This window comes from Pinus tabuliformis, chromosome 5_2 (assembly GCF_031772625.1).
Source record: "Pinus tabuliformis cultivar Carrire ecotype Pingquan chromosome 5_2, CPIR1, whole genome shotgun sequence".
Classification (NCBI taxonomy): Eukaryota; Viridiplantae; Streptophyta; class Pinopsida; order Pinales; family Pinaceae; genus Pinus; species Pinus tabuliformis.
Genome location: NC_142306.1, coordinates 339860466 through 339932554, shown reverse-complemented (window position 1 = coordinate 339932554; position 72089 = coordinate 339860466). Strand labels below are relative to the sequence as shown.

Here is a 72089-nt window from a genome sequence, read left to right as displayed (position 1 = left end):
GTAGGCCTTTTCCAAGGTCCACTTCTACGCAAATCCTTGCACAAGCCTGCATGTTATCTTTAGGCTCGCTTCTGTCGATGTACTTGCCTACTGCATTCCCTATTGCTTTTACCGAGTCATCTCCCCAGCAATGCAGGGGGAGATGGGGAAGACGGACCCAAACCGGAACCGCATTCGGGATATCGAGTTCAGGGTCGAAGTCAGGAGTCCATTTGTTCAGATATAACCCTCGAGAGTCCATAAAATAGGGCCCGTTCCTGAATATCAGATCCTTATCTGCTTTGGTCTCAAAATGGAAGGTATAATAGCCTTTGCCGCAGAATCGAATCGAAATCTTTCCTTGAGTTTTATCAGACCAGTTCCTTTCCACCCATCTCTGGACTGTCTTTGGTGAAGTCCATAAGCCTGTGAACTGCCCTATGAGCCCTTTTTCTGCTAGAGATAAAGCAGCCATTCGTGGAAGAGAAGGAGGTAGCTGAACTTCTTGGAGAATATCAAGTTTCTTGACAAATTTTGATGTTGCTGGTTTCGGACGGGCGGGGCGCAGAGATTTTACCAAATCAGAGAAAGCTTTCTCTGCATCCCCAGAAGATGGATCAGAATGGGCCATGGCGGAGGCCAGGCCCCAAAACAGGCCTCGCGGCCCAGGCCGAGGCGAAGCTGCTGCTGCTGCGATTCTCCAGTCCCGCGCTCCAGCTCCGCGCGCGCTCCCAAAACCCAACTCCGTCAATCTCAATATTTTACTACTGTTTCTATATCCTTTCACTGGAGAAGACTATTTACTATTAATGGGCTGTTCAATGCAATTTGCCTATTATTTCATTATTACTTGCTTAAATTTCAATGGTTTTTTTCATTGTGACTCAGGAAGTCCTGAAATTTAGATAATGTCACTGGCGTGATTGTGTTTCAGAGAGTCGATGGTAATAATAATAATAATTCGCCTATTCATTTTCATTGATTCTGTTTGTTTGGATTAAAAATCAAGTTATTTTCTCACGATTGTCATCTACAAGATTTAATTTGGTTTCGTATTATGTACGTTTAATTTTTTATGGAATGTTTTTCATGAATTCATATTGTTACATATACATTTATTAATGCTAATAGAATTAGTAACAAAACTATTTTACTTTCTTGGCTTGTTATTTTAATTTTCATTTTTTATAAACAAATGTCTCTAGTTTATATTAAATGAACGATTATTTTTATTTAACTAGAAAATAATCAAGTCTTTTAATTAATTATATGTTCTTGGCTAAAATATTATAATAGATAGTATTTCTATATTTTATTTCTTTTATGATTTTTAATGTAAAATTCAATAAAGTGAGTTAAAATTTATTTCAGTTTGTTTAAAATAATTAATGAGTAAGCTACTTGTTATCCCTGCGAGAAGGCATAGCATCAGGTTATCACTTAAGCATAGCGGCGGCGGTAAGGCCGAAAATGAATGAGAGCCCTGAGCAGAGCTCAGGTAAGATCGACCTTTGCTATGCTCAGGTAAGTGACCTGAGAAGGTAAGGGCTATGCCGCTATGCTTATCCTGAGCTATGCGCCTGAGCTGGCCTTCGCTATGCTCGCTCTTTGAGGGGAATAAAGAAATGTCTTCGCTATGCTCAAGACACCTGAGCCTCAGGTAAGCTTCGCTATGCGTAAGACCGGTCAAATCTATGCGACCTTAGCGCCCTATATTTCCCCCAAAGCCCGAGCTAGCTCAGCTCAGGGTTCTTTCACTCACTATCGATCGTAGTTGCCGTAACAAATTATGAGGTTCCTCGAGTGAGTGCCGCGGAAGGTAATGCCACCGACTGCGGCGGGGCGCTATTGGCCGGCCCACTAATCGCTATATCCTCGGGCTTCGGTTCGGGCTCCGCGTTTCGAGTTCGTTGTCCTAACCGTCTCCTCCGCTCCACCGGAGCCCCTTATTATTTCATTTCTTATTTGTTCAATTCATAAAGCTGAATTTATTTTATAAGTTATTCTTTATGTATAAAAATTTAAATCATTCTTTAAATTTTTGTAACTTACTATTTTACACTAGTTAGAGATTTCTTCTGGTGATTCTACTAACTATATATTTGTACATAGTTGTTAACTCCTAACTAGTTGAAAATATTCACGTAGGATTCCTAGAAGACTTTTAATGATTTCTTTCTCGCAAGGGAAGGAAATATCTAGCAAATGGAGCACTAAACTCTTCAGGAACAACCACGTCAAATAACTTGGGTTATTTAAAGAACCTCAGTCTGGGCTGTCTCCTCTTGTTGACGAGTGGTTATCTCTGTCCGTCAACATAACCCCAAGAGTGGGATGCCTAACTTAGTTTGTGGTCTAGTTTAAGTCTATGATTTTGATATGTATAGAAGAAATGACTTTTTTATCTCATGATTCATAGGGTGTAGTATTAGAAAGGGGAATGCGTGAGTGTTACAATTAATTGATTGAAACCACTCTCTGATTAGAGTGTTGTCACATTCCATTGATAGGCATCTAGGCATGTGCAAGTGAAGGCTAAAGATACCATTTTTGACCACTAACTCTTTTTTTTGACATTATTTGGGATGATGTAAATAATGCATGTCAACGTCTCACTACTTCCTCGATGTGTCTCACATAAAAAATCATAGCTACATGTCCAATGGGCTTGAAATTAATTCTTCATCCCAAAGGAGACAAGCGGTGGATTGAATTGGAAACCATCAATAAACATGTGTAGATCAATGCCTTTGATGGGGCTTTATAATGGATTACATCTTAATTGTGGCACATCTTCAAAAACATTGATATGCAAAAAGTGAAAGGAGCTCAAGTTTCATCTTGTTTGCATTGGAATTAAATTGGGCTTACCCAAACTAAGGCCATTTTTAGGGATTTTTCCTTTAAGTATCTCTTTGAGCCTTTGATGGGGCTTCGCAATGGCCTACATCTAAATTGTGGCACACCTTCAAAACCATCGAGACACAAAAAAGTAAAAGGAGCTCAAGTTTTATCTTGTTTGCATTGGATTTACCCAAACTAAGGCCATTTTTAGGGCTTTTTCCTTTAAGGAACTCTTTGAACACCATATAATTTAATTGGGGGAAAACTTACCCAACATGTTATATCAAAATAAATTTTGTTAACCATTACTACCAACATACAAATATTGAAAGGGGGTTTGTCAATCATTATAACCCAACATGATAATATTGAAAGAGAGTTTGTCAACCTTTATAACCCAAGATGCTAATATTGAAAGAGAGTTTGTTGCTTGTCAATCACAAGATATGATAAAGGAGGAAAAAGTGGCCATGCAAATTTGCATTGATATCATGCCTTGTAGTTTGTCTAAACCATAAACCTTTATGTGATCCACTGCTCACCTTAGATGGGTTGTTTGCGACCATAATCAAGATGGCTGTTGATAAGTGTCCAAGAGTACAATTTCTCTTGTGCATTCTACAAAGTCACTCATGATTTCTTTTGGACATGATATTTTGCAAGTTTATCTAAAGGCCAATTGAAATAAAATATTAGGGAACATTATCAATAATGAAAATGTTGACATTTTTCCAAGAACCCAAGATATAGAAAATATCATAAATGCACCACTAATTATGTTACTTAACATATCCTACAAAATTATTGTGAAGGCCCCTTGGCTTTGAAAGTAAAGTATCTCCTCCCTCAATTCATTTGGTTGAAACAAACAAGATTTATCAAATAACACATTACTTTGGGCAATTGTTGTTTGTGTAGGAAGGCATGGAATGGGCCCAAACAATTGGTTTTAACAATTTGTACACCAAAAAAATGATAGCAAGAAAGCATATGATCATGTGGATTGACAAATTATGCTAACACTTCTTCATGCTTTGAAAATAAGTCCTCACTTTTTGCAAGCAATCTGAACATTATTTGTTGTTTTTTTTTCCTTACATGCCTCACCATTAACCATATTAATTTAGAAGACACTTCCATGTTCCAATCCATTAGACAAGGCTACTAATTGGCATTTGTGTTGTATGGCATGGTAGTAGAAGCCTTAGGCCACCTTAACAAAATAATGCGTTTAGGGTACATTTGGGACATCTATCTCCTTGGTTGTGAAAAGTTATAGTTTACTAATAGGTACTTCACTAAAAAATCATTCTCAACTTTTCAAGAGGATGAAAATTCTTATCAAAGTACCATTGAATGGTTGGACACCTTTTTCACTTGCCTTAAGTTCTAATATTTATTCGTGTTGTACAAATGTTGAATGCTTACCAAATTGGTTAGCCAATTCAAGCTGGTTTGGGATTCAACTACGCTAGAGATACAATTCAGGTTTATAGGATTTCCCTTTGTGTTTTAAGCTTTCCCCATGGAGCTTTGGTAATAAATGGTTAACTAAGTTCATCAAAAGGTGGAAAAATGGCCTTGTGGATTACGAAACCCCTTCCATTCATTGCTAGATACCAAATATGCACCAAAATGTTGGAAACCTCTTATGTATATTGCCCTTGTTTTCTTTGTAGTTTCTTATACCAAGATTGAAAATGTTCTTCAATCTTTTCTTTGGGTTATTGGTAAGGGAAGAAAGGTTTCTATTGTCCTCTAGAGCCTTTGGCACACTCCAAAAGATCAAGGAGGTTCAAAATCATCAAAGTGAACAAACATGCCCTAGCCTTATGTGCCAAATGAATTATCAAGTGTATGGAAGGAGATAAATCTCAATTTTTTTTTCTTCATAATTAAGTCATGTTAAGTGCACTCTATGGGCAAAGTGTGTGGTGAGGCCTCAACTTCTAGACCTTGATTATACCATGTTGTGTTACAAATAGGAGGTTCATTCATAGCCAAAAGAATTTCAAAATATTAGGAAGCATTAAACTCTTCATACACTAGAAAATGGAGCTTTTGAAGAATACAATTTCAATTAATAATTTTATTATGTTTCTCCTATTAACATAATTGTTGATTAGATGTAGGGCGATTTTTTTACTAGACCTTCCCTTTCACCTCTATGGAAATTGTTGTGCAAGTTTTTGTGCTTGAAATTATAGTGGAATACACGTAACTTGTGGCATCTTGGAATTGCTTTTATGACTATAATTTTTTCTTTCCTTTTGTGTGGTTTTCTACATTGGTTGTGACAACATATAAGTACGAACATACCATAATCCTTATGTAAATGGGGCAACCACAAGGGAATGGTTTATCCTACTAAAATAATGGTTGATTTTTTATAGGGTGAATATGCTTGCTTCCCGTCTTTCCCCTTATCTTCTATGAGATGTGTTGTGTGGGTGCATGTGTGTAAAACATATAATTAGAACCCCTTCACAAAGCACTCATTTTCATTTTTTTTTTATAACTTTTTACTTTAACCTTAGATTTGGTTGCTTGCTATATTGTTGGAAATATATTGACGATGGATGCAACTTTCCTATTATACAATTTTTTTTCTTCTAGTTATCAACATATTTGTAGCAGTATTGAAAAGAATGAAAAATGACACAAAAAATGCATCATTTCATATTTTTGGCATAACTTTTCACCTTTACATTGAAAATCAACACTCCTCATCTCATTAGAAAGATCTTGATGAGTGATAAAACTTTTCTATTTTCTATTTTTAATTTCCCAATTGGTTTGTACATGCTTTCAAAATAAGGAAAATAAATCCTCTAAAAAATGTCAAAATATTTTTTACCCTTATTATGAAAACTTATACAAATATGTTAGGAATTAGAAAGTATATTCTAGTCAATTTATATGCATTAAATTATTAATCTAGAGCTTCGTTGTGAGATGTCATGCACTCTATGTGTAGGCTTACAATTTTTTACATTAAATTATCAATCTAGAGCTTCGTTGTGAGATGTCATGCACTCTAGGTGTAGGCTTACAATTCTCTCTTGTATTCTAATATGCTTCTACAAAAATGGAAATTGCATCACTCATTACACTTCATAAATCCAAAGCTCACTCAATAATGTTTGGAAATGATCATGTACTCAAGCGTCAATCAAAATACTAGGTCCTTGTTGTCACCAAGTTATGTGTTGGCTTGATTTAGGCAAATCCTCTTTCCATGAATCCTTGCAGATAAAAGACGACTAATCTATAAATGGAAATTACAAATCTATTTACACATGGAATTATTTTATAACCACTATATATTGTACTTACAAATGTAGAAACTCATATTACAATCATATGTTTGATGAACAATTTTTGTAGTAGTACTCCATTTTAATCAGTTCAAACATGGCTCAAGGAACAAGTGCTTCATTCATAAATTAGGAAATAAAATTAGAGTGAAATCAAATAGAAATGAAGACATTGACTACGTCAAAAAAATATATCCAATCATTGAATTGATATATACAAGTCAAATTCATAGTCTTTTATTTAGTTCAAGAGACTAAAATGCTCCTGCAACAATATTCTTAAGCAATTTGTTCAATACCAATTAGTGAGTAAATGATTCTTGTAGATGATCGATACAATTATGAATGAAAGCATAACAAGAATTAAAATGCTAAACTAATGAACACAAAATAAATCAAATTTGAACAATAAATGTAATATACTAACTTAACTAACCACAAGAGATGCAATGCAATTTAGACCATATTATGGAGTCCTTCCTAACTGGGTAATGATGCAAGAAGATTTATAGTACCACAAAATAATCACACCAGAATTGAGAACATATGCCTTTGCATTATCAAAATCATGTTCACAAGTGCACAATGATTTCATTCAAAAACATGATATCTTTCCCCATCCATCTAATCCCCCTTATGCTTTATACGTATTACATATTTTAAAACAAGGAAAGGTTCTTCAACCATTCTCTTATTTTTTGGATCCACCGAATGGATATAATAATTTGATGCTAAATACAAAACATCAGATAGATCCCATGGGCTAAGTTTAGCTTTTATTGATGAAGGACGTGTTAGCCAGGATGCTAACTCCTAAATTGATGCATTTCATTAAGATGAAGGTAATTAAATACAAATTGAACGATAACCCTTGGGATCCACATTTTAATGTCTCTTCCTATTCTAATTTTCTATTTACATATTTACAAATTTTTGCCCAATCCTAAAAGATTATGTGTTAACATTCCCCCCCTTAATATGAAGGGATGTTTGTGAGTCCAAGCATCATTCTTAATATTTCAAACTTTTCTCTTCCAAGCACTTTGATGAAGGTATCTACAATTTGCTGATTTGTGGAACAGTATCATAAGTGAATAGTCTTTGCCTCTACATGGTGTCGAATCAAATTCTACTTTTTATTGATATGTTTGGTTCGATCATGGAATTTTGAATTCTCAACCAATCTAATTGAAAAAATATTTTCAATTGAAAGAGGATTTGAGTGCAGTTGTTTCTCCAACAAATCTTTAAGGATTTTCCTTAGCCACACAATAACTTTAGTTGTTTCCGCATATGCCACATATTCGACCTTTTTTGTGGAATCTGTTAGAATTGACTGTTTGCGTGACCTCCAGGAGGCAACTCCTTATCCAAGACTCACAATATGAATTGAAGTAGATAATCCATTTTCCTTATCTCCATCAAAGATGAATCAAAGTATCTAATCAAGTTGAAGTCATCCACCTGTCTATAATTGAGTCCAAAGCCTTCAGTTCATTTCAAGTACTTTAGAACTCTTTTTGAAGCATACCAACAACCGTCGCAAGGATTTAGCATATACTTGGAAAGGATTCCAACAACAAATGAAATGTCTGGTTTTGTAGTGGTGAGGGAGACAAGAATTCCTACAAGCTATCTATACTTAGTTGCATCCTCAAATTCATTTCCTTCTTTATATGCAAGATTTAACATTTGTTCCATTGGAGTGGAGAAATGATTGCATTCAACCACGCTACATTTGTTCAATAAATCTCTAATGTACTTCTTTTGAGAGAGGAATATATATTTCAGATGTTGAGTCACTTCAATACCCAAATAGTAGTGAAGATGTCCCAAATCAATCATCTCATTTCCTTTCTTCAATTTTTTCTTTATGGTTGTGATATAATTTTCATTGCTCCCTTTCACCAATAGATCAACTACATATATCACAATATAGACAACAGTTTTTCAACTTTCTTGGCAAATAAATTTGCATCATCAAGATCAATGTGTTTGAAATTCAGTTTCAAAAGATGCTCAATCATTTTTTCATTCTAGGCTCGTAATGCTTGTTTTAGGCCATACAAGGATTTTATGAGTTTACATACTTTATGTGAAAAAACAAACTAGCAAAAAATAGATTAACAAAGAAAAAATATTTGACTATAATGCACACACTCATAAATTTTCATTATCAGTAACATATATTTATACATAAGGGTCTCTCAATTATTTCCTATAATCTCTCAAAAATCACTTCGTAAATATTTCCATAAATCTCTCATGAATCACTCATAAATATCTCCACAAATCTCTCACTAAAAATTAACAACTTTAATATTTTCAAATGGATCATTATTCCAACATTTCTCCCCCATAATGATCATTTGGAAATATTCCAAGGTCATCTCTGAATTTGCATAAATTTTCCGTGGATAGTGCTTTGGTGAACTTCATCAACTACCTATTCATCTATTCTACAGTACTCAATCTCAATCACTCCTTGCTGAACCAAATTTCAAACAAAATGATACTGAATATCAATATGCTTGGTCTTCTTATGAAAAACTAGATTCTTGGTCATTTGAATAACACTTTTATTATCACATATCAACTGAGTGGGTTGCTCTTGTTTCTCATGTAAATCCTCTAGAATTCTTCTCAACCAAACTGCTTCACAAGCTACGTTCACTGTTGCTTTATACTCTACTTTTGCTGTGGAGAGAGACACTGTAGGTTGTTTGTTAGTACTCCAAGCAACTACCGCTGAACCCATGCTAAATGAATACCCTGAAGTTGATTTCCTGTCATCCATGCATCCAAACCAATTTGAATTTGCATAACTAATCAGCCTGAAATCTTCTGTAGATCTGTATACCAAACCATAACCAATTGTTCCATGTAGATATATTGAAATCCTCTTTGCTGCTTTCTAATGCATTTCCTTGGGTTCTACCATAAATCTTTATACCATACTCACTGCAAATGAAATATCTAGTTGAGTTGTATTAAGTAGATCAAACTTCCAACCAATTGATGATACTAAGTAACATCAACTAAATTGGATTCATCATGTCCGTATAACTTCAACCCAACTTCCAAAGGATTTGTTGATTTGCAACTCAACATTTTGAACTTCTTCAGAATGTCCCATATATACTTGGCTTGTGACATGAAAATACCATATTCCTTCTGCCAAGCTTCAATACCCAAGAAATAATGAAACTCACCAAGACCTGTCATCTCAAACTCAACAATCATATGTGACTTAAATCTTTGAAATAGTTCATCACTATTCCCTGTGTAGATCAAATCATCAACATATAATACAACTATCAAATGTCTTGTCCTTACTAAAATATATAGATATTTGGATTAGATAAACTTTTAACTAAGCCATGATCCTGAAAATTCTTATCAATTCTTGAATACCAACCCTTAGCGCTTACTTAACAACATATAAGGCCTTCTTGAACTTATAAAAATAATCTTCTTTTCTTAGCACTTCAAAACCCTCAAGTTGCTCCACATAAATTTCTTCATTCACATAACCATTCAAAAATGATGATTTATAATCCATCTAAACAATAAGCCATTTGTACTGAGCAACTAATGCAAGAACCATCCTTATTGTATCCAACTTTTCCATAGGAGCAAATGTATCAGTGTAATTAACACCTTATTTCTATGCATAGCCCTTTGCAACTAAACGAGCCTTATACTTATCAAAATTTCGATCATATTTATACTTGGTTTTATAAATCCATTTAGTGCCAATCACATCTTTTCTTTTTAGTAATTTGACCAAGTTCCATATTTCATTTTTCACCAAGGCATTCAATTAAGCTTCCATAGCTTATTTCCATTTTTTCTTTCTTGATGCTTCTGCACAATATTTTGGTTCATCCATTTTCATTACATGTCCCATAAGTGCATCATTCACAAGAGATTTGAGATCTAGTAATCCTTCTTTCAAAATTTCTATCCAAGATACTTCTTTCTGAATGACCCCTTTCAAGCCACTTAGGTTTCTTCTTAACTTCATCTATCTTTACTGACTTGGAATTTTATTCATCACCAATATTCATTGCATCTTTCCTCAATTCAAATTGTACATGTTCTGGATGATAGATTCCCTGCTCATCAAACAAAACATCTATGCTTATTATCACCTTCCTTGCTTCAGGATCAAACAACCTGTAACTTCTTGTTTCAATATTGTAGCCAATAAATATACACTTTATGCTTTTATCATCCAATTTATTCCTCTTTTCCTTAGGAACATGTGCATATGCAATACAACCAAAAACTTTCATATGTGCAACACTTGGTTTGTATCCTGACCATGCTTCTTCTGGAGTCAAATTCAACACTACTTTTGTAGGACATCAGTTAAGAGTGTATACTGCTGTGTGTACTGCTTTAGCCCAAAACTCATTTCCAAGAGACTTAGTTTTTAACATGCTCCTAGCCATTTCAACTATGGTCTTGTTTTTCCTCTTTGCGACTCCATTTTGTTTAGGAGAGTATGAATTGGTAAAATCTTGCTTTATTCCTTTCTTCCTGCAATAACTCAAAAAATCACATGACTTGTATTCTCCCCCATTATATATTCTTAGGGTGAAAATTTTTATACCACTTTGCTTTCCAACTAAAGCTTTAAACTCAATGAAATGAGAGAATACTTCAAATTTCTCTTGCAAAAAATACACCCAAGTCTTCCTGGAATAATCATCAATGAAAACGAGAAAATAACATGCATTTCCAAAAGAAACGGTCTCCATTACACCACACAAATATGAATGCACCAATGCTAGATGTTCTCTAGCCTTCCATGTTCTATTTGAGAAACTGTCCATGTGTTGTTTCCCAAAATACACCGTTCACATACATCATCATCCAACTTAATATAAGGAAGACCATTCACCATGTTTTGCTTTCTCAACAATACCAAACTATGAAAATTCATATGTCCTATCCTTAAGTGCCCTTACTTTTTGCTTCTTCTGTTGCTTTCAAACTCTATGAATTACTTGAGTCAAAAGAGCTTGAAATTCTGTCTTCAGTCATTTTGCCTCTCACCACAACTGCATTTTGATTCAACTTATCCATGTTTAAACACTCTTTATTTTCAAACACTAACTTATAGTTTTGCTCCATCATTTGTCCTACAGAAAGTAGGTTCTTCTTCAATGTTGGTGTCAACAAAGTGTCCTCAATTAAATTCATCTTTCCATGAAATTCTGGTATCGCATCTGTGCCTTTCCCCTCACTTCAAAAACACTATCATCACCAAATATGACTTTACAAGAATAATTCTCATTAATTTTGGTAAACAACTCCTCTTGAGATGTCATATGAGTTGAACATCCCGAATGAATATACCATGCTTCACTTTCTTCACTATGTGCCATCAAAATTGAGATGAATAACTTCTCATTCCTAGTTTCTTCAACAAATGTATTGGCACCCTTATGCTCCATATCTTGCATTTTTTCATAACAATATCTTTCAAGATGGCCAAATTTTTGGAAATAATAACACTGTGGTCCTCCACCTCTTCCTCCATTTCTACCTCCATCTCTTCCTTGTCCTCTTCCACGAGATCCATCTCTGCCTCTTCCTCTGAACTGACTGGGATTCCTTCCTCTACCTCTTGAAGGAGATGCATTTCCTTGTGAAATTTGCTGATTTCTATTTTGATTTTGATTCTAATATTGATCTCTGCTCCTTCCTCTTCCTCTATGATTTGTAGAAAAAACATGTTCCACTTGCTCAGATGGTTGATTTTCTTCAACAGTTAACAAGAATCCACTTAATTCATCAATTTTCATTGTATTTAAGTCTTTGGAGACCATAATACTAGTGGTGACCATCTGAAACTTAGCAAGATAACCTCTTAAAATTTTCTCAATTAGCCTTCTTTTTAGAACATCTTCACCTAATGACCTCATCTGATTAACAAGATCTTTCATTTTTGTGATGTAATCATGAATAGGTTCATTACTTTTCATATGGGTATTTTTAAAATTCCTCCTTAATGTTTGCAATTTAGCTACAACCACACCTTCATATGTGTTCTTTAAGATATCCCATGCTTCTTTGGATGATACTACACCATTGATTCTTGGAAATATAGATTCTTCAACAACACTTCCTATAAGTGAAAGTGCTTCATTATCCTTCTTAATAAGTTACTTAAGAGATTTATTTTCATCATCACTTAATTCTTTGAATTCATCAGGAGAAGGCATAGTGTATCCATTAGTTACAAGTTCCCATAAATCTTTAGTGATGAATATAGGTTGCATGCATTTTCTGACTGGGTTGTCATGGTTTAATTATGGTTAAATGTTGGTTATAAGCATGGTTAAATGATGTGCTCTTATTATGGATCCTATACTTGATTCAATAAGTTATTGTATGGCTATATGAATGCATGGATTAACAAACGTTGTTCCAGCTAGCTTGAGGGGATGATGCTATTTCTTGATGATTCTTTGATGAAGTGAATGAGACAATGATCAAATATGCATTCATGACCTATAGTTATTATGTTTACTATATATTTGGAGAAATGATTATCATATGTTGGTTATGTTTGGGAAAGTTTTGAGCCTAGTGTAGGATGTGTAGATTTTTGATTGCCTCAGACTTGATTTTGGAAACTACTAGGAAATTATGGGCAGTGGCCTGCAGGCTAGCCTTGAAAATGTGACACTGATTTCGCAAGCCTAGTCATAGTTATGAGAATTTTTAGCTACAATCACATGGGGAAGGCCTGTATGAGTGACTGGAGTTTTCTATCAACATGCAAAACTTGGCATGTGTGTGGCTTGGTTAAAGTGCAACAAGAAAATACTAATTTAATTTTGTCCTTGAATTAAATTGGGAATAAAATTGTAATTCCACATCTCATGACAACTTGTATTAGTTAACTAAGTTAATTTGACTTAGTTGGCTTAGTTAATTCTAGTTGAGGGTCTAACTGGATTCATGTAGAGTGTCTCCTATAATTAGGAGCACAACTTGAGTTTATTTTGATTTGTAATTAATTAATTCAGTCTGAGTTAAAGTCAGTTAAACTAGTTCCAACTGATGGAGGAATTAGTGGGAGGTATAGTAGTGTGGTGCTTCCTGCAAGTCCAGTGGGGTGATGCCTACAGTCGAGTGTGGTGCTGCCTGAAGTACAGTGTGGTGCTGCCTGAGGTGCAGTGTGTTTCTACCTGAAGTGAAGTGTGGTGTTGCCTGCAGTGATCAACCAGTAAACTGAATATTCACTCATAATTAACTCGTGCATGTCAGATAAGAGAAAGGCCCAGTTGAAATTGGAGTTCAGGGATAATGTATTATCAGTTGTATAATCATCCGAGTTGTACAAATGGTGCATGCAGTGAGAGGAAGGCCTATGAGGATTTCACAATTATTAATTGAGGAATTCCCCAATTAAATAGGGGCTAATTCCTTGAGGAACAATGCAAGGAAATATGGACTTTGGAAAGCAAGAAATTGGTTAAATATTGGCCAAGGCTTGTCTAAGAGGTAGTGAGACAGATAAACATAGTGTAGAAGTTGTTCGGGCTTGAGAAAAGCATTGTAATATTCTCTTATTTTCTAACTAATGAAATATACAGATAGAAGGGGGTTTTAGCTGTGGCTTTCCCCAAGAAATAACTGTGTTATGTGTTGATTGAATTATTTCTCTTGTATGTGTTGTGATTTCACGATCGTTTAATTGTTTTCGCTTATGAGTAGAGTAGATTCAAGTCAATTGTTTTAGCATATTACAATTAGTAGTTTGAATCTATGAGAAATTTCTACATAGTATCAGAAAGAAAATCACTACAGAAGAGGAGAATATGAGTTTGTCTTTTGCAGGTGAAATCAAATTTGCAGTATCATACTTCAGAGCCAGCAGGATGTCATTCTACAGATTGAGACTCGAATATTCCCTTGAGGGTAGTTTGAACTATATTGCTTGGAAGGATAGGATGGAGGCAGTGTTGGAAGACAATGGGCTTAAGGAATTCATAGAAAAAGATATTCCTAAGCCTCCAACAATTGAAGCTCAAGATCTGGCAGAGTGGAGAAAATGTGTGGAAAAGGTGAGAAGGATTATCCTAGAAGGAGTTCGAGATCATATTGTCTCGAACCTCCACGGTAAGGAGACTCCATATGTGATGTGGAAGGCCTTGATAAACCTATTTCAAAACAAAAGTGACCACAAGAAGCTGGCACTAAAGGACAAGCTCAAAAAAATCAAGATGGAGAAGGGCGACACAATACCAAAGTACTTGACCAATTTCACCCAATGTCGGGATGAGCTTCGAAGTGTCGGTGTTGCAGTCACTGTAGATGATCTGGTGAGCCTAACACTTCTAGGACTTCCCAAGAGTTGGAAAAACTACCAGGACTTAGTTAATGGGAGGGAGAAGCTACCAGAGTGGGAGCATTTGTGGTCTGACTTGGTGCAAGAAGAGATTCGACGGAACACCAGAGATGGATCCTCATCCAAGCATGATGATGAGGAGAACTGTGCCTTAGATGGAAAGGCGAAGAAAGGGAAGGGGAAGTCATCCAAATCCAAATTAGATTCTAGTCAGGGTAGCAAGAAGAAGGACATATCAAAGATTAAATGTTTTCACTGTCATGAACTGGGACACTATGCCACGAAGTGTATGCAGAAGAAGGTCAAAAACAATTCCTCAGGAGGAGTGGCAGGTGAAGCTCTTGCTTCAAAATTCAAGTTGGATTTCACCCTCATCACTTGCATGGTGACATCGATGATGGGTAGTGTGTGGTACCTAGATAGTGGAACCTCATTCCATATGACTGACAATAAAGAGTTCTTCAGTGACTTGGAGGATAAGGACCTCCAGATGCACATTGAAATGGGGGATGATTGGAGGTATAACACGACCAACATTAGTACTCTTACCTTTCAAAGGGATTCTAGTTCTCCTCTCACATTAAAAGATATCATGTATGTTTCGAGTTTGAAGAAGAATTTGGTTTCAGTTTCCATGTTGGAGGACTGTGGCTACCATGTGATATTTAGTAAGGGAAAGACTTTCCTTCGTCACATAGCCTTAGGACAAGTGAAGCGGATCAAGGTTCAAGTGAAGAAACTCTAAAAATTGGATGTAGAAGAATGTGCTGGTTTGAGCACAAAACCAGAGAAGGTGCAAAGCCGAGACATCGGTGAGTTGTGGGATAGAAGATTATGCCAATTGCACCATGGAGCTTTGAAGATAATGCAACAAATTTATACAGGACTTCACAAGGGTAAACTAGAGCAGAGAGACACATGGAAAGGGTGTACATTGGGGAAGTACACCAAAGATTCCTTTCATGATAAAGACAGTCGAGCGTAAGCGATCCTTGAAAGAGTTTACTCAGATGTGTGTGGACCGTTCTTGACATCCTCCACGACCAAGCACATGTATTATGTAATATTTGTAGATGATTTTTCTTGTAGGTGTTGGATTTTATTCATACAAAAGACAGATTAGATGTTCACTAAATTATGTGAATTTAAAGCACTTGTCGAGAAAGATACTGGTAGGAAAATTAAAGCTCTCATGAGTGATAATGATGGAGATTATGTGTCAAATGAATTCAAGAAATTATGTCCATCAAAAGGCATTCGATGAGAGTTAATAGAACACCATAATTCACAACCAAATTGGGTGGATGAAAGAAAGAACAAAAGTATTGTGGGAGCTGCATGGGCAATGTTACATGATCAGGGCCTACCGTTGCACTTGTTGGTTGAAGCATGAAACACAACTGTTTATGTGTAGAACATAAGTCCTTATCGAATTCTTGGGATGAGTACACAAGAAGAATATTTTTTAGGTAAGAAACCAGATGTGGAACACGTTAGGATATTTGGTTCATCAGTCTATTTTTATGTTACTAAGGATGCATGGAAAAATCTAGAGCCAATAGCCGAGTTGGGCATATTTGTGGAGTACACTGATACACCTCACAACTATTGGGTGTACATGCCATCTCACAGGATGCTAGTGGTTTGTAGAGATGTGAAGTTCGATGAAGAGAAGGCTTGTTCCCTTGAGAGGAAGATTCATTTGCAATGGAAAAGAGGAGATTTTAGCTCCTAAGGAAGAAGCTCAGGATGGTGTGGAGCAACCACATGTGGAGGAGTAGATAGTGGAAGAACCCACTCATGCAGAGATTTCTAGAGATGGAAGGAAGCACACCAGAGAGGCTGACAGATTGATGCATGATGCTAGAGAGAATGTGGGAGCACCCACATCACGACACAGGCAGAGGAGGTCACTAGATTGGTACATTAGATACACGGCTCTGATGAGCGAGAGTGTAGAGGTTGAGCCATCCTCATTCGAGGAAGCAGTGCAAAAACCACTATGGGTTGATGCCATGGTTGAGAAGTATGACTCCATTATTAGAAACATGGAAGTGGTCCTAAGACCAATAGACAAGTCAGTGGTGAGTTCCATATGGATTTACTAGGTAAAGCATGCAACAGATGGGAGTGTGGAGAAACACAAGGCCGAATTTGTAGCTAGAAGGTTCTCTCAGGTGGAGGGAATTGATTAGAATGAGACATTTGCTCCAGTAGCAAGGTACTCTTCAATCCAATCTATTCTATCACTTTCAGTGCAAATGGGATGGAAGATACATTAGATGGATGTGAAGACAACATTCCTCAATGGTGTGATTGAGGAAGAGTTACTTATTGAGCATCCATAAGGATTTGATACCTTCAACAAAGAGTTGCAAGTGTGCAGACTCAAGCGAGCACTGTATGGACTAAAATAATCACCCCGTGCTTGGTACACCAGGATTGACAACTATTTCACCGGGTTGGGATTCACCAAAAGTGAAGAAAATGCGAACCTTTAACACATTGCAGTTTAAGGTAAATTGTTTATTATAGTATTATATGTTGATGACTTGATTCTAACAGGTGATGAGAAGCTGATAAAATCGTGCAAAGAGTATCTTGCAAGAGAATTCGAGATGAAGGACCTTGGACTCATGCATTATTTCCTTGGTATGGAAGTATGGCAAGGAGATGGGGAACAATTTGTCTCTCAGGGCAAGTATGCCAACGAGATACTGAAGAAGTTCCACTTGGAGAGAAAAAACCCATGGAGACTCCTCTAGCAAGTAATTGGAGGAAGGAAGATGCTACTTCAAGTGAAGTAGTGGAGGCTACTATTTACAGGCAGCTTATGTGTTCAATTATGTATTTGGTGAACACACAACCAAACATTTCTTTTGCAGTTAACCAACTTAGTCAAGCAATGGTTAAGACAATCAAACTCTATTGGAAGGAAGCTAAATATGTGTTGAGATACATCAGAGGCACCACTCAGTTTGGTCTTTGGTACAGACAGATAGAGGGAGTGAAGCTTCAAGGCTTCACAGATGTAGATTGGGTAGGGAGTTTATCCAATTAGAAGAGCACATCAGGGGGAATCTTTAGTATTGGGTCAACAAAAAATTATTGGTCCAACAGGAAGCATAGATCAGCTGCATTAAATTCAATAGAAGCAAAGTACATGGCTATTAGTCAAGAAAATTGTGAGACTATTTGGATGAGGAAGATCCTTGTTGGGTTATTTGGTCAGCAAAGGGACCCTAAAATGATTTATTGTGACAATCAGAGTTGTATAAAACTCTCTGAGAATCCATTTTTTCATGATCGGTCTAAGCATATCGACATCCGATATCACCATCTATGAGATTGTGTGCAGAGGAGAATCATGTTGTTGAAATACATTCCTACAAAGGAACAAGATGCATATATTTTGACTAAGGCATTGTGAAAATGCAAATTCAAGTTTCACGGAGGCAGGATCAAGGTTGCAGATAATCCATTTCTTGTTGAGAGGGAGTGTTGAAAATGAAACAAGAAAATCCTAATTTAATTTTGTCCTTGAATTAAATTGGGAATAAAATTGTAATTCCACATCTCATGACAACTTGTTTTAGTTAACTAAGTTAATTTGACTTAGTTGGCTCAGCTAATCCGAGTTGAGGGTTTAACCAGATTCATGTAGAGTGTCTCCAACAATTGGGAGCACTATTTGAGTTTATTTTGAGTTGTAATTAATTAATTTAGTCTAATTGATTTAAAGTAAATTAAACTAGTTCCAACTGATGGAGAAATTAATGTGAGGTATAGTAGTGTGGTGCTGCCTGCAGTTGAGTGTGGTGCTACCTGAAATATAGTGTGGTGCTGTCTAAAGTGCTGTGTGGTACTGATTAAAGTGCAATGTGGTGCTGCTTGTAGTGATAAACCAGTAAACTGAAGATTCACTCATAATTAACTCATGCATGTCAGATCAGAAAAAGGCCAAATCGATATTGGAGTTCAGGGACAATGTACTCTCAATTGTATAATCATCCGAATTGTAAAGATGGTGCATGCAGTGAGAGGAAGGCCTATGAGAATTACACAATTCATAATTGAGGAGTTTCCCAATTAAATAGGGGCTAATTCCTTGAGGAAAAATTCAAGAAAATAGGGACTTGGGTAAGCAAGAAATTGGTTAAGTAGTGGCCAAGGCTTGTCTAGGAAGTAGTGAGATAGATAGAGATAATGCAGAGGTTGCTCGGGCTTAAGAAAATCATTGTAATCTTCTCATATTTTCTGACTAATGCAATATACAGATAGCAAGGGTTTTTCGTTGTGGCTTTCCCCAAGAAATCATTGTGTTATACGTTGATTGAATTCTTTCTCTTGCATGCTTTGTGATTTCACGATAGTTTAATTTTTTCTGCCGATGAGTAGAGTAGATTCAAGTAATTTTTTTTAGCACATTAAACTTAGCAGTTTGAATCTACAAGGAATTTCTACACCATTGGGATGTGAGCTCAGTTAAAAAGAAGTTCTAACTCATGATTTGATCACCAGAGGTTGTTGGATGACATCTGGGTGACCTGGTATTCCTGAGAGGTATCAATAAGTTTCTGGTTAGTATAGCCCACTTCGACAACTAGAACTTGGATGTTGGGTCATGTCATAGTAACTCTCAACTCATATTTGCTTGGAGAGCTTGTAAATGCGTGTAATTGTTGGATGGGGTAGTTACAATAGGAAAATTTATGCTCGACAGGGGTGGTGGTGGGGTTGGATGGGGTAGGGGTTGGCATAGAGTTATAGGAGAACAAATTAACGTGATTAAGGTTGGGGGTAAGGGAAGTTTTTCAAGTGGAGAGCTGGTTATGCTGAGTTGGTATCTAAAACCAAATGACTGGTTTGAGTCTGGTTCATACGACAATTCACCATAATAAGGATGGGGATAAGGGTTAACGAAGTTTATCCAAATTGAGGCTGACACCTAGGAGGAAAAAGGGAGATGACATGAATAAGAAGAGAAATGAGAGGGCAAAGAGGCAAAGGTAGTGAATGGGATGGAGTTGGCTAAGCTCGAGTTTGAACACTAAGGGTAGGAAGAATCGAGGGCACAGGGCTTGACCAGGGAGGTTGAAGAAATTAAAAGGGATGAGGGTTTGACGATTCTTTGTGGAGGAATAATGTAAGAATATTGGGGAGGATAAAAATATCAACATTTAAAGTTAGAGGGGGGGAAAGGAGGTTGAGAGGAAATGGACTTGGAGGAATAGAAACAAGGAGCATGGTGAAGGTTAGAAGTAAGATTCATTTTTTTTTTCTTTTTCTTTTTTTTTGGAGCTGGAAGCATTGAATAAGATTTCTGCAAAAATAAATGATCTTCTATCGATCAGATTCCAAATATCAAAAGAAATACAAGAATAAAGTTTTAGATAAAGAGAGTAACTATTTAGGGAGAGATGAGATAACTCAAACCTCATGAAATTGATCTCAACTTGTAGAATGGATTTGATGGTGTTTGTCAAAATTCGATTGAGAATGGGCCTGCGATGATGATGATTGAACTGAGTAAAATGGGGAAGAACAAATGAATCTTGGCATTGCTTGAGGAAGGTTATATCAACAACCCTTTTAGTAATCATGGCATGAAGCATCTCAAAATTCCTATTCTTTTAGCTTCTCAAAATTCCTTTTATTTTTTAAGACATACATTTGCATAAAAGTTTAGAATTTGCGAGTGTAAGCTTTCTAGTTTAAATTTACGTTGTATGTTGTTCTCTATAGAAATGCGTGAAACATATGATGTTTCGAGTACACATTCCAATCATCACGAGAAAAAAATAATTTTTTTTAAATGAATGTAAAGGGAACCAAACTATGTTAAAAATAAAATAAAAAATAAGAACTAAAAAAATGAAAATTGAAAAATGATTTTTATTACTAATAAACCATGAAAAAGGAGCAAAAGAATTAAAAAAAGTTAAAAAAAACTTATTGTTCTTTAATAATTAAAAATTCTATGTAGTATTTCATGGGCCACTCTATTACTATGTTTTCTCCTACATTTCAGTTTTAATCCTATGTAGTGTTTCATGGGCCACCCTATTACTATGTTTTCTCCTGCATTTCGGCGTGTTTCTCCATGGCTGAAATGGAAGCTTGTCAAAAACTCCATATTCATTTGTTTTATATTTATGTATAAATATACATGAAAAACATCATTGATCATGGAAAGAAGAGAGGGGAGATATATCGAGCATCGGCAGGCCCTTCGTTGAATCGAACTCATCAACACAATTCAAGTGGGTGTGATATTGAACTGGAAGACACACCCTGTGTTTCCAAGAATTGTAGTCTGGTGTTTGCCAACAGAATAGCATCTAAACATATAGAACCACTGCTATAGCATAGAATACATAGGTTTTTTTGGATTGTTTTATTTAATTTAAAAAGAAATGTTAAATTTTTACATTTCTAATTTTTTAGAAGAAGCATATAATACAATTTCTAGGAGTTTGGAGAATTTAATAAGTAAAATTAACACAACTAACAAAGTTAATTTAAAAAGCACAAAATTTAATGAGTAAACATAATGAAAATGAAATTAATAATATTTTATAATATTTTTAATTAAAAGTAATCAAGTATATATATTTATTTAGTAAATATATATTTTTTTGAAAATATAAGAATTAACTGCATAGTGGAAAAATAAAAAATTACAGATTTTCTTTAAATGTAAAATATGATTCTCAACAAATGTATATATATAAAGAATAAAAAATAATATGATACTATTCAAATTATAAATCAATTATTATAATAATTATACTTCAATAATGATTTTTTTTTAAATGATATAATAATTTTCTTTACCAAAAAAACTATAAAATTCATGAAATCTCTGTGTAATCGTGTAGTGAATGCAAATTGAAAATCAACTTTGCAGGACTATTCATTTTTCACTATCATGCCATCCACCAAATTTGATTATATATTATGAATTCCATGACATATCTATTATTGAACATTATACACCATATTGTCAAATCATAACATGAAATGTAATCTATATGTACCAAATAGAGGTGGATACTTATGGAAATGAAATACTAAATCAAAGCTCAATGATAATGAAAAAATTAACATAATTTAAAACTCAATATAATTTTTTTAATCTCAAAAACTTAATATAATTTTTTTTAATCTCAAAAGAAAATTGAGGTCTTAAGATAATGTTTTAAAATAAATATATAAACGACAAAGTTCCCTCATTGTCTTAAATTAAACCTGTGGAAAAGCAATTTTGTTTATCACTTCACTACACCATTGTTTCTTACTATACTAATAAATTTTCATCTCAATTATATTTATAGATTTGGAATTCAAATAAATTTATGTTAATTTATATATTCAAGCCACGAAAATTGAAAATATTGTTTTTTTCTCATATATCACTATATAACATTGATTGATAATACTAAAGTACATTGAAATTTTAATAATATAATCCAAAATCAATCTAAATCTAATTAATTTTTGAACTCACTATAATACATATATAGCAACATGGAAGACGAGAGCGCAGCGAAGCGAATGGAACAACACGGGTTTCCTTAGGGTTTTGACAGTACCCTGCAGGTGGCAGGCCTGTCGAGCCAGAGACCTGCGGTAAACACTGGTGACGCAGAGCGCTGGTGAACGGAACCATAAGGGCAGGAACAATGTTTCCCCCCCAGGGGGAGGGCCAGGAGCCTCCCCCCTCTCCGGACGCGAGAGCACGGCAAAAGACAGATGGGGACAAACCGAATGAAGTCAGCGAAGGTACCAGGCACAATGATCAGCAGAGGGATAAAGAATCTGAGACAGAGAATAGAACTAAAGCAAGTTCCTCAACTTGCAAACCTGTAGCCACTAATCGACCAAAGGTATACTTCCCAAGTGAAAGAATCAACGCCCGAATACAGTATATGCGGGATCATGCTTTGATCGGCAAGTTTATAGGGATTTGGCCTACAGAACGAGCTCTGAGGGCTTGGATCAGCACTGTTTGGCATCCAAAAGGGGACATATCTCTGCATTTAGGAGCAAAGGGCTTCTTCACTGCTGTTTTCAACTGTCTAGAAGATCGAACAAGAATCCTGGAAGGAGGGCCATATTTTTTCAATTCGGCAGGCCTATTTCTCAAAGGCTGGGTGGAAAGATTCAACCCAGACAAGGAGGATTTGAGCTTCGCGCCAGTATGGATAAGGCTTTACTCTTTGCCTATGGAATACTGGGAGGAAACTTCACTGAAGGAGATCGGCAACGCTATTGGCGAATTTGTAAGGGCAGCAGAGGAAACAAGACTTCGCAAGCAGATCTCATACGCCCGGATATGTGTTTACATGGATCTCAAACAACCATTGCCAGATACGGTAAGCTTCTTTCACGAAGACTCTGAATGGGTTCAAGTTATAGACTATGAACAGGTTCCCTTTCGATGTAGGAAATGCCATGAAATAGGACACCTGTATAGAGACTGCCCACTAAATAAGCCACCCTCTATGCCGGACAAATCCAACAATCATTCTCCTGATGGATTCACAAAGGTTGTCAATCGAAGAAGAGGAAACAAAAAGCCCACCAACACTCCCAAAGCAAACCCTAGCAACAAGGCAACAACTAGCAACAGATACGAAGTTCTGAACAAAACAGATGAGAAAGGTTCGGATGAGGAACAGGAGAAAGACGAAGCAGTCCAGCAACAACAACCGGGGGAAACATCAATGCAAGGAGGGGAAAAGATCATCCATCAAGAGCACCTGAAAGAACCTCATAATAACATGTCAAAGTCAACTGAAAAAATGGATATGGAGTACACTCAACTAAGCGGAAAAGCTTCGACAGAAACAGAGGATATTCTTCAATCGCCCCATGTGATGGACGAGGACCTGGAGACCCTGGATATTGGGGAGCTGGATATCCTAGGTCTGGAACACGCTTGTCTTACAAAGAACTTCGAAAAAATCCCGGAGCAGCAGGTGGACAATCTAGTAGCAGTATTAAGCAAGGCACAGAAAAAGCATTCTCTAGGGGTACAGATTGGTAGTCCATGGGACGGCAAGTTCATAACCAAGGACAGCAAAAAAAGGGGACGGAAAACCACCCTAGAAAGAACAATCAAGATAGGAGAGATTCTGGTGGAGTCAGGGCGATATGCCAAATTGACTAAGTACTTCAATGTACACCCCAACCTTTCTCAATGAAGTTAATCTCTTGGAATATTAGAGGGCTTAACGGCCCCAGGAAAGGAAGAATCCTAAAAAACATGTTAAAGCAAGAAAAACCCAGTATTCTCTTTCTACAAGAGACGAAGTGTAACTCCACAGTTCTGGAAAGAATCGCTGCGAAGGCCTGGCCAGGAGGGCTAGTCACAGCAGTAGACGCACACGGCGCTTCCGGAGGCTTAGCCATTCTTTGGGATGCCCGGACAATCCACCTCAGCAACATTCAAGCTAATAAGAACTTCATCCAGGCCACATTCCATCTCTCAGGTACGAATGCTCGTGGACTGCTAACTAATGTGTATTTCCCACAGGAAACAGCTCAAAAAAACCAACTTCTGAACACTTTGTCGGAGCTCAATAGAGACATACCTCTTCCTCTATGGATCTCTGGAGGAGATTATAACTTGATAGCCAGTATGGACGAAAAAAGAGGAGGCAGAAGAAACTCAAATAATGATGACGGTCTTCTAAAGAACTTCATAAATAGCAACTGGCTAATGGACGTCCCAACTAACAACGGAATCTTCACCTGGACAAATAAGAGAGCAGGAGCGCAACAAATAGCATCGCGCCTTGATCGGTTCCTCATTTCAGATAATGCAACTCATGTAGGTGGAGAATTTACAGCTTCCATTATCCCATGTTCTGGATCAGATCATTGGCCCATAGAACTCCAATGGAACAGGCCTGGTCAAAACCTCAAACGCCCCTTTCGTTTTGAGGAATTTTGGCTTTCTCATCCAGATTTTGAAAAAATGGTCAGATCATGCTGGACAAATTTCAGTACAAAGGAGGGTACAAGAATGGCCAGGTTCCAACAAAAACTGAAAAATCTCAAAATGGCCATCAAAAATTGGAACCACAAGACATTTGGCAACATCTTTGCAGATCAGGCCCAACTCCATTCTGAAATGAAGAAAATACAACAAGCAATTATCACTGATGGGAAAGAAGAGGAACTCTCCAAACAGGAACAAGATATAGAATCAAAAATCTTAGAAAGAGCTAAGCAGGAGGAAATCCTATGGCGGCAGAAATCCCGAATAAGATGGCTCAAAGAAGGGGAAAAAAATACAAAATTTTTTCACAAAACCACAGTCCAAAGAAGAATGATGAATCAAATTACTCATGTTACTAATGAGCAAGGAGAGAAGATTGAGACACATGAGGGCATAGAAAAGGAATTCACCAACCATTTCACAAAAGCATACCAAGAGCCCGAAATCAATCGAATGCCAGCTATCAACCGACTCACTAGGAACATACCCAAGGTCATAACGGAGGAGCACAACAGATTACTGATCCAACCTACCACTATGCAGGAAGTTGAAGAGGCGGTTAAACAGATGAGAGAAGGAAAAGCGCCCGGACCGGACGGTTTCACAACAAACTTCTTCCACAAATTCTGGGACCTGATAAATAACGAAGTATGGCAGGTGGTCGAGGAGTGCAGAGAGCTAAGGTGGATGTACCCAGGACTAAATGCTACTTTCATTGCTCTAATCCCTAAGGGAGAAGATTCCAACAAACCGGACAAATACAGGCCTATTGCACTCTGTAACATGATATAAAAAATTATTTCAAAGGTCATTGCTAACAGGCTCAAACCGCTTCTTCCCCTCATCATCTCGCCTGAGCAATCTGGCTATGTTGAAGGACGCCAAATTACAGATGGAATTATTCTCACTCATGAGCTAATTCACTCTCTAAAAGTCACAAAAAAACCAGGTATGCTGCTTAAACTAGATCTCTCCAAAGCTTTTGACAGCTTAAGTTGGGTATACATTCACAAAATTCTAACAGCTTTTGGTTTTGCTCCCGCCTGGATTAGATGGATCTACAGTCTAATATCCTCTGCTTTCTTCTCAGTTTTAATTAATGGCATCCCCTCAGCCACTTTCCGCCCATCTAGAGGCATAAGGCAGGGAGATCCCTTATCCCCCTTCCTTTTCGTCATCATGGCGGAGGGTTTGGGTAGAAGCATCACAGCAGCCAAGACCAATAGAAAGCTCAGAGGACTCTCTTTTCACAACTCCCCGGTCCATACCCACCAGCAATTTGTAGATGACAACATGCTTTTTGCCCATCCCTCGGTCCAAGAAGCTTGCTTCATAAAAACCCTTCTCTCCACCTTCTCTGATGCTTCCGGCGCCCTCGTCAATCAAGTCAAATCCCAAATTTATTTCTTCAACACCCCTGTCACCACTCAAAGAGAAATTGAACGCATTCTGGGTTTCACCTCCGCCTCCTTGCCATCCAAGTATTTAGGGGCCCCGCTCACAAGCTCCGCTCTCAAGCATTCCTCCTGGAAGCATCTCTTAGAAAAATTAGAAGATCGTTTGTTCCTTTGGACTAATCGATCTTTGAACATGGCAAGCAGAATAGTCCTAATAAAAGCAGTACTCCAGTCTATGCCTTTGTATCTCTTCTCCATATTAGCGGCCCCTAAATGGGTCCTAAAAGAAATCAAGAATCTACAACGAAGATTTCTATGGGGAGGCTCAGGACAGAATCGTAAGTGGGCCCTTCTAAAGTGGGAGAAAGTATGTTTACCCAAATATGCAGGAGGCATAGGTTTGAGAGATCCCGAGCACAGCAACAAAGCAATGGGTGCCAAAATCTGGTGGCGATGGTTGGCGATCCCTAAAACACCATGGGCCTCCCTCTGGACCGCCAAGTATGCCAGCAACCATCCATTGGAGGAAAAACTTCGCATGACTGAGACAAACTCAGGATCTGCAATCTGGAACGCAGCCATACAAAATAGATCTCTCATTCAAGAACACTGCTTCTGGGAAATCAAAGATGGAAGTATAGCACGTTTTTGGGATGATTCGTGGCAGCAAATGCCAAAAATCAATGACATTCTTCAGGGTCTTCCAGACAATGCGAGAGGAATACACCATCAAGCCAAGGTTAATCAATGTTGGACCTCCGAAGCTCCTCAAGAATACAGGAAGTGGAAAGACATACATCTGCTCCTCCCGAATGGCTCAGAACAGACACATCTACTCCTCGAAGCAGAGCTTCAAAAAAGGCAGATAAGAGTCTCGGATGAACTGGACATCTTAAGATGGGGACACGGCGAAAAAGGAGTTTTCACTACCAAGGAGGCTTATAACATAACCATACAGGGGCAAATACACAAAGACAGAGTATGGGGAAATGTCTGGCATAAATCTCTCTGGCCAAAGGTATCCACATTTCTTTGGCTTCTCTGTCATAACAGAGTTTTAACTTGGGACAAACTCAGAAAGAGGACTTTCTCAGGCCCATCCATGTGCTACATGTGCCGACAGGAGGAAGAAACAGCTATACATCTAATGCAGAACTGTGCAATGGGAAAGAAATTATGGGAAAAGATAGCATTCCGTTGTCAAAAAGAGAGAAGAGTCCAAGATGACCTCAGAGGAACCATCGACAAAGGAAGTCAAGCCCCCTTTCAAAGTCCCATTCTCAATGAGTTATGGACACTCATCCCCGGTTTCCTGATGTGGAATTTGTGGAAAGAGCGCAACCGAAGAATATTTAAAGATCAAACGCTGACGCTGGAAAAACTGTGGAATCTTGTCCATCAAAACATTCAGGAAACTCTCTCACTCAAGGAATGGCACCCTGATGACCTTCCGACTCTACCTCAAGAAAAAGCCATATGGGACAACTGGCAAATGAGTATAAACCATTATTCAACTAAAGATAGAACTCCGAACCAGCACAGACAGGAAGCAAGTTCATGGAATCCTCCTCCGGCAGGCATGATTCAACTCAACTTTGACGGAGCCTCTAAAGGAAACCCCGGACAAGCAGGCTATGGAGGCGTGTTCAGGGATCACAATGGTCATCCTCTAAGCATCTTCCTGGGCTCGATAGGCTGGGATACTAACAATTCTGCGGAATTGGAAGGTCTATGGCGAGGGCTCAAAATAGCACATAGGAAAAATTTCTTCCCTCTCATTATAGAAGGGGACTCGCAGATAATAATCAGAATGGTAACAAAGCTTCAACATGGCTCCCCAGTACACAAAATAAGCAGCAGTTGGAGAATGTCCCAGAGGCTTGAGTTGATCAACCACTGGATATCCATGCACCAAGCTATAGCCTTCAAGCATATCAGACGGGAAGGAAACAAGCTAGCCGATCTATTAGCCAACCTGGGAGTGGAAGCAAAAGATAACCACTTCGAAGGCGCTGTAGACAACCTCCCTTCCAAAGAACAATCAGACACACTGAGGACAATCATCTCTCAGGAAAGCTCACAGATTCAAACCTCGCACCCGGATGCGGGTGTCTTTACTAGCCCTTAAACATGGCATGCGCCATGACACCTGGAGGCAGGATGAAGCGCCGACGTATGTACAAGGAGGCCTGTACAACGATCAGACAGTTAATGCATCGAGTTATTGTTCTTGGGCTGCGACAAAGGAGGAGGGACGCTGCATTGAAGCCGAGCATGGCTGCTCAGGCTTTGATGCGAAAGGGGAGGAAGGCCCAAGGCCGTTCCCCCGTGTTGAGATTGCAGGTTATGTGTTATATTGTCTTTGAAATGCTAGTTATGTTGCAGAACCAACCCTTGGCTGCTTTAAGAGCACGGAGAGAAGGCTCACTGTCTGCAAATTTTCAAGAGTTTACTGAGTGTTTGGTAGCGTTAATGTTACACGCCATGCCGCGCAGTAGAGGGGTTCCTAGGCGTGGTGGAAGGTCCGGTACCCGCGTGGTTCTGGAAGATCTATACCCAATTGAGCCAATTGCTGCAGAGCCACCTTCATCTTCCAGTTCGGAGCAGGAATGTCTCCTGCCTCAGGGCACCTACCAGACTTTCAGATTCAGATTTCCAAGCCGCCTTGTTAGACCTGAAGTGGTAGTCACTTTCACCGTCTTCATCTCTGAAGAAGAGCCTGGCCGGTCAAATTCCAGCTCCCCTGCAGCTGAAATTGTCCAAGGCAGCGATATCCTCCTGGGTGATATGGAAGGCGTTGTGTATCGAACTCGGCGACACGCGGTTGCTCCATTTCAACCTGATCCGGCCCAGCAAGTTTTACAAGAAGTCCTGATGCCGCCTAACCCCAACGTGGAGATGGCAGCCTTCAGCTCCTGTGCTCCGATACAGGGCAACTCTGGTTACGCTGCCTCTGTGCAAGAGGTCCTGCCGCCACCCACTACAAACATGGAGGTGGAGGTCTTCAGTGCACGTGATCCGCCAGAACAAGGAGAGCCGATTCAGAACGAGGACGAGATGGTGATTTGGCTCGACTCGCCAAGCCCAGACAAAGGAAAGCAGGAGGCCTCCTTCGACCAACCAGTCTAGTCTCGGGTGCTCTGTTTTGTGTTTTTTCTTTCTGTCATGGTTATGCAAATCGTCTTGTGTCTTTGGGTCCTTTTTTGCGTCCAACTCAGTCCTAGGGATCGGTTAGGCCACTGCTGCAAGTCTCAGGACTCAGCAGTTTGTCATTTTTGGTTAATGGTTCATGATGTAGACTGGCTCTGTCCTGCCAGTAGATATGAAGTTTTTGTCAGCCTGAGTCCAGACTATATGACGTCCAGGATCTACAATGGACTGTGTTTTTTGATTTGGTCAAAGCTTCTTCAGCTTGAGGAATGGATTCGGTCTCCTCGCGGGATGTAAACCTTTGTAAATATTTTCTTTTCTTTAATATAGCAGTAGTCTTTACATAGAAAAAAAAAATTACATATATAGCAACATGAAAATTTAAGCAAAAATATTATTATATACAATTAATCTTTTTAATAGCATGTGTTTTTATTATATTATCATTTTTTTTTACTAATATGTAATTGAAAAAAATAAAAAGAAAAACTACCCCATGGGACTTTGGATTGACGGTGAATGGGTGCACTGTTAAGGCTCTCCTTGTGATAGGTCACTGGTTCAAATCCCCCGTGGGTGCTTACCTACCAAAAAATAAAAAAATAAAAAAACTAAGTTACAAATTCAAATTCAAATATACAAAAATATTATTATATATAATGAATCTTTTTATTAGCATGTGTTTTTATTTTTTTCCCGTGGAAAAAAGTCGTAATTTCCATTAATATGTTGAAAATTACATTTTGTAGATGTCGTAGCATATGCATATGTGAGGCGATAGCCTATTAGTATATATATGAAAAAAAATAAAAAACATTTGTTCCACGTAGGGAGCACTATTATATCAACCATAATATAAAAACCGTCTCTACGTAGAGAGAGCGATCATAGCACTGTTTGTGTGAAAATCCATAAAAAAAACTAAAATATTTACATATAATAAAAAATTTATACTGGGCTCGTGAGCCCATTATATAGCATGTAAATCTATGAACATTGTAAATCTATGAAAGCACCATCCTTCTCCTCTTGTATTAACCAATTGTCATCCTGCCTGTGCGCTGCCTCCTTAGATAGGAAGTTTGCCCCTGTGTTGCGCTCCCTGAAAATGTGATGACATACAAAGGTGTCAAATAATGATATAAGCCTGTGAGCCTCAGCCAATATGTGCCTCAATGAGTATGCAGTGCAATTTGATGTTTTATTTAACCAGTTGCACACAATTTTTGAGTCCCCAAAGCGTTGTAGATGTCTGCAGTGTTTTTCTAGGGCGAATTGTATGAGATATTTGGTTGTGCAGAGTTTAGCAAAATTGTTTGTTCCCCTTCCCAAGCCCATTTCAATTTTAAAATAGTGAACACCAGATAAATGTAGAATAGCCCCTCCCCCACATCCCATATCCTAGGCTGATCCATCGAAATGGGCCCAAGGGATGAATTTATTGATGACTTCAGGTTGTATGACTCTAGGGGTAGGGATAGAGTCTCCTTCAGGTAGCAAGTCATAATCAACAATGATCCTAGGTAATATTGAGTTCCAGTGAGGGGCGTTATGATGAAAAATAGCATGATTCCTAGCAATCCAAATAGCCCAGCACATGATTAAGGGCATGCTCGTTTCTTTTCCACTATGAGCAGTCCACCAAGAGCTCCAAGCCTCTGTGATATTCCTTCCCTGCCAAGATTTTAAAGAGGGATAGTATGATGTTATATGTCTCCATTGCTCTTTAGATACAGGACAATCCAGAAATAAATGTTCAGTGTCCTCAGAATTCTCTCTGCATAAATGACACCAAAACGGTCCATGGAAAGCTCGCTTCATCAGGTTTGAGCCTGTCAGAATCTTGTTGAAGAGGATTGTCCACATGAGAACACGAGTTCTGGGCGCAAATTTGAGTTTCCATAAAGCTTTCCACCAAGGCTCAATAAGTTGTGGCTTGACTGATTCCATCAAGATCAAGTACCCCTCCTTAGGTGTGTATCTGCCATGCTTGGCATGAGCCCAAATAATCTCGTCTTCTCCTTCTGTGATCCGAATATGAGATTCAGTCAATGCATCAGTATAAAGCAGTTAGTTCTGTTGCCATTGTGTAGGTATGTTGAGGTCAAGCACAGATTTCCAGGCTTGATGAAATATGGAGGAGTGCACCTCATCCACTATGTGACTGATATGGGTAATTCCTTGGCCTGAAAGATAATGCTTCGAATCCTCTAGCAGTCTATGTGCATTGCCACATCCTATCCAGGGGTCAGCCCTAATACGAACAAAAGTTCCATATTGTATTCTCCATGTAAGTCCATCTCGAATGAGGTTGATGGAATTTATGACAACCTTCCATATGATCGATATATTAGTGCTAACTCTCTGTTCTTGCCGAATCCAGTCCATGATATAGGAGGGGCAAATATATTTGGCAGTAGCAACTTTAGTCCATAGACTGTTTGCATTAATAAGCTGCCAACCCAGTTTTGCCGCCAGTGCTTTGGAGAAAATGTCCAGCCACTTAATTCCCCATCCTCCCCATATTTTAGGTCTGGCAATGGTATCCCATTTAACCCAGGCAAATATTCTTCCTTGTTGGTTCCCTTTCCATAAAAGCGGCAGCAAATGTTTTGCAACCTGGCTAGAATACCTCTGGGTATCCAAGCTAGCGTCATCCAATATACAGGTGTAGCTTCCAGGACTGCTTTGATGAGGACCAGTCTGCCAGCCCTTGAAAGGTACTTGTGATACCAAATGTTGAGGCGCTTTTCAATCTTGGTGATGAGCCATATCCAATCAGAAATTTTTGTATCCTTGTGGCTTTAGTCTATAACCAAGGTATCTTAACCCCTCTACAATGGATAGAAAGGTAAAAGGAAAGCGTTTGAGTACAAAATGAGTCTCATGTTGTGTACATCTCGTGGTTGTCAGAGTGAATTTGCTGACATTAATGGCCATACCAGTAGCTTTCTGAAAAATTCCAAAGGCATTCTATAGTTCTGTAATATCCCCAATGCTCCCATTCAAAAAGATAAGCACATCATCCACAAATAAGAGGTGTTTAAGGATGCATGTGTCAGTGATTTTAATGCCTTCTATCCTGCCCCTTATGTGCTCAGCTCCAATAATCCTGCTCAAACCTTCCATGATGAGAAGAAATAGTAATGGGGAGAGTGGACATCCTTTTCTGAGCCCACGCTTAGCATGAAAAAAGGGGGTAGTTGCTCCATTGATTAGTACACTAAAAGATACATTGGTAATACAACACATTATCCATTTAATGTAAGCATAGGGAAAGCCAAAATGAGTTAATAACATCCTGATATAAAGCCAGTTGACTCTAACAAAGGCTTTTGATAAATCAACTTTTAAAATAATGCCTTTCAATTTTCTCAGAGGAAAAAATGAAGTAATTCCTGAGCTGTTCCAACGGCTTCATGAATTTGTCGGTTTTGGAGGAAGGAAAATTGCTCAGGGGATATGTGGGAAGATAGGATGGGTTTGAGTCAGTTAGCAATGATCTTGGCGATAATCTTATAGATGCAGTTACAGAGAGATATAGGACGGAAGTCATTGAAAGTGGTGGGGTTATCCGATTTGGGGATAAGAGCAAAAAATGTAGAATTGATGGCTGCAGACATTTTTCCATTCCTATGGCAATCCTCAATAACCTTTAGTAGATCTGTGCCAAGAATGTCAAAAAAATCAATGTAGAACTCAATAGACCAATCATCCGGGCCTGGGTTCTTATCTTTCTTGAACCATTTTAATGTGGCCTCAAGTTCTCCCATAGTGACCTCCCTTGTAAGTTCTAGTGCCTCATCCTGGTCCACAAACCTAGGGAAAAGCTTAGCTGTGAGCTTAACTTCCACCAAGTTAGCAATATGAGGAACCTTGTAAATGTCTTTAAAGTGTGAGGTGGCTAGGTTAGCCAGATCGCTAGATGATTGAACTGTGTGCCCCTGTTCATTTTGTAGTTCCCATATAGTATTAATGGCCTTTAGCCAAATCACCCTACTTCTAAGTCTCCAACTTTCTTCCCTGTCCTTCAGTATTTGAGTCCTCTGCTAGATAAGGGAGGTGATCATATCTTTGTGGTCCTGAGAGTAAAATGTACCTTCAGTGTTTTCCTCATATGTGGAGATTTCCTATTCAGCATTCCGAAGCGTGAGATCATCCTGTTTCCTTTTCTTGTGTGCACAATCTTTGGATAAGCACTTCAACTCCTTAAGGTTGCAAACAAACCCATCAACAATATCCCCTCCTTCCCCAATCGGGTGATTAATCCAGTAGTCTGATACTATTTTCAAATATGTGGGGTCTCGTAACTAGGAAGAGTTAAACTTGAAGGGTGCCATAATTCTGGGATCACCACCATCCAGTTCAAGAAATATAGGTCTGTGATCAGATATGCCTCCTGATCCCACCCATTGTCTAATCCGTGGGACTTCATTGTATAAGGCCTCCTTGATGAGAAATCGATCCAGTCTCCTGGCTAGACAGTGTTCCCCAATTCTATTGTTCCTCCAGGTGTATTGAATCTTTGCAGAGGGGATGTAAATCTAGTTGTGATCCTCTAAGAGGTTTGAAAAAAAAAACAGATAGCCCATCTACCTGAGCCTGTTGACCCCACGATTCCATGAAACCAATAGAGAAATTTAGGTCCCCTCCCAGGATGATATTGTCTTTCTGGATAATTGAGGAGCTAAGCAATTTCCTCCAGAAATCAGCCCTATCATGACAAGGGCCATATACATTGATAATTCTGTATTCTGCCTCTAAGGTGGCAGAGTATATGTCAGCCCCTCAGTGTCCTATTCCCCCCTAAACCCTCTTCAATTCAATGGTGCGATTCTTAATTCCTAGAGCAATGCCTCTAGAACGACCTGAAACGTCCAATGCATGGAATGACCAACCAGGCAACCATGATTCCAATAGAGGGATAATAGTGCTGGACATGCCTAGGGTTTCTTGTAGAAATATGATATCAACTGTAACCGATGAAAAAAGTCTTCTCAAAGCTAGTTTTTTACCAGGGCTAGCTAACCCTCAACAATTGAAGGATAGGATCTTCATGGGGTGGGGGGGACTAGGGTATTCCTTACTCTAAGAACCTTGACAATTATTTGATGTTTACCTTGCGCCACCTCTTCACCTGCCAGGTGCTTGGCTTTGGAGAGGGATGATGGCCGTCCCCTGGGAGGTTTAAGAGGTATGGGGGTGACCTCCAGATCAAAACCCACAGCATCCAGATCTTGAAGTCTTCCCTTTGAACGCAGAGGATATCGGGTGATGGAGGCTACCGAATGGGATGGTGGGGGATGGAAGGGTGCCGAAGTAATGGATGGTTGGGTAAATGAAAAGATTGGATGGGGGGATTGAAAGGTGCATGCCACATTGATGGGATGAGTCGGCTTGATACCATGATTAATAAAATGACCCACAGAGGGGGAAATACAGTAAGATGTATGCGCATTAAGTGTAGATGAGATCAATGTGGGATTTGAAGTAATTGAACAATTTGTTACAACTAAAGATGAGGTGGGAGAGAAAGAAGAAGTAGACATACCCGTGGAGAAGACATCTCCCTGAGCCGCCCGAGATCTCGTCAGTGGAGGGGAGGGTGGCTAGTAAGGTGCCTTCCCACACTTCTTCTTTGATCCTTTAGCAGTGTCCACCTCCGCATCTTCATTTGCCGTCTGCTGCTCCTCTGTATCCTCCACCTCGGTCGGCTGCTGTGGATGAGGTTCTAGATTTTCAAAGGCCTTGTTCTGTGCCTCTTTCTTATCCTTGCAATTCAGCAGGCAATCCCTGAAAATGTGTCCAACCTTATGACATCTCCGGCATCGATAAGGTACTCCTTCATAATCCAGTATCTGCTTTCACGAGGAGGATCTCCATTGAATGGTGATGTGTTCCTGAGGATCTCCATTGAAAGGGGAAAACAACTTCTCAAAACCCCTTCCTATCTATATTGCATTAGTCAGAAAATAGAGAAAAAAAATACAATGCTTGCTCAAGCCCAAGCAACCTCTGCACTAGTTTAACCCATCTCACTGCTTCCTAGACAAGCTCTGTCAATACTTAACCAAATCCAAGCCTGCCCAAGTCCATATTTCCTTGTGTTGTTCCTCAAGGAATTAGCCAACTATTAATTAGGGAAATTCGATTGTGCAATCCATGTAGGCCCCTTGTCTGACTTCATGTGCCATCTGTATAATTTGGAATTGTCTACAATTGATAGTACACTTCCCTTGAACTCGAATCTCAACTGTGTAACTCGAATTCTTTGCATGCATGAGTTAATTAAGGTTGATTGATCAGTTAATTGGTTGAATACTAAAGCTGCACCCCACTGCTAGACCTCCTACTAATTCCTCCAACAATTGGAACTAGTTTAACTTAATTTAACTCAATTTAACTGAATTAAACTGTTACAACTGAAATTAACTCAACCTAGGCTCCTAAAAATAAGAATCATTGTAAACAACTCAAGTTAAGTCCTCAACTCGAATTAACTAAGTTAATTGAGTGATAAAAACTCAGTTAACTCATTCAAGTTGTCTTGTGCTGTAGAATTTCGATTTTCTCCTAATTTAATTCAACGGAAAATTAAATTAGGAATTTCTTGTTGCATTTTCAACACTCCCTCTCAGCAAGAAAGAGATTATTTTCTACCCTGATCCTGCCTCTATGGAACTCAAATTTGCATTTTGACAATGCTTTTGTCAAGATACCTACATCTTGTTCCTCTGTAGGAATGTGTTCCAAAAACATGATTCTCCTTTACACACAATCTCGTAGATGGTGATATCGAATGTCGATATGTTTGGACCGATCATGAAAAACTGAATTCTTAGAGAGTTTGATACAACTCTAATTGTCACAGTAAATCACTGTAGGGTCCATCATCTGACCAAATAACCCAACAAGGATCTTTCTCATCCAGATAGCTTCACATGTTTCTTGGCTAACAACCATGTACTATGCCTATGCTGAGATGAGTGCAACAAATCGCTGCTTCTTACTGTACCAAGAAACCGCTGATGACCCAACACTAAAAATTCCTCCTGATGTGCTCTTCCTTTTTGATGGACTACCCACCCAATCTACATCCGTGAATCCTTACAACTTCACTCCCTTTATCCGCATGTACCAAAGACCAATCTGAGTGGTGCCTCTGACATATCTCAACACATGCTTTGCTGCCTTCCAATACAGTTTGGTTGGCTTAACCATAGGTTGACTAAGTTGGTTAATTGCATAACACATGCCTGGTCATGTGTTCACCAAATACATAAGTGAACCCACAAGCTTCTTTTAAATGGTATCCTCCACTACTTCACTTGAAGTAGCATCTTCCTTCCTCCAATTCCCTGCTAGAGGAGTTTCCATGGGTTTGTTGCTCTCCATGTGGAACTTCTTCAGTATCTTGTTGGCATACTTTCCTTGAGAGACAAACAATTCGCCATCTCCTTGCCATACTTCCATATTGAGGAAATAATGCATGAGCCCCAGGTCCTTCATCTCAAATTCTATTGAAAAATACTCTTTGCAAGACTTGATCAACTTCTCATCGCCAGTTAAAATTAAATCATTGACATATAATACTATAATCAATAATTTACCTTTAACAACAATATGGTAAAGTTTTGCATCTGCTTCACTTTTGGTGAAGCCCAACCCAATGAGATAGTTGTCGATCCTGGTGTACCAAGCACAGGGTGCTTGTTTCAATCCATACAATGCTCGCTTGAGTATACATACATGCAACTCTCTGTTGAAGGTATCAAATCTTTCTGCCTGTTCAATGCACACCTCCTCCTCAATCACCATTGAGGATTGATGTCTTCACATCCATATGATGTATCTTCCATCCCATCTGCACTGCAAGAGCTAGAATTGATTTGATTGAAGAGTACCTTGCAACTGGAGCAAAGGTCTCCTCATAGTCCATTCCCTCCACCTGAAAGAACCCCTTGACGACAAATCTGGTCTTGTGTTTCTCGATGCTTCCATCTGCTACTTGCTTCATCTCGTAGATCCACCTGGAACCCACTACTTACTTGTCTTTTGGTCTTGGGACCACTTCCCAAACACTATTTCTGATAATGGAGTCATACTCCTCTACCATGGTATCAACCCATATTGGTTTCTGCACTATTTCCTCAAATGAGGATGGCTTAGTCTCTATAAGTTCACTCATCAAAGCCATGTAGTCAGTGTACCAATCTGGTGACCTCCTCTGCTTGCGTTGTGATGTGGGTTCTCCCACATTATCTCTAGCATCATGCAATAATTTTTCACCTTCTCTGGTGCACTTCCTTCCATCTCTGGATGTCTGTGCTTGAGTGGAAGTCTCCACTCTCTCTACCTCTACTTGTGGCTGCTCCACAAATTCCCGAGGTTCCTCCTTCAGAGCCAAAATATCCTACTATGAATGCAACTAAAGCTCCCTATCAAGGGAATACCTCATTTCCTTCTCCTCATCAAACTTCACATCTCTTCTGACAACTATCATCTTGAGATATGGAAAGTACACATGATAGTTGTGAGGTGTATCAGTGTACCCCACAAATATGCCCAACTCAGCTGTAGGTTCTAACTTTTTCCTTGCATCCTTGGAAACATGATAGTAAACTAATGATCCAAAGATCCTGAAGTGTGACACACCTGGTTTCTTCCTTGAAAAATCTTCCTTTGGTGTACTCATGCCAAGAATCATGTGAGGACTCTTGTTCTGCAAATAAAAAGTTGTGTTTTATGCTTCAACCCACAAGTGCAATGGTAGGATCTGATCACGCAACATGGCTTGTGAAACTCCCACAATACTTCTGTTCTTCCTCTTAACCACCCATTCTACTGTGGGTTATGAAATGTTGTCAACTCCCATCGAATGCCTTCTTTTGCACAAAAGTTCTTCAATTCATTCGACACATGTTATCCACTGTTGTTGCTCTTGAGAGCCTTCACTTTCTTGCCAGTCTATTTCTCAAAAAGTGCTTTAAATTCAACAAATTTGGATAATTTATGGTCTTTCTTTTGTAGGAAGAAGATCCAACACTTATGTGAGAAATCATCTACAAATACCACATAATACATGTGCTTGGTCATGGAGGTTGTCAAGAAAGGTCCACACACATCCCGGTGAAATATTTCAGGGACTACTTGTGCTTTACTGTCCCACTCATTGAAGGTGGCTTTCATGTACTTCCCCATTGTACATCCTTTGCATGTATCTCTCTTCTCTAGTGCACCCTTGGGAAGTAATGTAGAAATATGTTGCATGATCTTCAAGGCTCAATGGTGCAAATGGCATAATATTCTATGGCATAATTCACCGATGTCTTAGCTCTGCACCTCCTCTGCTTTTATGATCAATGTTGCACAATCTTCTACATCCAATTTGTAGAAGTTTTTTGGCGCAAAAATAGTAACAAGGTTGAGACCCTGGGTTCGAGCACAAGGGCCAACAAACCTCTATTGTAGTCTAGCACACTGCCGAAATTTTCACCTTACCCAAAATGGGTAAGGAGTCTCACCCAAGGAGTTCCATGACCTTAGTTAGGTGGGGATCAAAATCCAGTATCTGGAGAAATCATATTAGAGAGACAAGAATCAAGTAACACTAAATCATGCCACACAGAAACCTTATTGCAACAAATCATGCATACTTGTAAATAAAATACTACTTAGATACACACATATACAATTTTAAAGAATCATATTTTCATTTGACTCACACAAAGTTGTCCCAATAAGTCTTCTTCATCATTAATCTATGCAACAACATCAATACGTCAGGCTCGAGAGCCTCTTTTTCATAGTACAGACTCATAAGACAGATCAATACATAATCATACAAAATAACAGACACAGAGCGACTCTACTAGCTCTGCAACAACATTATAGTATTATCCTCTTCTGCTTCTCACTCGTCCTTCCTTATATTTACATGCCAACCTAGACTGCGAGTTCTTTCTTGGGGCCTCTACCTTCTTCCTTGCTCAGTTATTCATATTGCTTGGATGTCATTGTTCTTTTCCCACTCGGTTATGGCTTCTTCTTTCCACCATTCCTCAATGAGTTAATTCCTCTTTCCTAGCTATCTCTCCCTCAACTTTCCGACTGCTATCTTCGCCTTCTAGCTTATCGCCAAAAATCCTTAGTTCCTAAAAAAAGAAGGCCCCAATAGGCCCCGACCATAGTCCATTCACTTGTCACAGAGTCAATCCTTCACCGATGTTGTTTGTGTTGCTGATGCTCTTGATGCTTGTGCTTGTGCTCCTACTTCCTTCATTGCTTCCTCTTGTTTTGTTTCTTCAAATGAAGTCCCTAACTTAGGGACAAAGGTGATGGCCGCCTGTCTAAACTGATTGTACGCATTATGTGTTTCCTTCTGTATTACTGTGAGTGCAGTTGTTTGGCTGAGGAACTGAGTTGTAGTATTAGATGTAGGTTGGGTCAATCATGACATCAACAGAGAATTCCATTGCACGTTTGTGTCATCATTGAGCTACTACATCGTTTCTAAATGTGCTTGCACTGGCGGACGGAGGTCCCAAAGTATTTTCTTGGTTTTGGCTGACTCATCTTCAATTTGCTGAATTTGGGACTTGAGATTGTTTACCTCTGCTAGGATCTCCTTTCGCAGGTTCTTGTCCTTGGTGCTCCTGGCCTCGTTGAATAGTTGGTTCACCTGACTGCAGAGGGGGTAGACAGGTTGGTTCTTTTTTGCTAGGCAACCCAACCATTTGTGAACCTATTACAGGAGGGTGTGGGCTTCCTCCTTAACATTGATGATGGAGTATTTGAGGGAAGATACGTCTGCCATTTTCTATTCAATATCAACTACATACACTGTGGTAGGGTATGGAAACACACTTTGTGTGGTAGTGAGGGTCTACTTGAGCTTGTGGTTGGAAAAAATTAAATCATGACATGTTTCCTGGATGTGGTCACAACATTCGACAAGTGTGCAAGCTGAGAAGTCCTCTAGGGCATTAGGCACGACATCAGAGACTGAAGGCCATAGTACCTAGAATTTTTCTGTGATCTGTTCTAGCTGACTTTGAAGATGTTGCTTTTCTTGGTGTAGTTGATCACATTCTGCAGTAAGTGCAAGAATCTGTTGTTGCTTCTTTTCGTGCTCGACTGTCAAATCATTGTGCAATGCCTTTGCTCGGCATGCGACTAGCTAAATAAAACTAAACAATTGGGTTGAAGACCAGCCATGGAGATCATCTTGGCCCATGGTGGCGAGTTCCAGAAACCAACTTTGCAATGACTTCCAATTGGCGACGAACTTCTCTGAATGTTCGTGGGGTGATGTATCCTATTGTGAAGGTTCAACCGATGGTGGACTAGTGTGGATGAAAACATGGAGGGGTGGACTTGAAGGAGAAGGGTGAAGGGGACTTGATACTAGATGGATGGTAGTGGTGAGGTGATCCGAATAAAAAATGGCATCAATGCATGGTATTCATCCAGCCATGGAATTTACCCATGGTATTGTAAGTGGCATCCACCCATGGTATTTATCCACCCATGGTATTGTAAGTGACATCCACCCATGGTATTCATTCACCCATGGAATTGACTCGTGGTATTGTAACTGAAAAAAATATAAGTAACAAGTTGCATTTTGTAAAAGGACAGTTTGTCCGCCACAATGTAGCTTTTACAGTTATTCTCCTTTTTAATAAAAAGTTTCTTTGTGGTTTTGTTTTCTGTGTGTTCTCTCATTTTCTTTCTGGCATTGAAATTTTTCAGATCTTGGCGGCCTCCCCCCAAGATCCATTTCAATTTTTTATATCTTGGGGGCCTCCCCCCAAGATCCGGATCAGTGGTATCAGAGGAGATTATGATTCCATGAGAATGAGGGTTTGATGCATATTTAATTTTCAAATTTTGCAGAAATATTCAACAAAATTCAGGCATGTGCTACGTCCTCCATGGAGCATTTTATTGCACCAAGCGGGAAGGATTTTTTTTTTTTTTTTTTGCATGAATGTTTTTGGGAGGCTAGTTTGCAGATCAGATCTGAAAGTTTTGGTGTAAAATTTACAAAAACCAATAAAAGATCTGGATTCCTTGTGAAAAAATACCCAAATTCAAAAAAAAAAATCAACCAAATCGGAGTCCGGATGAGGGCGATATCGTTGATTTAAAATAAGCTATGTTGCAGAAAAATGTTTATGATGACAATTCATGGACTGCGGCTCTCCTATATTTTTTTTGCAATTTTGGTGCATAATTTTAGAAAAGTGGTTGACCACGATTGATTTTCATACTGAGACAATCCTTGTCACAATGCGATGTTGGACCATGGTTGACCTTGGTTGAGCATGGTTGATTATAGTTAGTCATTGTTGACCATTGTTGATCATGTTTGACCATCATTGACCCTAGTTGACCATGGATGAACGTGGTTGATCATGGATGGACATCAACGACCATGGTGGATTCTGGTTAACCATGGTTAATCATGGTTGACCATAGTCGACCATGGTCACTAATAGTCAATGCTTAATGCTTAAAAATATTTAATAATATTAATATTAATATGGTTTATAACATTACAGTTTATACCAACTATAAGTGAATAAGGTTAACTATTGGTAAACATAAGTTTAACCAAATTTATATTATAATATTATAAACTCAATATTTTAAACATTAATATTATAAACCACATATATTAAACCCTAATATGCTAAACCTTAATATAGATAAATATTAATATTATAAATACATATATTAAACAAAACTCTATATTAAAAACCCAATATTTAACCATAATATTAAACCTTATATTATAAATCTCAATATTAAAAATCTGTAATAGTTTAAACCCAATATTATAAATTCTAATATTATAAACCACATTTTAAAATAGAACAATGTAAGATATAATCTCCGTTGAATGCATATTTACTTGATATTTTTCTTATTTATAACTCTTTAGAATTTATTATTGGAAATGAAGTTTTAGTGTTAAATTAATATTAATAATTACATTAACATTATTATTCATAAAATTATTAAACCCTAATAAAACTATTAGTAAACCCTAATAAACTTATTAATTATAATAATAAAATAATAAAAATCTAATATTATTATAATAAACTTAATAATAATATTGTTAATAAGCTTAAAATAAAATCTAATATTTAACCCTAAAATCTATTATTATTATAAAACCTAATATTAAATTCTAAAAAATTATATTATAAATTAATATAAAAAAAGTTATATTGGTTTAAAGCAATATTATAAATCAATATAAAAAAAATTATATTATAAATCAATATAAAAATTTGTTATAGATCTTTAAAAACCAATATATTATAGTATCTTATATTAAACCTATATTATAAATTAATATCAAAAAGTTATATTGGTTTAATGTTATATTATAAATCAATATAAAAATGTTATATTATAAACCAATATAAAAATTATATAATTATATATATATATATATATATATATATATATTATAATATAAAAATTTGTTATAAATCTTTTAGAAAAATATATTATAGTATCTTATTTTAAACTTAAAAACATTAAACCTATATTATAAATTAATATCAAAAAGTTATATTGGTGTAAATTTATATTATAAATCAATATAAAAAATTGTTATAGATCTTTAAAAAACAATATATTATAGTATCTTATATTAAACCTAAAACATTAAAGCTCTCAATCTCGAAAACACTGTATTATATATAAACTTAACTATATAAACTTAAAAATGTATAAAACCTAATATTAGATCTAAAAATATAATACTCTATAACTAATTTAAAAATATATTATATTAGAATTTACTTATTTTTTTTAATTGTGGTTCATGGTCACTGAGTAGTTGCTACATCCATGAGTAAAAATATGGGTAGATCCATTCGATGGTATCTACCTGGCTGGCCTAACCCCAAAAGTGCCACATCCACGAGTTTTATCTGGTTGGGCCTAACCCCAAAAGTGTCTTATCTGGTCGGGCCTAAGCCCAAAAGTGTCAATGAGATTCAACCCCGTGACCTCCCAATTGGCAAGATACTTAGCAACAGAAACTCAACCAATTGAGTTGTCCCTTGGAACTTATATTATATTATAATTATTAAAGATAAATATAATATTAAACCTAAATCTAAAAATGTTAAATTATAATTATTAATATTAGTATGTTAATTTTTTTATTTTAGCACATTAAATTCAATACATTTATTTATAGTATAAAACATTACATTATATTATATTGTATATAAACCTAATATTATAAACTTAAACTTTATACATATTATAAAACATAATATTAAACCTAAAATGTTATATTAGTTATAAACCAAAACCTAATATTAAACCTAAACTTAAAAAGTCAGATTATAATTATTAATATCAATGTCTAGTTTCTAATTTTAGAAACTTATATTAAATTTGTGCTTATTACATTTAATATTTAAAGTTTAATACAATTTGTCACATTACATTTAGTTCTAACTTATTACTTTTTGGCATATCATATTTGAGTTTTAAGGTTTAATATAGTTACATTTCAGCTTACATTATGTTTAGATAACTTATTATATTTTGGTGTATGTTTAGTTATATATTAGTTTACATTTATTTAAATAAAATTACATTAACTTATTATATTTTGGTGTATGTTTAGTTATATATTAGTTTACATTTATTTAAATAAAATTACATTTAGTTTCAATTTAGATTGCTTATTACATTTCAACTTACATGACTAATTACATGCATTCGATTCATCCCTTATTACATTTGTGCGCACATAGACTTAGGTCAGTTTGTGCTTTCATGCAAGCCTTTATTTTCATTGTGACTTATATCTCAAATTTACTTTATTGTTTTTCCTTCATTTACTTACGTTAGTTTGTGCTCTCATGCAAGCCTTGATTTTCACTGTGACTTATATCCCAAATTTACTTTATTGTTCTTCCTTCGCTGTATACAAAAGATAAATTATACACAACAATTTCAAAATAATAAACCATGCTCTAGAAAAAGTGACATTTTACGCAACTCTTTCAAATAATAAACAATTTTCATTAATGTAAGGCACCTAAATTTAATAATTATAATTATTATATTCTTTTAATTGAATATAAATGTAATATAATATTAAAAAAAAACCTAAACCACCACCTTATTAACCATAATTATAATTCTCAAAATCCTTCATTGACTATATTTATAATTCTTAAAATTCTTCAAAATCCGTACTCAAATAATGAATAAGCTTTTTAAAAAAACATAACTAAAAATTTAAAAAAATTAAATGCCAAGAAACATCGATACCACTGTAATTGTGCTTTAACTATAATGTATATTCCATTCTTCATTTGGTACAGTAACCTTCCTTACATTACCTAGCTTATATATTAAATAAAAAACATAATATTAACATTTTAACAACATAGTATTAAGAACAATGTATTATTAGTCCCTGCCTATATTGATCGTTTCGTTTTGAATGAAAATTAAATCACTTTGAACCACCATTGCATTCGCTTGTTTCGGTTTTGACCTCTTATTGCAAGCAAACGAGTATGAGTATGATTTTCAGGGTTCTTACAAAAACTTAGGGTAAAGTACTTTGAATTTCAATTTCATGCTACTTTAATGCTCTTCCGGAGTTAAGATTAAGTTAGAAACATTTAATGTTTGTCTCAAATTCCCTTGGTTAAGTTTCATAATAGACTTATAACACAGTGTCTACACTTTTTACATGTATTTTTCCATTTTGCCACGACTCATTCTAGGCCTTGGTCTTATTTCTTTAGCAGTTTGCTCCTCCTTTGGTCCTCCTATTTACTTGTTCTTAAATACGATAGAAATTCCACTGAAGCAACTGTGACAAATAAGATTTTTTTATTTTTCTACCTACCACAACAACTCATCCCTGAGGAAAATACAGAGGTCATGAACTCATCCTTGAGGAAAATACAAAAGTCACTGTTGAGGAAAACACAGGTTCTGTTCTTTCGACCATAGGAACTCATCTTGCATCCTGCAAAAAGGTTTTGCAAGCAACATATTACGTATCTTACATCCTGCAAAAAGGAAACATATTGACATATCTTGCTTCCTACAAAAAGGACATGCATAATGAGTGAACATAGCTGCAAGGTAATTTTAGTCGTTAATACTGAGTTAGTCCCATGTTTTTTCTATTTATTAGAACGCTAATATTTTTTATTTTTCTATTGGCACTTTTAACATTTCAGTGAAATGTATGCTATTCAATAATGAGTTAATGAGTTCAGGCATAATTTGTACAACTAGGTAATATCCTGGAAACTTTCAAAACTCTACTACAGAAATCTACTAAAGAAAATTACAGATAGGTTTGTGTACCCTTTTGCTTAGGGTGAAACAACTAGTGTAGGTAGAATCCATGGTTGTAGTACAATATTCTGTGGTCGGCCAACAATATGTTGGCTCTAGCTGAGTCTTTTGGGGTAAGCGCTTCCCCTTAGTCTGGTTGAATTGGATTGTCCAGAAGGCTAATAGTCGTTCATCGACAGACAACAAATGTAACCTAATTTGAAGGTTTACCGTTGCATTGGACACTGAAATACAATCTACCAGCCATGATATATATATATATATATATATATATATATATATATAGATATATATATAGATATATATATATATATTGCGCTGCCAAATAAAGTAATCAACATTCTGCATCATGATCAATATGAATTCTGCCCATCAACATATAATAGCGTCTCATCCACCATAGACTAAGAGAGATCCATTTCTTTGAACAAAGCTATCTCTAAAGAAACTATACAGATGTAAACTATACAGAAATATAACGCAGGGAGAAACATCGAATAGAAAATAGAAAATAGAGTCCTATAAGCCCCAGATTTTGAAAGAAAGGGCAAGTAGTCTAGCACCCTGCCTTCCTTGCCATGGCCTCAACCTGTGTTCTTTGTTTATAGTTTTACATTCCCACAAAAATAAATGCAAACAATTGTTTTGATTATTGAATACGTGAGTTGTCCATCCTCTACTCTCTTTGATGGGAATTCATATTTTTAAATCATAAAATCATTTATTACTTTACAATAACATCTGCTTTGCTTTTCTATAGCATATGCTTGTCTTCTGAATAGTATCTAGCATCTGTTTGTCTTTTGAATGAAAGTGAGAAGGGAGCCCACAGTGATATTTTTTTAGAAGAAAACACTCTAATGTTCTATTTTTTTTGCCGTATATGTATTTCTCCAAATTTTTCTCTATCATGATCTGCAAAATTAGAAGTTTTTTGTAAGACTAGCAAGAAATCTCTTACCTAGAGTTTCTCATTGAGCTTATCCATACCGACAAAATCAATCAAGCTTTGCCTATCTTTGAAATGCCTCTGAAATGTTTTTATGCTTGTGACATGAAATTTTTTGTGGGGATGTTGTTTGCAGGTAAATCAATACATTTATATAATTTTCTTAAGAAAGAAGCTTTGATTTATATAAACAGGGAAGTTAGACGCTGATCAAGGTTACCATGCCAATCTAGCTGAGAAAGTTGGGCCTTGTTGTACAAACATTTTGCCTCCTAGGCTCTTAGCTTGGTAACATGGAAATGTTACCCAAAATCCTTGGTATATTGATGAAAACCTTCCATATCAAAGTCATCTCAGGCTACTGTAAATAAAATTTTAAAAATTTTAATCACGTTCTCGACCTCAAATTAAATTAAAATAAGTCGCAGGAAACCAATTGTGCTGACCCAGTAAACCTAGAGCTCAAAGTGGACTTACCCCAGTTTAAAGCTTTAACCGTTTGCATAGAGGGAGATTAAGATAAAATAAGATGACGTCAATGACAATGGAAGGATTGCCTTTAAGCATTACATAGCTATTTCTTTCTCTGGTGTCTTCCAAGAGTTTCCTTGAAATAGAAAAGATGTGTCAACAATGTGGTTGATTATTATTAAAACTGTATTATTTAACGACAACGTGGTTATGATTAATTCCCTCGCCGCTCTTTCCACTTCCTCTCTCTGCGCTTCAATGCCCACCTTCATCTCCTTCACCAGAAGGAAGGCATTCATTTTCTGTTCAGCAAAGAGAGGCCAAGCGATCATCGGCACTCGGCACTCCATGTAAGATGCTTTCGATCGTTGAATTCCAACCGCAATGAGAAAGGAAACCCCCGGTGGATGGATGAGAGAGGACACCAATCTGAGGCGCCCATGAATCCACCACAAATCCACGGTTCTGGGTTCGAGTCTCGAAACCCTCAGGTAGAACCTCCCTCATGTCTGCTTCGGTCGTCATCGTGGATTCAGTTGGAGGAGGAGGTTCCTTACGCAACACCCAAAGGAACCGCAGCCCGCTTGCTTCTAACCCCAAAGCTAGTTCCCGAATCTGATCCGCGGACAGGGTTCCGCGGCTCCCGAAAGAAACGAACAGAACTGACGAGGCGGGCTGGCGATCCAGCCATTTGAGGCAGCCCTCTTTCTCAAACTTCTCTTCTGATTCGGACAGAGACGAAGCTATTAGCGGCCCAACGGGATAAATGGAAGGGTGCATTTCAACGGCGCTCAGAACCTTTTCTTCCTTGAGAGCTTTTACTTGTTCTGGTTCCATTTCTTGGCATGTATTTATCAGAATTCCACGAGCTTCCTGAAGCCGAAGGGAATGTTGAATGAACCAGTTGAATGAAATATCAGATCTGTCTAGAAGAAGGTCCGGCAAATCTATTGCGGGAATCGGCGGAAGGCCCGGCACTTCGATGGGGAAATCCACATCTTTGAAGGAAATTTCAATGTTGTGGACAAGTGTTGGAAGGTAGAGCATGATGCAGAGGAGAGAAGCCGCAGACGTGAAGAATATGTAGGAAGGTATTTCCAGTTTGGAGGCGACATCCAACATGGTGGTGCAGATCATATCAGTGATGAAAGCGCAGACAGGTAACGGAAAGGATGTGAGAGCATCTTCCACTAATATTTTTGCTTTCTCCAATAGTAAGGGTATGCGTACCAAAACCTTCATCCCGGCATGATCCCCTTTGATCTGAACATCAGGGAGCTCTAGGAAGCGGATCATGTCCCCTGACGAAGACGGCAGGGTGTGGTGAGGAGAGGCTTCCATCCATTTGGCGGTGAAGAAGGTGACAGAAAAGCCATGGTCGACAGTCAGCCCCTTTGCAAATTCGAGCATTGAGATGTGATGGCCCGACCCAAACCCAGGGAATATTGCGACATGAGGCTTTTGGCTCTGCTCTTGCGACTCCATGAATGTCCCTGTATTCCAACCAGCAAATGCCAAGATTTGAAAGGTGGGTTCTGTAACCATGAAGCAGAATTTATACTTATAAAATAAATGTATGAGCGCGCTTGCGTCGTAATTTATAGTTATAAAATGAATGTATGAGCGCGCTTGCGTCGTAATCAATAATTTGGGAAGGCAGCCAAAACTAAAGTTTAAACCGCTGAATTTGTTGTTCCCCGGACTTAGTAAAAGCTTACAGAATTTAGGGTGGATTTTTCATTCATTTGTTGAATTTGCAGTACCATGTTGGCAATTCAGGAGAGACGTATGGAAAATGGCAGGACCCAGGGCTATATTAAACAGTTTAATTTGCAACGTCACTGCAGACATATGGACGATGCCACCACTATATTAAACAATTTAATTTTGCTATTCGTAAGTGATTAATATATACAAGGTGGGTGGGGGAATGATTTTTAAAACAGTTTAATTTTGCTTGCAACGTCACTGCAGACATATGGACGATGCCACCACTATATTAAACAATTGAGTTTTGCTTGCAAGAGATTCGTAAGTGATTAATATATATAAGCTAGGTGGGGGAATGATTTTTAAAACGTCACTGCAGACATGGACGATGCCACCACCTGGATATTAAGCTCGCCTTGTCCCTGGGATTCTGGAAAATTGGGATCCGACTTAATCTCAGGGCAGCGATGCACTTAAATTCAAAAACTGTCGGTCCCAAGCGAGCGAGACATTGCAATTCAAGGAGCGGAGGGTGTGTTAGTGGCATCCGTTTCCTTCCAAGCAGAAACCACGGTAGCCATGGCGTTGTATGAACTTCCTCCATCCGCCATTGCATATCTGGCCTTCCCCATCAATTCTTCCATCGTCTCCTTCATTTCCATCCCCCCATCTCCTTCCATTACTTCCCTCGCCGCTCTTTCCATTTCCTCTCTCTTCACCAATCCATCTGCCCCCTTCCTCGCTTCAATGCCCACCTTCATCTCCTTCACTAGAAAGAAGGCATTCATTCTCTGCTCAGAGAAGAGAGGCCAAGCGATCATCGGCACTCCATGTAACATGCTTTCTATCATTGAATTCCAGCCGCAATGAGAAAGGAAACTGCCGGTGGATGGATGCGAGAGGACACCAATCTGAGGCGCCCATGAATCCACCACAAGTCCGCGGTCATCGGTTCGAGTCTTGAAACCCTCAGGTAGAACCTCCCTCATGTCTGCTTCGGCCGTCATCGTGGATTCAGTTGGTGGAGGAGGCTCCCTACGCAACACCCAAAGGAAGCGCTGCCCGCTGGCTTCTAGCTCCAAAGCAAGTTCCTGAATCTGATTCTCCGACAGGGTGCCGCGGCTCCCGAAAGAAACGAACAGAACTGACGAGGCGGGCTGGCGGTCTAGCCATTTCAAGCAGCCCTCCTCCTCAAACTTATCTTCAGATTCCGACAGAGACGAAGAAGATATGAGAGGCCCAACGGGATAAATGAAAGGGCACATTTCGGCAGCGCTCAGAACCTTTCCTTCCTTGAGAGCTTTTACTTGTTCCGGTTCCATTTCCTGGCATGTATTTATCAGAATTCCACGCGCTTCGTGAAGCCGAAGGGAATGCTGAACGAACCAGTTGAACGAAATATCAGATCTGTCTTGAAGATGGCTTGGCAAATCTATTCCCGGAATCGGCGGAAGGCCCGGCACTTCGATCGGGAAATCCACATTTTTGAAGGAGATTTCAATGTTGTGGACAAGTGTTGGAAGGTAGAGCATGATGCAGAAGAGAGAAGCCGGAGAAGTGAAAAATATGTAGGAAGGTATTGCTAATTTGGAGGCGACATCCAACATGGGTGTGCAGAAAAAGTCGATTATGAAAGCGCAGATGGGAATCGAAGAGGATCTGAGAGCTTCTTCCACTAATAGTTTAGCTTTCTCCAATAATAGGGGCATGCGTACCAAAAATTGCATCTCCGCATCATCCCCCTCGATCTGAACATCAGGGAGCTCTATGTAGCGGATCATGCCTGCAGACAAAGACGGCAAGTTTTGGTGAGGAGAGGCTCCCATCCATTTGGCGGTGAAGAAGATGACAGAAAAGCCATGGTCGACAGTCAGCCGCTTTGCAAACTCGAGCAGTGGGATGTGATGGCCCGACCCAAATCCTGGGAATATTGCGACATAAGGCTTTTGGCTCTGCTCTTGCCACTCCATCAATGTCTCTGTAATTCAACTGGCAAATGCCCAGATTTGGAGGGTGGGTTCTGTTAAGAAAAAGCAGAAATTATAGTTATAAAATAAATTTACATGCTTGCGTTGTACACTAACTCGGGAAACGAGCCAAAACTAAACAATCCTAAACCAGCCAAGCCAAAAGAGCTACAGCCAATTAATGGTGATTTTTTTATTCATTTGTTGACTTTGCATTAGAAGATGCAGCTGCGAGGCCCATCTTAAACAACTTAGTTTTTCTCGGAAAGATTCGTATGCGATATATATATATATACGTGGGGTTTGGTCGGGGGTGGTGCTTGAAGGGCTATTTTTTAAAAATGTTTTGTTGTTGTTGTTTTTTAGATCAATTTTTGGAGCTTTTGAGTAAGACGCAGAGTGTTATAAGATTGGTATTAGGTTTGAAGTATGGATTCAAATTAAATGGTGTTTTTTTAATTGAAACTTTTTATTTATGGAAAAGGATCCATATGGATTCAGATTAAATGTTTCTTTTTAACTGAATTTTTTTATTTATGGAAAATAAAAAATAGTTAAAATTTTATTGGTTTTATTTTTCCCATATTTGTTGGTTAATAAATAGTTATGAAAAATGAGTATACATTGTCAAAAGGTTTTAATTATTTAGAAATGGAAAGAGATTGATAACCAAAATACTAATAAATTAACAAATATTAAAGAGTCATTATGCATCTTATGAAGTTATTAGAGCAAGATTTTCTGCTTGTGAACCATGTAACTATGGAGGCTTGAACTTGCATTGACATGATTCTCCATACGAGCTATATGACCCTCTAAACGGTCCAACTTTTCCTGTAGCCTCCATTGTCCCTTTTGCAAGTTTCCCAGTCTATTTTGTATGTACCACTGGTAGTGTTGAAGATCATTTAGAAAGGAAATAATTGCATTTATGTCATCATGTCTATCCCTGGTGAGCTGAGTCACAACCACTTTGATTTTTTGGATTAGGTCTCCAATATTATCCTAGCTAAGATCATGTTCTGGAGAGATAGATAACCTAGTTGGATGAAGGAAAATGTCCTCACTACGAGTAGAATCGACCCCATGAGACTTGTTCGACTACCCCGTTTCACTAGTTCCTTTCCTTGTCCAACCTCACTGGTGAGTCATGTTCAACTTGTCAATGACACAATAAGAAATACACCCCTGGTAGCTACAATCACATAAGAGTGATGTAGTCCTCCACACAGATCACCATAAGAAAGACCCACCTCTAAAAAAGGCTATACTATGCTCAACACCCACTTTCCACTTATCGAGGTCCCTTACGGAGAAACATAATTGAAACTTCTCAACCCACCAAACAATGACATGATTGACCAACCGAATTTCAACCCTACGAAACCTAATAGAGCGATATACCACTAGAGGGTGAGCCATACATCCTAGGTGTTGAAGCTCCCCTTTCAATATAAGTCCCCACAACAAACACATGAACCCAAGAAACTCAATCGAGAAAATAAGACCCGATGCTCCCTGAATTTGACCTACACCATGTGCAATAACCCCATGCAAAGACCAACAATACCAATGCGACCAATACAGTACAAAAGCCGAGACATAACACTGTGTAGAAATTCCTTGTAGATTCAAACTGCTTATGTTATTTGCTAAAACAAAATACTTGAATCTACTCTACTCATCAACGGAAACAATTAAACGATAGAGAAATCACAACATAAACATGAGACAAGATTCAATCACATATGCTCAGAGATTTATCTAAGGGGAAAACAAATTCTCAAAACCCCTTTCTATCTATATTGCATTAGTCAGAAAATAGAGAAAAAAATACAATGATTGCTCAAGCCCGAGCAACCTCTGCACTAGTATAACCTATCTCACTGCTTCCTAGACAAGCTATGTCAATACTTAACCAAATCCAAGCCTGCCCAAGTCCATATTTCCTTGTGTTGTTCCTCAAGGAATTAGCCAATTATTAATTAGGGAAATTCCATTGTGCAATCCATGTAGGCCCCTTGTCTAACTGCATGTGCCATCTGTATAATTTGGAATTGTCTACAATTGATAGTACACTTCCCTTGAACTCGAATCTCAACTGGGTAACTCAAATTCTTTGCATGCATGAGTTAATTAAGGTTGATTCATCAGTTAATTGGTTGAATACTAAAGTTGCACCCCACTGCTAGACCTCCTACTAATTCCTCCAACAATTGGAATTAGTTTAACTTAACTTAACTCAATTTAACTGAATTAAACTGTTACAACTGAAATTAACTCAACCTAGGCTCCTAAAAATTAAGAATCATTGTAAACAACTCAAGTTAAGTCCTCAACTCGAATTAACTAAGTTAATTGAGTGATAACAACTCAGTTAACTCATTCAAGTTGTCTTGTGCTGTAGAATTTCGATTTTCTCCTAATTTAATTCAATGGAAAATTAAATTAGTAATTTCTTGTTTCATTTTCAACACTCCCTCTCAGCAAGAAAGAGATTATTTTCTACCCTAATCTTGCCTCTATGGAACTCAAATTTGCATTTTGACAATGCTTTTGTCAAAATACCTGCATCTTGTTCCTCTATAGGAATGTATTCCAAAAACATGATTCTCCTTTACACAATCTCGTAGATGGTGATACCGAATGTCAATATGTTTGGACCGATCATGAAAAACTGAATTCTTAGAGAGTTTGATACAACTCTAGTTGTCACAGTAAATCACTATAGGATCCATCATCTGACCAAATAACCCAACAAGGATCTTTCTCATCCAGATAGCTTCACATGTTTCTTGGCTAACAACCATGTACTATGCCTATGCTCTCGCTAGTATTTCAAACCAGATGTTAAGTGGATATAAATGGTTCCAAGACACCTTCTCGATCCTTTTGTTTTCTAGGTTCTTCATACCAAAGGTAGACTTGTATTTCTCTAGCCTATGTGAAGTGGGACTAGTCTTTTTGCAACTTATTATCCTGTATGCGTGGTTACATTCTTTTAATGTATAAACACAAAAACATCAAAGGATTATATATTTGGTGATGGGGCATTAAAAGTGTTTCGGATAAATCTTGAAGATCTGTGTAAAATGCTGGTCTCATTATGGATGTTACACACATATACATATAAGATGTCATGTTTCTGAACCCATCCGTAGAGGATAATGGTGTTGGAGAAAGCACAACAGTTTGTATCCAATTTCTCTCACGAGGTAATGCATTTGGACTTGTGCTTACTCTTTATGCAAATGTCAATTTATAAACATGAAGAAGATTGTTTTGACCATAGCCAAAATTCCCCGATGAGCTATTTTCAGGGTATGATTAAGGCTTGGATTAGAAGTTCTTGGGAGCCCTATGGTTGGCATATTACATGATAAGCTATTTTCAGGGTATGATTAAGGTTTAGATTATGGTTGGCATATTAAGAATATTTGTGATATGACCAAAGGTTTCTTCATGCTCATGATGTAGCACATGGGAGCCCTATGGTTGGCATATTAAGAGTATTTTTGATATGACCAAAGGTTTCTTCATGCCTAGGGTCTTTTGGAATATGCTACTTATCTTTTCTTTTTACATTGAAAAATGTTCAACAAATTTTTTTGTTGACCTTCGTTCTCTAGTGATGGTAGAAATACCTAGGTTGCCATTACAATTGTAGTGTTTCATTGAAAGGGCAGCATAACCCATAGGTGAATTTGTGTGCCATGAAGAAGAGGTAGTCTTTTACCCAAGATCCAATGGCACATTTGGGTAAAAGTTAATTTGTTGACGTAAAGGAATTCATTGATATTCAGTTCAAAGATATGGTCATTCATCCAAGTGTGCGGTATATCGGTTTCTTAAGTACTTGTGCCCATTGCCAAAACCTTGATCACTACATCAAGCACTAATTTCTTATGGCTAAGAGCCCACTATCCACTATCAAAACCCTAGGGCCGTCAAGAGAGTTAAGCTCCATGCCTATACGCTAATAAAGAGGATTGGATCTTGGTTGCAAGGAAAGGCTTATGTTCTAATGAACAAACGTAGCACCAGGCCACCCTTGTGTAAGTGTCCCCATTAGGCACCAAAAACTGCACACAATTGATAAAACCAATTGCACCAGAGTGAGTCTTGTTTATAGAGCACCGCAATACAAAGCGGAAGACTTTGAATGAGTTTCACCTTGCGTTTAAACATTTGGACACCATAGATACAAGAGATGGTGGTGATAGTGGGGTTGGCAAAAGGTCAATAGTTGGGCTTTTGTGTACGACTTAATTTTATTTGACTAATTGCCAGTGCTTATACCTCTAAACATGGGGTAGGAGTTGTTGTCACCCAAAGCTTGCTACCTATGGTATGAATAGGGGCATATGCATCCAATCAAAGGTTTGTTAGGGTTCCTTTTGGCCTTGGTATACATAGGCAGTTGCTAATATTCACACTTGAAATGATTCTTCTAAACGTGCAACCTTTTGGTATTTGATGGTTTAAGAATTGTTGGTGGCCAACTCGTTGATTTGTAGGGACTTCGACATGGTTGAGTCACATGATGTATTGAGTTTAGCTAGCGTGCACTATTTGTTTAATGCTACCAATAATTAACCAAAATCTTAATGCTTATTTTAGTGTGTCCGTTTCTAGTTGGTGCTAGACATATCATCACTCCAAGCATAACTGAAGTGGGTGTGTGGAATTGGTTAGCGACAATGTGACAACTGATACATTATGCGATAATTTCACTTTGGATCAATCGACTCGACCATGCACTTGATAGATCTATTGACACGGGAGTTCAAACTCTATCAACTCACCACCATAGATTTGGCCCAATTAGTAAGAGTTAATGCTCATGCATGTTGGGGTTGCTGAACTTGGTGCTCTCATCGAATATTTCTCGGCTTTTGAATTTATGTAACCATGTGAGAGCATACATTTAATATAATCATTGTTTATTGCTCTCGGAGCACCAAATTTTGTATAAACGCCGAAGTCATGGTGAGAGAAATGAACGAGCTTTTAACTATCACGTGTTTCAATTGAGCTTGCGTGTCGTGCTTGAAATGTTTTATGTATTGTCTTAATTTCAATTAATATTATGTTCTTAATTTTTTTGTTTTTTTGTTTTTTCCACTCAACTAGGTCTTAATGAGGTTTTTTTTTTGTTGTTTTTTCCCACCCAACTAGGTCTTAATTAGGTTTTCTTTGGTTGTTTTTTCCACCCAACTAGGTCTTAATTAGGTTTTTTTGGGTTGTTTTTTCCACCCAACTAGGTCTTAATTAGGTTTTCTTTTGTTTTTCCACGAGCTAGGTCTTAATTAGTTTTTTTTGTTTTTTCCACGAGGTCTTAATTAGGTATTTTTTTGTTGTTTTTTCCACCCAACTAGGTTAATTTTAACATTTTTATAATCATTTTATATTGTACATTAAATGAGTCAACAGTGAAGGCCTTAAGAAAGTGAAGATTTCATTAGGTTTTTTGTTGTTGTTGTATTTTCCACCGAACTAGGTTAATTTTAACAGTTTTATAATCGTTGTATAGTGCACATTAAATGAGTCGACATGAAGGCCTTAAGAAAGTGAAGATTGTCATAGTTATTTTTTTAAGAGGATTTCTAGATGAACTATGCATAGGATTTTTAATCTTTTAATCTTGCATCATGTTTGGGTGGACATTCCAACTATCATGACTAGAAAGAAGAATGATAACAAATGAGTGCTAATGAGCCTTAAATAAAAGGATAATTGATAATTTTGCATGATGTTTCAGGTGGACATTCCACCCATCATGATCAGAAAGAAGAATGATATCAAATAAATACTAATAAACCTTAAATAAAGGATAATTGATAATATCAATTAGCTTTTAGGGTTAAAGGAATAAATTAATCAAAATATCTCTTAAAGAAGGGTATGTCAAAAGTTTTGAATTGAAATATGATAATTCATTAATTAAAAAAAGTCAATTAGTAGTTAAGGGTTAAAAAATAAAGAATGAGGACAAGGGCTTTTAGGGTTAAAGGAATAAATTAATCAAAATATCTCTTAAAGAAGGGTATGTCAAAAGTTTTGAATTGAAATATGATAATTCATTAATTAAAAAAAGTCAATTAGTAATTAAGGGTTAAAAAAAGAGTGAGGAAAAGGGGAAAAAGGGCTAGATTGAATAAATCATTAATTTAAGAAATAAACAATTTAAAAACTTTTTATTGAATTAAATAAATTAAATGAAGAAAATAAAAGCAAGAGGTGGAATTAGGGTAATTTAGAAAAAGGGAACAGGAGCTGAAATATAATAGATATCTAGATTAATAAATTAGGTAAGAGGTTTAATTGTAAATATATAATTAAGTGTAAATTCAAACAAGAATAAAGATGAGGGCTAGATTGAATAATTCATTAATTAAAGAAATAAATAACTAAATTTTTATTGAATTAAATAAATTAAATGAAGAAAATAAAAGCATGAGGTGGAATTAGGGTAACTAAGAAAAAGTAAACAAAAGATGAAATATAATAGATATCTAGATTAATAAATTAACAATTTAAAAACTTTTTATTGAATCAAATAAATTAAACGAAGAAATAGATATCTAGATTAATAAATTAGGTAAGAGGGCTAATTGTAAATATATAAATAAGTGTAAATTCAAACAAGAATAAAGATGAGAATAGATATAGTGAGGAAAAGGGGAATAAGATTAATGAGAAGTTAAAAAGAAATAAAAATAGAAGAAAATAAGGGAAAATAAGATTCAAGAGAAAGAGGAAAATCAAGAATTGGAAGATTAGAAAATGGTAAAGAGTAAGAGAAGAAAATAAATTGAAACGATGACAAGAATGAAAAGGCAAGAATGCCTTCCTATTATAGGAATTTGTTGGCTGCCCAATAACCCCCTTTTATTTTCTCTAAATGAATGGCCCCCCATTTGTTTGTATCGGCTTTCTAGGTTATTTGATTGCTTGGTTGATTTTGAACATCAATTTCATATTCTTTCAAAGCGTTAATTTTTTCTATAAATGACAAAGGTCTTCAAATTTTATGGCTATTGGAATGTGCCTTGGAATGTGTTTGCAACAAGTTTCTTTACATAGACTCCATGACTCATTTTAGTATTTTCAAAGTCCTGGATTTTATCGTGATTCGTAACGCTGATTTTTTACTATATGCTACTTGGTGTTTGATTTATGCTTTCTTAAGACTTGGGATACACTTTTTGTTTACATATTTTTTACAAACACCATTATTCATAATCTCAATATCCTCATTAGGGAACTATTTATGTTAGTAACTTGTAATAATTCAAATTAGGTTCAACTATATGGCATGTGGTATTTCAGGTTTTTGAATTTCATATAATCTCGATTTTTTTAACCAAGGATTGAAACTAGTGATTAATGGCTTATGCAATCTGAATGTGGTTTATTTGATTTTGATGTTTGATTTTCATCAACCTCCTATGCATTTGAACTTAACCACTGATAGCCATATCATATTACGAAACATTCATGTTTGAAAGGGTTGGTAATAAATGCTTAATAGGTCATTGCGATTATGTGGCAACATTGGTTTTAGTGGTGTGCTATGCGTCCAACATTTGGCCTATAGCTATGAGTGAATAATTTGGAGGGAATATTTTCTCATTGTTTAGGCCGAACATTACTCCACTCTGTGTTGCCAGTACTCGACCCTCTGTGTCATTTCAAACCTATCAATGCCCGGAACTTAATTTTGCAGGCGACTATTGTTTCACCCTAATTCGAACTATGTTTTGACCATTTTGTATAAGTATTTGATATGTTGGTCTATCGAATTTTGTTTTGTCATAACCTAGCTGAATGCTCTGCCATTTTTCTGTGAATAACCTGTTGGTCAGCGGAGCCCCCATAGCGAGTTTTTGGGGCTTAAAGCCTGAGTTTTGGGTCCATGTAATATAAAGATCTCGCGAAATGCGGGCGCGGAGAGTAAGAGTCTAGGGTTGTTCGCCCTGAAATAAGGTAAATTTAATATAGTGTGTGGCCCTGGATTGTATAAATAGAGTGAGGCTCTAACGGTAAAAACAAGTTTTTGAGTCTTGAGTCTGGAATCTTTTGGGATGTAATAGCGAGATGCGAAGATCTGAACAGAGAATATGAGTAGATCTGAAGGTATTGGGTCATAGTAGTAGGGTAGAGGCTTTGCCGCTGAGTGCGCAGAGGCCTAGTAGAGTCCGCAGCGGAGTGCGCCCTACAGCTGAGTGCGCAGGAAGGAGTCGAGTCTGTATTGGATCAAGCTAAGAAGACATTAATAATAAAGATCAGATTTGACATATTGTGCCTTTGGTTTATGGATTTGTGACTGCATGTTATTTTTATCTGCTTATTTATCTGCGCGCACTTATATGTATGTTTATGATTGAGAATTCGCCTAATAATTAAACAGGACCTAATTAAGGAAGAACCTATTTAGAAGTGCTAATCGCACTACAGCGGACGCTGTGTGAAGGCAGAAAACCAGACGCTGTTGGGTACGCGTAATCTAATAAGTGTAAAGGCTAGATCGACCACCGATCCTCCACATCTACACATCCTTAGGGTGTGAAAATCTGATTCCAATACCCTCCCATACTACCTCGGGTGAGACTTCAGTCTGCGCTCCGCGGACTATTGCCGAAAGGGCCGGTAGTACTGAGATTTGCTTGGCTAAACTCACTACTGAACCTGGGTCAGGCCCCAAATAGCCAACAAATGGTTCCGTTGTTGTGACTAGGATCTGCCTAAGGGATGTTTAATGTCGGAACACTGGAACCCAAGGAAGAAGGAAATTGAAGAGTGGTTAGATCTCAAGATTCACGAGTTCGTGACACAGGAAAACCGAACTCCGCAGATGTCTGAGAAAAGGTGGCTGGATCGCTACATATATACGGAAATCCACAAGATTTTCTTCATATCCTTTCCAACAGAACTGTATGATTGGATCGCGAGATTAGCTGACAGTCAGGGAAGATATAAGCTTGACCAACCAATAGTGTGGACTCCAGAGTTGGTGCACAGGTTAGAGGCATCAGAAAATAAGATCGCGAGAGCTGTGGATCACTGGCTCGACCGGATAATAGGGGGATTTATCACTGAGTTCGTGATAGACACCACCGTGAGTTATAGTGAAGCAGAACGACGGTTTCTCAAAGGACCGCGGGGTAAGTACATCAAATCTTTGAACACCTGGATTAAGATGCTGTTATGTGAAAAGCGGGTTATGCGAATTCATTAATGTTTGGAATGACACGGAGCGGAAAGATTTACAAAGGAAGCGAGGAATTAGAAAACAATCCCCTAATTTCACTGTTGTAAGAAAGCGAGGAAGAGTGCGCTCGATTCTCCCCAAGGAGTGCGCTGAGGTTGATAAAGCAGCGAATTCTGCAGCTACCACCTCCACTCACGCCATCACCCACTTCACCTCCCTCACCTCCATCTCCTCCCACTCCACCTTTGTCATTCCCACTATTGAGCATGGCGAACGCGATTAAGCTACCCGTGTTCAGAGGAGTAGGAAATGAGGACCCATATCAGTTCTGGTTTGTGGTAAGAGCAGTGTGGGAAGCACAAGGGGTAACAGATGATAACATCAAGAAGGCTACCTTGGTGAGTGCATTGCAGGATTGCGCGTTGACTTGGTATATCAAGCACTAGAACGATCACCCAAACGCGGGGATAGCCGAGATCCAGAATGCGCTGAACAGAAAATTTAGTTGACCAAAGTCTGAGACACAGTCAATCATTGGGTTTAAAGAGATTGCGATGCCCCTGGGCGAGGCCCCCTGGGATCTGGATCATCGACTGAAGAGTACGATCTGCGAGGCTAATATGATGCTCACAGATGCGCAACACCGCACATGGTTTGTGGCATCTTTGACACCGCACCTGAGGACGATGCTGTCATAGCAGAAGCTTTCAACCCAGGCTGAAGCATTGGAAATGGCGATGAGGTTGCATGAGACTTCGATACAAGATTCTGGGTTGGGAGTTCAACAAATCCACGCGTAACTACATAATCTATGCTTGGAAATGCAAAGTTTGAAGCATGACAGGGTACCGCGGCCAGAGGCGTTGTTGGGTCCCTATAATACTAGCGATTACCCCATTACTATTGTAGTTATACCCTTTATTTATATTGTTGTGACCCTATTACCCCCATGTTGTTATTTCTGTGCCCCATGGAATCCCTCTATTGTTATTTTTGTGGCTTTATATTATTATTGTTAGGTCGGCTAGATTATATTGTGACTCCTTAGACTCCTATATATAGAAAGGAGGTTTTGTCATTTGAATCATCCAAGAATTGTTCATTTATGTAATGTAAAGGAGGTTGCCCCCTCGAAGAGGCTGAATTCTAAGGCGTTGATCTATCTTTTCTTGAGCTGGTTTCATAACATTTGGTATCAGAGCTTTGGATTCTAGGGTTTCGCTGCTCCAAACAGGTCATCGTGGCATTTTCGCTATAACTTTTTTCTATGACGTTTCAGAAGTCGCAAAAAAAACCCATTTGAGAAGAAATCGCGCTGAACCTTGGGTCCGAATTTCAGAGCTTTTCGCGCGATATTTGCGGAGATATGATCTGAGGAAGTTGGTATTTTTGCAGACTCCTGAATTACATTCAAAACAGGTGACCTGGGGAAAATCATCATAACTTTCTCTCTGGGGATCGGATTGAAATTTCGAAAGAAGGTACAGAAAGATGACGGACTGTAGTTGTATGTATGTTTAAGATCCAAAGGTTGAAACAGTGACTCGTGGCACGTCGTACAAGTTCGCTCTACTGAACTAGTCTAGAAGCAAGTCACTGTGGGAGATTTCACATAACTCTTCCTTGGAGAATCCAATTTGGGTCAGACTTGTGGCATTGGAAAGAGGACGCAGAAGGCTACTATAGGTCGCAATTTCAGAACTGGATGATCCGAAATTACAGAGATACATCAGACTCAATATCAGGCTTCTACAAAGTGAAAAAAGGTGTGTAGTTTTTTTTTAAATTTTTGCGTAAGCTTGGTTTAACGGAATTCAAAGGGCATAGTAAAGCATTATTATCGGTAACTGATGCCCCGAGGAAAGAAAATGCAAACACCTAGTAAGGAACCTGAAAGCTCTAGCATGACTCATGAAGAAGAGGAAGAAATGCTACATGATATATCAAAATTACAAGAACAAGTGCAACAAATGTCACGCTCACAAAAGCTAACAGAAGCTAAGATAAATGGCGTGGAATCTAAGATAAATGGTGTGGAATCTAAGATAAAGGGCATGGAAGCTAAGATGGATGATTCGAAGACAAATTTGAAGAGAGACATGGCAGATTTGAAGACAAATTTGAAGACAGACATGGTAGATTTGAAGACAGTTTTGACAAATTTTCTACAAGAAATACTTACTAATGGTGAAAAGGTTGTAAAGGAAACTCATGATGTGAACAAAAGTAATGTTAATCATGATTCCATAGACTCTAATGTTGGATCGAAGACCCACCATATTCCAAAAATCGATATGAGGAAGTTTGATGGCAAGGATCCCGCCACATGGATATTACAGATGGAGCAGTTCTTCGATCTCAATAATGTGCAAAACACACAAAAGGTACGTATGGCAACTGTATATTTGGAACCAAATCAGTTTGTATGGTATCAATGGCTTTGCTCTCGTAAACAATTTATCACTTGGGCAATTTTTACGGAAGAATTGATAGCACATTATGAAGATACAAAAAGCAACACTTTTTTTAGCCAATTGATAAGTCTCAAACAAAAGGGTTCAGTAATGGAGCACATTGAGGAGTTCCAAAAATTGAACATAAGGGTAAAAGATATTCCAGAGGAGCATAGGATTGATGTGTTCATAGGGTCTTTAAAGGATAATATCCAACATGATGTTCGCCTTTGGGAACCTGATTCATTAGAGAAGGCATTCAGGTTAGCAAGAAAAATGGAAAGCAAAATTATGGCAACCAGGAAGCATACCACTCACAACTATAAAGACGGAAGTGTTGTTGCCCCTAGTCTTCCACAACCTATAAGGTTGACACCACAACAATTGGAAGAAAAAAGAGCAAAAGGGCTTTGTTACAGTTGTGATAGCAAATACACTAAAGGTCATAAGTGTGCTGAGAAGAAATTATTCTACATAGATTGTGAAGAGGAAGAAGAAAAGGAGCAAGAAAGGTCAAAAAAGAAGATATACTCCAGGAACAAAGCCTAGATGAAGAAAAAATAAATCCGACCATATCTTGTAATGCATTGGCGGGAATTACCACTCCTCAAACCATCAAGATAGAAGGACAAATCAAGAAGAAAAAGGTAATAGTGTTGATTGATTCAGGAAGCACCCACAATTTTATTCATTGTAGGGTAGCAAAAGAATTGAATTGCTTCCTATATCCAGCACCAGAGTGTCAAGTGATGATTGCAAATGGAGGAACAATAAATTGCTCTGGAAGGTGCCATAATATCAAGCTATCCATGGGAGAATATGTATTGACTAGCCCAATGCTTTCCATTCCAATGGGAGGTGCTGATGTTGTACTAGGAGTCCAATGGCTACAATCCTTGGGTACAATAGCTTTTAATTTTCAAGAACTTTTCATCAAATTTTCTACGGAAGGAAAGGAAGTTGAATTAAGGGGTATTGCAGGGAAACCAGGAAAGATAATCAGCTCTAATGGTATGACAAAGCTTCTAAAAAAGGAGCAAAGAGGTGTAATTGCACAATTATGTTCGCTAGATGTTTCCACATCGGAATCATCTATTTCTCCAGATCTCCAAAAAGTCCTGGACAATCATTCCAAGGTATTTGAGACTCCCAAAGGTCTCCCACCTATGCGTGATCATGATCATGCTATTCATCTGATTCCAGGAAGTGTTCCTCCAAACATCAGGCCGTACAGATATCCCTATGTCCAAAAAAGTGAAATTGAACGTATGGTTGCAGAAATGCTAGAGGCTGGTATAATTCAACCAAGTCAAAGTTCTTTCTCTGCTCCAGTAGTATTGGTGCACAAGAAGGATGGATCATGGCGCATGTGTCCGGATTATAGGGAGCTCAACAAGCTCACTATTAAAGATAAGTTCCCCATTCCTGTCATTGATGAATTACTGGATGAATTGCATGGATCAATTTACTTCACCAAGTTGGATCTTCGTTCGGGATATCATCAAATCAGAATGAAGATTGAAGACATTCCGAAAACGGCATTTAGAACTCATGAGGGTCATTATGAATTTTTGGTCATGCCTTTTGGCCTTACTAATGCACCTTCAACATTTCAAGGTTTGATGAATTCAATTTTCAAACCATTCCTTAGAAAATTTGTGCTAGTATTTTTTGATGATATACTAATCTACAGCAAGTCTTGGAAGGATCATGTTGAACATGTTGACAAGGTGCTACAACTATTGGAGGAGAAACAATTATATGCAAAAAGATCCAAATGTTTCTTTGGAGTCCAGGAGGTGGAATATTTGGGTCATATTGTATCTCATGGAGTTAAGGTAGACCCTAGCAAAATTAAAGCCATTAAGGAATGGAAAATCCCCACATCCATAAAGCATCTGCGAGGATTTCTTGGGTTGACAGGGTATTATCGCAGCACCTCTAACAACATTATTGAAGAAAGATGCATTTTCATGGACTCCGGAAGCAACAAAGGCCTTTGAACATCTTAAAGAGGCAATGTGCCAAGCACCAGTCTTAGCTACACCGGACTTCACAAAAACCTTTATTGTGAAATGTGATGCTTCAGGAAATGGAATTGGTGCTGTTCTAATGCAAGATGAAAGACCCATTGCTTTTGAAAGTCGTCCAATCAAGGGAAAGTTTTTAAGCAAAGCTATTTATGAGAAGGAAATGTTGGCAATACTCCATGCACTTAAGAAATGGCGACCCTACCTAATGGGAAGACACTTCAAGGTAAAAACGGATCATGATAGCCTTAAATACTTTTTAGAACAAAGATTATCCTCTGAAGAGCAACAAAAGTGGGTCACAAAGATGTTGGGTTATGACTTTGAAATCATCTACAAAAAAGGGAAGCAAAATGTGGTGGCAGATGCACTCTCAAGAAAGGATGAGGATGTGGAAGCATTGTTGTGCGCCATTTCTATTATCCAACCAGATTGGATAAACGAAGCAAGGGAGGAATGGAAGAATGATGAAGAAGTGTGGGCACTTATTCGAAAGCTACAACAAGATTCCAGTACGTCTGATACATTTAGCTGGAAAAATGATTCGTTATGGTACAAAGATCGCTTATACCTCTGTAAGAATTCCCAGCTAAAACAAAAGATTCTTATGGAATTGCACACTTCTCCCTTAGGAGGGCACTCAGGATTTTTAAAAACTTACCACAGGGTTAAGAAGGAATTTTTTTGGGATGGCCTTAAATCAGATATTCAAAAGTTTGTGGCGGAATGTTTGGTTTGCCAACAAAATAAAGTTGAAACAATTAAGACACCGGGTCTATTACAACCTTTATCCATTCCAAGCCAACGTTGGGAGGAGGTTTCAATGGATTTTATCACAGGTTTACCCAAGTCTGAGGGAAAGAGTGTCATCATGGTGGTAGTTGACAGACTTTAAAAGCTACATGGAAACCCAAAGATTATTGTAAGTGACAGAGATCCCATTTTCACTGGAAATTTTTGGACATAATTATTTTCTTGTCTTGGTACTCAGTTAGCTCATAGCTCATCTTATCATCCTCAATCTGATGGGCAAACTGAGATAGTAAACAAATGTTTGGAAGGATATCTTCGTTGCTTTGTATCTGATAAACAGACACAATGGGTCAAATGGTTGCCTCTGGCTGAATGGTGGTATAACACTTCCTTCCATATAGCAACAAAAATGACCCCATTTATGGCACTTTATGGGTATCAACCACCATCCATCACATCATATTTAAGAGAAAATTCTAAGGTTCAGGCAGTGGAACATCACATCGAACATCAACAACAAGTCCTCCAACTCTTAAAGGATAACCTCATGTTGGCACAAAATAGAATGAAACAACAGGCAGATCAACATCGCAGTGAAAGAAGTTTTGATGTAGGTGATTGGGTATTCCTACGGCTACAACCATATAAGCAAATGTCCCTAAAGCAAGCTAAGAAGGATAATAAATTATCACCAAAGTATTATGGTCCGTACAAGGTGTTGCAAAAGATTGGTACTATGGCATACAAATTGGAGCTTCCTGCAGCTTCTCGATTGCACCCAGTTTTCCATGTTTCATGTTTAAAGAAGGTTATAGGCGACAAGCTCCCAGTTCAAATAATATTGCCAGAACTTGACGAGGAAGGAAAAATTATATTGGAACCGGAAGCGGTCACAGAAACAAGAACTCGACAGCTACGAAATCGATCAATTTCAGAGTATCTTATCAAGTGGAAGAACTTATCCGCTGAAGATTCCACATGGGAGGATGAGAATTTTATGCAGAAGTATCCAGAACTACTCAAGCGTTGAGGACAACACTTTTTTGAAGGAGAGGGGCATGTTGGGTCCCTATAATACTAGCGATTACCCTATTACTATTGTAGTTATACCCCTTATTTATATTGTTGTGCCCCTATTACCCCCATGTTGTTATTTCTGTGCCCCATGGAATCCATCTATTGTTATTTTTGTGGCTTTATATTATTATTGTTAGGATGGCTGGATTATATTGTGACTCCTTAGACTCCTATATATAGAAAGGAGGTTTTGTCATTTGAATCATCCAAGAATTGTTCATTTATGTAATGTAAAGGAGGTTGCCCCCTCGAAGAGGCTGAATTCTAAGGCGTTGATCTATCTTTTCTTGAACTGGTTTCATAACAGGCGTGCAAAGAAATATGGTGTATAAAATGTAAAGGTTAAGGTCACGACAAGGATCACTGTCCAGTGTTCGCGAACTACTTGGCAGGAGGGGGGCCAATGCCGTTGATACCAGAAGCACAGGCAAGACCAAGCGCGACATCAGCGTTATGGTGTGTGATCCGTCAGATAGGAGGGAAACACACGACAGACAATTGTTACCTATTGCAGAAGTATACACAAACTCCCCAACAACTGTTTTGTAATTTTTGTAGGTCGGTAGGTCACGACGAACGCACCTGTCGCAACTACGAGCTAATGATGGATTAAACCCCCGCGTATAGGGTGTAGACAGAAGCGCGAGCTCTATACCCAGCCGCGGAAATGGCTCATGCTGGATTTCAGGGGCGAGGTCGAGGAGGAGGAGGAATGTGACCAGGAAGGGGCCGCGGATAGTTGATTTGCTATAATTGCAGAGGACCAGGGCATAATGCCCATGATTGTACTAACCCGACGAGAATGTCTTGTTCATATTGTGAATAGTTTGATCATGAAATGATAGATTGTCCTACGCTGATCACACAGATGCACAAGAGAGGGGTACTCCATTCTCCTCCTACTCAGAATATCCAAATGATGAAATTTGAACCCCGCGAAGAAGACCCCAATGTCAATATGATGCTCAGAAGTGGCGCGACCATAGGGGAAGATAAGGGGAAGCAGCTTGAGGAAGATACATGGGTTTGCAAGGCTCCTGTAAAGGAACCTGAGTTTGACTTGGAACGCACAAAAGAGACGTTTATGGAAACTAAGAAGAGCTTCACGGAAGCCTCCACTTCAGGTAGTAAGGACCAACTAGAGAAGGGGGTGGATCCTTCCATGCTTACTACCTTTTTGGAGACCTGCATGAAGTTGTTGCGCGACAATAAGGCAGTTAAAGGACTTCAAGAACTGATCACTCGGTGTGCGGGATCGGGAGAACAATGCGTAGTTCGAAAAGTGGGGAAGCATACAGTGCGCATTGGGAGGGAGATGAGATTGACGGCACAGATTGGCGAATACGAAATGGATCAGGTAATCCTGGACTTGGGCTCGGACGCGAATGTGTTACCTAAGCAAACCTAGGAATGCATGGGCCAGCCCGCGTTGTAGTGGTCCCCTATTCAATTACAAATGGCAAACCAACAGAGGATCATGCCTATGGGTAGGTTGTAAGGAGTAACAGTTAATATCGAAGGCACGAGCACTCAGACAAACTTTGAGGTAATAGAGATTATCGATGACAGTAATCCTTATCCCGCGTTGTTAGGAATAGACTGGGCAACTGACATGAATGGTGTCATCAACCTGGAGAAGATGAAGATGATATTCGAGAACAAGTCACTACGCGTGGTAGTCCCGCTAGACCCATCCGAAGGAGAGAGCTACACCGAACCCGTGCGCGACGGTGAAAGCGATGATGAATTGGATTGTATTTACAAGATAACTGCGTGAGATCAAGATTGTGTAAACCCCACTACATATGGGAGGATCTCGTGGGAGCGTGCTAGCTCCTGCATCACGGATTCAGATGAAGAAGACGAGTGCTGGCACAATCGATTGAGTGAAGTAACAACGCTAAATTGCAACACGATGATGAGATCACTACGTTGCGTAACAACACAGGGCCGCGACCTACCAACATATGATGGATTGACAACGATGGATGAATTCTTGAGTAAGTTTGAAAGTGTAGTACCGGAACAACAGCGTTTCGATGCATTGAAATGGGCACTGCGTGCAACACCTGCACGCTGGTGGGGAGCACATCAAAAAACTTTTGAAAACTGGCGCGGATGCAGACAGATGATGCGCCTACGATTTGGGAAACCGAAACTCTGGTTAGAAGACAAATACGATGGCCGAGACGATCCGTGTGCGCACCTCGCGAAATGGACTAAAGCCTATGGGGAAGAACCACAACCGGAATGGGTACACTTATTCTACCATACCCTGGATGTTATACCCATGAACTAGTATACTGAGATGAAACTCCGACATGGTACGAGCGAGTGGGATATCTTGCGCGAAGGATTTTTGTTAACATTCACATTTGAAGACCGGTGGTCGGATATTTTGGACGACGCGCTGCACGCAGTAAAGGCCGCCATTTTTAGAATACCACAGGAGCCACTGGAAGTGCTTCAACCAGCGTGGGAAACCCAGCTCAGCAGTACCTTAGAATGTTATAATCTGCAAACGGAGGAGGATGACGATGACCCCTGAAATATTAATATTCTAGAAACTGAAGGATGTCGCGAGGTTCGAGGACCATCAATTCAGGATCCTGACGTCACTGCACCGCTCAAAACAAAGCAAGTCAACATTGGTAATGACGCAGAGCCAAAGTATCCGACACTTGGAGACTATTGGGACGATACTACGGTATATAAGGTCGTCGAGTTACTCCGAGAGTATCAAGACTTGTTCCCGACCAAAATCACAGACTTAAAGGGGACAATTGGCGACCTAGGGATGATGAGGATCAACCTTAAACCGGACGCGAAGCCAGTTAAGCAATGGCCTTACCGATTGAATCCAAATTATAAAGAAAAGGTCAGCGAAGAATTAGACAAAATTCTTGCAGCCGGAATTATTGAACCAGTGGAAGAATCAGACTGGGTGAGTCCTATGGTAGTGCAAGAGAAAAAACAGAAGGGTGAAATTAGAATACGCGTGGACCTCAGGAAGTTTAACGACGCCTGTGTTCACTATCCATTCCTGACACCCTTTACAGATGAAGTATTGGAGAATGTGGGCAATCAGGAAGCGTACTCATTCACGGATGGCTTCTCCGGGTACCATCAGATCAAGATCACGCCGAAAGATAGGAGCAAGATGACCTTGGCCACAGAATGGGGCTGCTTTCAATACATTGTTATGTCCTTTGGACTGAAGAACACACTAGCCATATTTTCGTGCATAGTGGTGGCTGCATTCAAGGAATATATCCACAAGTTCTTGGAGGTCTATCTGGACGACTGGAATGTCTTTGGGTTAGTTAAACACCATGTAGCAAGCTTATTATTGATGCTCGATACTTGCCACCAGCACCAGATTGCGTTGAACCTTAAAAAGTGCACCTTCCTCGTTCCCTTTGGAAACCTGCTGGGCCATGTGGTCTGCAAGCGAGGTTTGATGGTGGACCCTGTGAAGATTGATGTTATTTTGAATCTGGAAGTGCCGCGCAGTGTCAAACAACTCCACGCTACGTTGCGGCACGCGGGTTACTATAGGAAGTTTATTAAGAGCTATGCCCAAATAACCGCACCCACGGAAAAACTCTTGAAGAAGGACACTACATATTGTTGGAATGATGATTGTATGAAAAACTTGGATGTTCTCAAAGAGAAATTGGCATCCGCTCCCATCCTGGTCTTCCCAAAATGGGATGTTGAATTTCATGTACATATGGATGCGTCGTGCATCGCGCTGGGAGCTGTACTCATGCAGGGAGGTGCGGAAGGCGTGGACCACCCAATCGCATTCGCAAGTCGGCGGATATCCAAAAGAACTACTCTACTACTGAGCGCGAAGGATTGGCAATGGTGTATGCGCTCTAGAAATACAGACACTATTTACTTGGCGGACACTTCAATATACCGATCATTCCGCGTTGAAATGCCTGGTGAACGAGCCTGTGTTGGGGGGGCGCATATGCAGATGGTTGTTACTATTTCAAGAATATGACTTTGAGGTCATCATCAAGCCAGGACGCTTAAATGCAGGACTAGACCACTTATCACGAGTTGAGACAGGCGAGGAGTCCACAAATTTGGAGGAGGGGCTACCTGATGCACAACTGTTTGCAGTACGCGTCGCGGACGACCATTTCGAAGATATAATCCATTTTTTAACCACAGGACTGAACCGAAGGGGTATTCAGTCCAGCGGAAGAAAGAGCTAGTAGTACGCGCGACAGAATTTTCTGTTATTGCGGGGCATCTCTACAAAATGGGAAACGATGAGATATTGCGACGATACGTACCTGAATTTGAACGAGTCCGGATCCTCGCGGAAGCACATGGGGGTGCTGTAGGAGGGCACTATGTGGGGCGCACCACTGCACAGAAGATTCTTCGCGCTGGGTTATGGTGGCCAACCTTGCACCAAGATTCGAAAGCATACAGTCGGGCCTACAACATATGTCAAAGAACGGGGAAACCATCACGACGGGATGAGATGCCACTTCATCCATAGATTACGTTGCAGCCATTCGAAAAATGGGCAATCGACTTTGTCGGGCTGATCAAACCTGAGGGGAAGACGGGTGCGCGTTACATCATCACTGCGACAAAATACTTGACTCGATGGGCAGAAGCACAATCGATTAAGGACTGCACATCCGCTAGGGTTGCAACATTTCTGTTCGACAACGTGCTGACACGGTTTGGGTGCCCGAAAATCTTAATGAGTGACCGCGGGACGCATTTCTTGAACGAAACCATCAATGCACTCACAGAGGAGTTCCAGGTGTATCACCAGCAACGTACATTGTACCATCCGTAGGCTAATGGGACAGTAGAAGCATTCAACAAGATACTGGAGACTGCGCTGACCAAAGTATGTAACACGCAACGAAATGATTGGGACCTGTGCATACCTGCAATATTATGGGCATATAGAACTACGTGAAAAAAATTGACGGGTTAGACGCCCTTCAGGTTAGTCTATGGCACGGAAGCAATCATGCCAATGGAATACATCGTTCCCAGTTTGCGAATTGCGACACTTACAGGCATGTTGGACCGCGAAGCTTTGGAAGAAAGGCTCGCGCAGTTAGGAGAAGTCGAGGAAGAACGGTTTCTGGCAGGATTCCATCAGTAGGTTCGGAAACAGTGTGAGAAAGTCTGGCACGATTGACATATCAAGTTGCACACATTCAAAGCAAACGATTTAGTTTTTCTATATGACAACAAGTTCGATAAGTTTCCCGGAAAGTTCCAAATGCATTGGTTGGGACCATATGTGGTAAAAGAAGTCACCGACGGAGGCTGGTCCAGCGAGTCAAACTTAATGGAGAACCCTTTCCAGGAAAAGTAGACGGCATTCGCCTGAAGCCCTACATGGGTGGGCCAGTTGTCTGACTAACCGCCCAAAGTAAAGTCTTCGCGACCCAAACAACCAGACAAAGGTGCGGGGTTATAAACACAGGTGCGACAAGCCGGCACCAGAGAGGCGAATCCCGTCAAATAAAGATGATTCAGAAGCAGACATGGGGCATATACAACAGACATCGGAAGAATGGGCTTCAGAGGACTTCTGCGCGAAGATCACTGCACCAGCCGAGTGACTCGGGACGAGTCACGTTGATTGTGTTGGGGGCCTATTGGGCAGCGGAGCCCCTATAGGAGTTTTTGTGCTTAAAGCCTGAGTTTTGGGTCCATGTAATATAAAGATCCCGCGAAATGCGAGCGCGGAGAGTAAGAGTCTAGGGTTGTCCGCCCTGAAATAAGGTAAATTTAATATAGAGTGTGTCGACCTGTATTGTATAAATAGAGCGTGGCTCTAAGGGTAAAAACAAGCTTTTGTGTCTTGAGTTTGGAATCTTTTGGGATGTAATAACGAGATGCGAAGATCTGAATAGAGAATAGGAGTAGATCTGAAGGTATTAGGTCGTAGTAGTAGGGTAGAGGCTTTGTAGCTAAGTGCACAGAGGCCTAGTAGAGTCCGCAACTGAGTGCGCGGACCCCTGCAGCTGAGTGTGC

General features: G+C 38.6%; 1 protein-coding gene and 2 pseudogenes across 1 annotated transcript; 1 reads left to right on the top strand and 2 right to left on the bottom strand.

The window, feature by feature from the left end:
* Window positions 1-23782: 23782 nt before the first annotated feature.
* Window positions 23783-25439, top strand: LOC149158887 (uncharacterized). Its single transcript, XM_089434124.1, has 2 exons — window positions 23783-24552; window positions 25328-25439. The coding sequence occupies exons 1-2, from the start codon at window positions 23783-23785 to the stop codon at window positions 25437-25439; spliced, it is 882 nt and encodes a 293-aa protein (XP_089290250.1).
* A 21722-nt stretch (window positions 25440-47161) lies between these two features.
* LOC149158886 (UDP-glycosyltransferase 72B1 pseudogene) lies at window positions 47162-48400 on the bottom strand (annotated as a pseudogene).
* A 683-nt stretch (window positions 48401-49083) lies between these two features.
* Window positions 49084-50535, bottom strand: LOC149158885 (hydroquinone glucosyltransferase pseudogene; annotated as a pseudogene).
* Window positions 50536-72089: the final 21554 nt, after the last annotated feature.

What these genes read in the sequence shown, in the direction of transcription:
- LOC149158887 (XM_089434124.1), top strand. Translation starts at nt 23,783, where the DNA reads ATGTTAAAGCAAGAAAAACCCAGTATTCTCTTTCTACAAGAGACGAAG. An exon ending in GAGGGTACAAGAATGGCCAG is followed by an intron (nt 24,553 to 25,327) that starts GTTCCAACAAAA and finishes ATTATTTCAAAG; the next exon opens with GTCATTGCTAACAGGCTCAA.